The following is a 72089-nucleotide window of genomic DNA, read 5'->3' as shown; positions in this document are numbered from 1 at the left end:
GTAGGTTCCAACTTGAGTTCACACAACACATGGTACGGATTGAGAGAGAAAGAGGGAGAGAGAGAGAGATGTCATGATTTTGATGTGCAGTACATACTCTTTTTGAACACGTCATGGGATGCTGACATGGTACGTTTAGACAGTGTCCACGCAACCTCCAGCATCTATCTAGCTAGCTGTGTCCATCGTAGCCTGTAACGAGAACAAACGGAATGTTGATGTCCAACAGAGTCGTTCACTAGAGGACACATGATTAGACACAACAACAACGGGTGCGCAAAGACATGTTAGAGTATCTTTAACAGATCGCTTATATTCTTTTAGAGGAGTAAAAATTCTGTTTTTCTTCTCTAAGCTACATCTTCTAACAGATCTCTCAAAAGCCTTAGAGGAGTATAATTTTCAGTTTTGCTAAAGCACATCTAGAGGTGATTTAAGAACTGCACATCTAAATCTTAGTACGTCATTAATTTTAATTGGTGCAAGCATTTTTGTTTTTTACTTTCTAATTTGATTGACTCGCTTAGATGTGCAATAATTAGGACACATCTAGATGTGTCCTAGACAGTAAATATAGTGGACAATAACTGGCTGGAGTAAAAATGTCGTTCACTATAGTTAGATGGATGGCTCTCGCGACTCGCGTGAAGGCCCCCTTATGGCCGTCGGTGCCCCGTCAGTCACGCCCGACGATGCCTGGATTCCCGATGGCTGCAGCCGTCTCCTCGCTGGCGCCTCCTGCTCCTCTCCTGTGCCTTTGTAGCAGCTGCGGCCGCTTGACCGGCCAGGCCAATCGGGTGCTTGTGCCGGTTCCAGCCGGCACGAAACCAGTCGAGGCGTCCGCCATAGCCGACATCGTCGACCGCGTCGGCACGCTGGTCACCGTCACGACCGTCACCTCCATGCCAGTTAGCTAGCAGCCCCCACGGCGATGGAAATCCCAGCAGCCGCAGGCGCACCATCGTTGTTATTCCACACCCAGGTACCTCCTTCCGTGAGACAGTTGGACCCGACAAGGTTGTCTGCGTCCTCACGCTGCAAAACAGCACATTATGCATTGTCATCGGCGGCGACGTTGGCCCGAACAGGGCGGCGTAGCTTCATCTTCACGCGTCCACCAAGCGCAGGGTCGCCGCAACGGAAATGGCAAAGTCCCATCGTCACTCAGCCTCCAGCAACTAGGCGAGAGCACTCTGTCGACACCACGAGCGCCAGCACGGGGCGCAGTGACCATGCACGCATGACGCTCTAGACGATATCCAACGAGATTAGGGGACGTCGTGGATCGCGCATGCCGTAGTGGTGTTCGTCTGTGTTTTGATTTCCGGTTTGAGCTTTTTTTCGCCCTAGGCCGAGATGGCCGAATTTCGGCCATTTTCAAAAATTTCGGCTGAAATTTGACCAAATTTTGACTGCAATTTGACTTAAATTTGACCAAAATTTACCAAATTTAAGCAATTTCGGCCTAAATATACTTTTCGCCTCAGGCCGAGATGGCCGAAATCCACTTTTTGCGGCCGAAAATCAAAACACACACAAGGCGAGGCGAAGGTGTAAATGAAAATGAGCCTTGAGCAACTGGAGCAACAACACACCCACTGCTGTCGGTGGGGTGAATTTACGCACAAATTCAGACCTTTCAGGTTCCAACTTGACTGCTCAATGACTGGTACCTTGGGATCGGGTCTGCCGATCCAAGGTGGAGGGCGGCCTCGGGGAAAGGGCCCTCAGTGCGCAAAATGACTGCCTCCTCCTCAAGCTGCTGCATCGTCTTCACTCCCGCGCACCGTCCAGATGGGCTTCTTGGGTCTGGGATCAGCTGGTGGGGCGGTCCCTCCTTGGGTCCAGCCGCTCCCCTCTTGAGGGCGAGCACTGGGCGGCCCTCATGCGGCTGCTGCCGGTGTATAGAACGCTCACCAGGGTGGAGGTCGGCGATGGGCGTGCGACGGCGAACCCACGTTATAGGTTGTGGGGGCAGCTGCCCCCACTAGTTTTTTTCATCCGCGTATGCATAGTCCTCCAAATACGTGGGTGCCCCCACTAGGCCGAATACTTTGCCCCCGCTTGCCACAATTTCTTTTGTATTTTCAGAAGCCCACGTACTCTAAACTATGAAGAAGCAGCCCACTATTTGCTGTAGCATGTAGCCCGCAGCCTGCGCTTGCATCGTTTCCTGGCTAACTCGATCGCAGTGGCCTTGCGGCTCGGTGCCTCGCTCCAGATCTCAGCGTACACACACGCACCTGACGCACGCACGAGACTGCCGAAGCCCTAATCTCTCCCCTGAAGCGATCATGCAGCCGCCGGCTCACTGCGACGTTGCCCCTGCAGGCAATCGCAGCCTTGCCGTCGTCCGTCCCTCTCGGCCTTGCACAGCAAGATGCCACAAAACAGCCCCGTTTATTCTGCAACTCCGTAATTCTACATGACACCAAGGTATGCCATATAAGTCATCTAGGGTTTTTTTTGTTTGCGACTTTTTGGTTTGTTTGCAAATTCTATGATAGAAACCATGTTCGTCTCATCTATTTACGTGTATATTTTACCGATTTGGATGATCAGATCAGTTCAGCTGCTCAAGCAATTCGGTTATGATATATAGATTTAAGTTTGCAACTTTCTACCTTGAATAAAATTGACATATAGATTTAAGTTTGCAACTTTCTACTTCGGATTATCTATTATACTACTCCCTTTGTAATAAACAAATATAAGACGTTTTAAACACTTGTTTAAAAAGGAAGTATATTTGAATCCTAGCACACTTCAACCGGAGCCCCAACTACCGAATTTTAGTTTACTGGGACGTTTCCTTTGCCTTATTATTCCATGAATATGAGTATATGACCATACATTCTTACTCATCGTTTCACTTTCGCTTGTAAGAAGAACATTAAAAATTTCGACGCAGACCCTATGCCACTCCCTCCCCAGAGCAACTGCCCAAATCCGTTATTCCTCCCCCTCCTCCCTACCCTCTCTCTTCTCGTCACCGGCAACCCCCTCCGGCAAAAGCCCGTAGGGAGCCGGCGATGGCGAGCCTTTGTTTCCTTCGCCCAGGGGGCTGCTTGCTCGCGATTTGGTGGTAGTGTTTTGGTATACTGGCATTGACTTTGTTCTTATTTGCTCCTCTTACTTTCTCTTTTGGTTTTCGGCCTAGTTTCTCTTTTAATAGACTGGGCCACTCTGTATTATTTCTTTTTCCTATCTATATGAAATGGCAGGAGCACCCTCCTTGCATCATAAAAAAAAATCTCTTGCCCCCTCTCGTATTTTTTCCTAGGTCCGCCCCTGCTCGTTCTGGCATGACCTCTGGCTCCCCTGTGGGGTGCTTCGAACGGCCTTCCCCGCCTTGTTCACACAGGCCGTCTGCTCCGAGGTCACGGTTTGGACGGCCCGTCGCCGCGGGGTGCACGCTCTGCTGGTGCCCAGGCTCACCCTCGGGCGTCCGGGGAGTGTGCCGCGGTTCAGCTTCTGGTGTCGGAGTGCCCCGCCCGGGACGGCCCCGATGCCCGGACCGTCACGCTCTGTGCGGGCCTTGGTGGTGGGTTCTCGTCAAGAGGCGCCTACGCCCTCTCCCACTACGGTGGTGTGGGGGCGGCCGCGGCGTCATTTCTTTGGTCTTCCCGTGCTCCGTCGCGGGTCAAGTTCTTTGGGTGGCTTCTCACTCAGTCTCGCATCCATACACGGGACGTGCTCCTTCGCAAAACCATCCTCACTGCGGCGGAGGCCGGGTGCCCCTGCTGCGAGGCAGAGCTCGAGACCGCCGACCACCTCATCTTCCGGTGCCCGTTCGCGGTGCAGTATTGGCGGGGGGGCGGGCTGTCCCCTGAAGCGGGCACGGTTCGTGCGCTTCACTGCTTCGACGCAGGCTATCCTGCGGCTTTCGTCCTTCTCTGCTGCTGGCGGTTATGGAAGCATCGTAACACCATCGTTTTTCAGGAGGAAACGTTGTCCCTTGCTGCTACATACAAAGCTTGTCGGGATGACGCGGTGCTTTGGCGTGGCCGGCTGAAGACCGACGACCAGCCCCACGTCGACGTTTGGTTGTCTGTTCTTAGATGAGCCTGTGAGGCTTGGTTCTTGAGGGGTGCTCTCGGCTCCCTCCTCTCTTGTAAAAAATCTGGATGTTTTGGTGGCTTCTGCCCCTTTACGTAATATATTCAGGTGGTGGAAGCCCCCCCCCCCCCCCCCCCCAATGAAAATTAAAAAAAAAAACTTGACTGCACACATCACACAGGACAGATTGAAAGGGAGAGAGAGAGGGAGATGTCATGATTTGGATGTGCAATACATACTCTGTTTGAACAAGTCATGGGATGCCCACACGGTACGTTTAGACAGTGTCCACTCAGCCTCCAGCATCCAGCTAGATAGCCGTGTCCATCATAGCCTTTAAGGAAAACACAGGGATGTTGATGTGCCACATAGGTGGTTTGGTTACATCAGAGGACAAATTATTAGATGCAGCGACAATAACGGTGGGCAAAGACATGTCAAGAGGTGCAAAGGCGTGATAATTGCAAATGAGATGCAGGTGTTGATGTGAGGCGGCTGTAAATGTGTTGTTAAACCACTGGGCACCCAATTTTTTCACACTTCACGACTGAAAGGGCAAAACCAAGAAGAAATGGCAGCAGAGGTTTGTATACTATTATCTCTTGTTAATCAGTCTAGTGGCCTGTGTGCGTCTTGCTGTCAGAGCAATAACTGACTGCGAGTGCCTTGGATGTTGCTTGCATTAAGTTTATGATCCATCCATCTACTAGTTTATTTTGCAGGTGAAGCAACCGACCATGATAGATGCTACTGCCATTGGTACAACTGCTGCTCTGTTGTTGTTTTTACTTGACGCGCCAACAGAGTGGGCAATGTCGAACGCTCGACGATCCAAGAGAAGAGCATCGTGCATCTGCACAACAAGAACGCCCTGAGCAACTTGAGCAAGAACACCCACTTCTGTAGATGGCGTGGTGTCATCTGCACAACAACACGGCCGTTTCGCGTCACGGCGCTCAACCTCACCGGCCTGGGCTGCTGGGCATAACTGGCCAAATCACCTCCTCCATTGGAAACATGACCTTCCTTCGGACGCTCGATGTTTCATCCAGTAACTTGGTGGGCCCTTTACCTATCCTTGGTCGTCTCCAATAGCTGGAGACACTTCGTCTGAACGACAACCATCTATATGGGGTAATTCCCGATTCACTTACCAAATAACTGTTCCAGCTTGGCCAACTTAGATCTTTCTACAAACTCGCTAGTGGGTCAAATTCCTCCGACTCTAAGCTTTCTTCTAAGTCTGGCATATATCTATCTTGAATCAAAGAACCTCGAGGGGAGCATATTCCTGCTGAGCTAGGGAGGTTGCCGAAATTGCAAAGATTGCTCTTGGGTGAAAATAGGTTTTCAGGTGAATTCCCACGTGCCATCTTGAACTTTTCTTCTCTTCAATGTCTAAGCTTAGAGTTCAATATGCTAAGGAAGGCATTGCCAACTAACATTGGTGGCTTTCTGCCTTATCTGAAAGACCTAACCTTGTACGACAACATGTTTCAGGGTCACATCCCAGCTTCCCTCGGCAATGCTTCGGGGTTAGAACTCGTAGATTTATCATATAACAATTTCACCGGACGAATTCCTACTTTTGGAAAGCTTTCAAACCTGGCCTTTTCTAAACCTTGAGAATAACCAGCTTCAAATGAGGGAAAGCATAGACCGGGAATTCTTAAATGAACTAAGAAATTGTTGATCTCTGAATTGGCCATCACTGTCTGACAATCAGCTGCAGGGATTTTTTCCACAGTTCGTTGGTAACCTATCATCCAACCTGAATGAACTTCTCTTAGCTGGAAACAATTTTATCGGGGCAAGTACCCCAAAGTATCGGAAATCTTAGTGCCTTAACTAGTCTAGCACTAGCTAAAACCAATTTAAGTGGCACAATTGAAGGATGGACTGGAAACCTAATAGGCCTACATTGGTTAGATCTCCAGTCGAACAGCTTCACCGGCCCAATCCAATCTTACTTACCAGAAGTATGTATTTTGAAATGAAAATGGATTCAAGGGCCTCATACCTACCAGATTTTAGAACCTCCAGCAGCTCAAATCCTTGGACCTTAGCTACAACAATTTCCAAGGTGGCATAACTCAGCTTGGTAACTTTATTCATCTTTAAAAAAATGGACCTTTCTTTCAACATGTTTTCTGGAGGAATACAATGAGATTGATGTCCACGTGCTCTCATTTACAAGCTCAAGGTTAGGGCATCTACAACCAGCCTTCTCAAACCCGCCTCATATATACGCCCGGGCGAGCCGCCCGGTCACAAAAATCTGACCCAGACGGGCGCCTCAAACGGGCCTCAAATGCCAGGGCTGACCGGCACCCTTCATATCCAGCCCAGATATGAGGCGCATATGGGGCACTCGGGCACGCCCGCCGACCCCGATACAGGTCGTAGCGATCCCACCTGCAGCGACCGAAACTCCTCCCTCTCCCACCTGCCCACCTGCAGTGACCGAAGCTTCTCCATCTCTCATCGGTGCAACCATATTTTAGTCCCACATCGCCGGGTGAGGTGGGCGCCGCCCGGCTTACATAGCTTCGCCAGTGGATGGCGGTAAGTTTGGTTGTTGTTGTGTAGGTCTATCAATTCTCGCATGTGTGGTCGAGATATATTTGACACTAGATTGCATTTCATTGACTGATGATTATTCATCGAGTGTCAAGTTTGTCTCGATCATATACGTTGATACCTCTACTACAATGACAGTATATTTTTATTTTGTTTTGATACATGGACACATAGTGATTCAAAAAAGCCGACACCAATGTTACCTATGTGAAGGAAATAGACCACGACTATGAATCTTCTATGTGATAAAGATGGAAGACCGCTGCTTGCTTGAGCCTACACCATGTTGTCTTTTGTTTAGACTTGAGAGTGAACAAAGAGTAGCTGTTAAAAACTTTGTTTCTTTTACAATTCCTAGATAGATAAAGAGGCCGCATACAAACTGGCTGCTCTGCATCTATCGTTTTGTACTGAATAATGCCCACACTGTACAAGGAGGATATTGCATCATTGTTTAGTGCAGAGCAAGCAATGGGCCTGAATCTATGCCATACCATCCATTATTCAGACAGACAAACAAATTGTTAAAGGACTTGTTTGCTGCTGTTGTATTGATTTTTTGGATATGTGAATTCAACTTAGAGATGGCCCAGGTCAATGAATGACTGGGAATTGCATATGCATTCATCAGTTAAGGAGTGTGTAACCACATCCAGATAAGCAATCATCAGAATGGTATGGTACTACAGACAATCAGGTATAGACAGTCTACCTGGAACAAATAATTCTTCACTGGAGTATTTGTGTATTGCTTTAAAATGAAGTGATAGTTCAGAACACAAACCAAAAATAAGAAGCCAAGGAACAAATTCTTCACTGGAGTATTCCTGTATTGCTACTTTCTAGATAATTTCTGAAAGTGCATGTGAGTACCAGCAGCAGCAACTACTCTAGCATTCAGCTGTATAATTGTGTTATAGAAGCATTTAGTATTCAATTTCGTTTTAATTCAGTTTTGCTTTACAATCAAACAGGGATGCATTCAGCATCCAGCATCCAGTATTCAATTCCAGCATTCAGTAACTAGGGAGTATTATCAGCAACAGCCAGGGGCGGAGCCAGGATTTGGGTAGGGGGGGGGGGGGGGGGGGCAAACAACGTTGATGAAAGAAAAGTGCTCACCGCAGAAAAATAAGTACTGTAATATTATAGTAATGTATCCGTTCAACACCATTAAAATAGGTTCTGTCAAGGGCATATCTATTTATGCGTAAGTTATTGCACATGTAACTGCAATCAAATATAAAAAAGGAAGAAAAAAATACCCGCACAAATCTTTGCAAAAAAAAAAAAATCAATGTCATAGATCTTAGGTGTGCAATACTTAGAGCATGTCTAGATGTGCTTTAGCAAAATTGACTAAAATATAGTTACCTTTGTATTGGTTTAAATTTCCCCTACAATTGTCAATGAGATCAAAAATATTAAAGATTTCACGAGTAGTTAACCCAATTGCTAGCAATTTCCTATCAGTGTAGGTTATCTTGTAATTTTGAAGCAACTCATCTCTACTGAACTGGGATAAGTAAAAAATGCACATTAGCCTCGTCAACAGTATTACTAGGTTGAGAACTCAAAACAACATATTTTAAAAAAGAATTACTCCCTACATCCACGAATAAGTGTATATTTAGCTTTTGTCTTAAGTAGTTAAGCCAGCAGCGCCATTCGCGTCAGGTCACAAGTTAATCACGCTGGGGGGTTGACTTGTTTTGGGTAACGCTAGGGGCCAAGTACTAGAGTCTATGGCCACGGCCCACGAGTGGGCTTTTTTATGGACCTTTTCCCCAAAATTCTTCATAATCTTCCTTTGGGTTAATAAGGGGGGCCAAATTACGTTTATTCCTCATTCTTGTCCCTAATTACTCGTAGCCTCTGAATAAATCGTCGATCGTTGGGGGGGGGGGGGGCAGGCCCCTGCTCGCCCCCTGGCTCCGCCACTGGCAACGGCAGCAACGGAGGCGGGGGCAGGCGCGACCGTCGGAGCAGGGCCAGCGCGGAGAGGAAGACCCTGGGCTTGTACGAGAGGTTGAGCAGGGCCAACGCGGCGATCAAGACCCTGAGCCTGAGCGGCAACGAAGACCCAGCGCCACGACGGCAGGCAGAATTGTCCGTGGCGACGGCGGCCAAGGCGGACAAAATCGAGTACCTGGTCGTCAATTTACTGCTTCTCGGCACGATTCAGAGGGAGGTGACGAAGAGGAATAACTGTAGGAGCAATCCTGTCGCTCAGGTAGGCGAGGGCACAACCATGGCAGCTGCGCAGGTCGCCTCCGTGGAGGTCCTGCGCGTCTCCTCCGCGACGACACATGTCGTGTCCTGCACAGGCGGCTGGATCCTGCGACGTACGGTGATGTGACGGCGGCCCGATCTTTCGATGAGAGTGGGGATAATTATCGATTTGCTGGATTTTGACCTTGACGATCCGGCTATACCGTACCCGACGATACGCCTCGACAATCGCTAAACCAATCTCCGATGGTTATTGACCTTGCCGTAGGCACAATCAACCTGAACAACGAGGTTCAAGTTCCTGCAAGCAACCGAAGAACCGGCAAGAACAAAGATGAATTGCAACTGAAATTGCGGATAATAAACTGAGCACACGAACTAGATGAAAAGTTGGGGTTCCACTATGGATCTGACAAGGCGGTAGTCCTACACGTCTCGGAGATGCGAAATTGTAGCGATGGCTAAACAATACAATAAAACCCGAGTCTAAACCCTAATCTAGAATATCTATTTATTAGTACGGCCGCCACCTTATCTGTTGATCGAACGCCGTGGCTACTTTGGATACACGGCCGTATAGAGGCCAAACATATGGGTCAGCCCATAGTTGTACTACTAGCATATCAAAAAAAAAATCCTTAGGCCCATCACGTTGCTTCTCTTGCTCCATGAAGTAAAAACCAACTTGTGTCGCCCTCGTGCCTTTGTCAAGGTGCACGTAGTATGCATGATGGATGGCTGCCATGCATGCAACGACTTATGATACTGCCGTTGGTTGACATAAGCATCTCATGGATGTTGAAACTTGAGAACATATGCATGTCTATTGGTGTTGTTTGACTCCCTCGAACATCGCTCAGTTAGTCCTGGCATCTTCACGCAAGGTTTGTGCATGTCTTCCATAATCCTGATTATTTTATATGAGGATAATATTTTCGGTTGTATCCATAAAGGCCATGTCCACATCATCCTCCCTTTCTTGAAAACAAAGCCGTCCTCGGCTTTGGATAATCTGAAAATAGACTAACAAAAGAGACAAGGTGTATAGGTGGTATATGTATAAGTCATTCATTTTAACTTCTCTCTGTTGTTGCACTATTAATGTCTTGATACATGAGTAATTAGCATATGATATGAGATGAAAGTCCAAATAATCAGCACAAGAAATATACCAAGGTGAAGTATTACAAATTAGTTTGCACATATAAGTGAAGCACATATTTATGTCATCCAATTTGTAATGTTCATCATTAAACCATCCCAAGATAGGTAGATAACTATTAGGTTTATCGAAATTAGCATGTGTAGATAAGCAATCATGCAATATGCTATTTGACATGTAATCAACAACAATGTTGGAGGTCATATTAAAATGATCAAGCATTGGATTATTAATATTATCTTTCAAGCTAGCAAGATCATCACATGTGATGCAAATTCTATGCACCAAAAATTCATTGTCTACACAATCCTCACCAATCAAGTTACAAGTAAGATTAGGTGCATCAATACTTTTCACGGAACTCAAACATGTGATTTCAACTATGTTATTTCTCGCATGTGACAAAGACATAGGTGGATTCGATAAAACATAATACAAAGAATTAGCATGAGAAATTCTAGCTAATACTTCATCAGGTTTAACCAATAATTGTACGTGATCCAAACCAGATTTAATTAGTAAGTCACATGGTTCAATATCAATGGCCTTTAATTTATTGGGTGCACTCAAATCAACGGGTGTGTCGGTTGTTTGATCACACAAGTTATCCAATGTAGCAAAACAATTATCCATCACAAATTGCGTGATCAAAACAGATGGCATTTCATTCAACTCAACACATGAAGCTTTTAATTTAGCATGACATGGAACAATCTCATGTGGAAGGGTAGATTCAATACCTTTCTTATTACCTTCGATGGCTATATCAGAAGATGTAGGTATTGTCAGTGGCATCATGCCACAAGCTCGGAGTGTTGTGGCTCTCGTTGCATTTGGTCCAACAACCATAGCATTTTTCGCATGAGAAGAAGTAACTGAAACAAAACTTCGTGTAGGGTGTTTCACCGTGTGTTTCTTTATCTCAAGTACGTGTCTATTAATATTTTGTTCAACTTTACAAGCAAGACGGAACAAATCATTGCTGGAATAATATTCTTTGTGCACAAGTATATCATAAACATCATGGTTTAATCCCATTAAGAATCTATGCATGGTAGCTTCTTCACATTCTTCGATGCCACAACGAAACAAAGCAATACATAAATTATGATAATAGTCTTCAACGGTGTCATTGCCTTGTGCTAAACGTTGCAATTTTCTAAGCAAATCACTAGCATGGTATGAAGGAACAAATCGGTTTCGCATAACGAGTTTTAAAGCTTTCCAAGTAGTAGGTTTATTACAAATATTTTCCCTGCAATAATTCCTCCACCAAACTGAAGCAAAACCGAAAAAGCTTTTAGTGACATCATTTAGTTTCTTATGCTCAGAAAAATCATGGCTACCAAATATTTCTTCTACCTCAATTTCCCAATCAATATATGAATCAGGGTCATATTTACCCTCGAAATTTGGCAAAGAAGTAACCTGATGATGTGTGTTTCTACCATGATGTAGAGCATGTGACAGTCGTTGTACCTTTTGTGGTGGGTAAGAGTGATTTGTATCAAAATGTGGCAATGCATCTCCCACAATAGACGCAACCCAACCATTGACCGCTCTAGAATCTGCCATGGTTAGTACCATACAAAAACAAAATCACAAGTGTAATGTTCCTATGGTACTACTCGGAGGTGGTGGGAAAAAATCTCTCAACACTCTAGTAATTACCAAGCTCTTACCAGTTCTTACCGTGCTGCAGTGGTTGTCGGCCTTTGGCGCTGTCAAAAGTTATCAAACGTTGGATGTAGCGATTGCCAAGTCGACCGAACAAGGTACAATATAGGAAGTGGAGCTTGGTTAAGGTTTCCTCAACTCACATATCAGTGGCACAATTTAGCAAAAAGTAGTGCAAGTTGAATAATTGCTCAAACTCCTAACTAGTGCTGGCGGTCGACTAGTAAGAGATAAAACAATCTAAGCCTAGATACTGAAACAAGTGAGTGGAAACCGATGAAAAATATGATAGCTCTAAGTAGCTAGATATAAGTGAGGTATAAATGCCGTGTAGAAAAAAGCTCGAAAGCAGATGATAAATGACGCGGCGAGGAACACTGTAGCAGTAAAATAATGTCCAGAAAAAAAAATATCAGCCCAAAACAGATGCTAGCCGGCCTGATTTTTTTTTGCAACTTTTTCTTTTAACTTTTCTTTTGATTTTTTTTCACTCTTTTTTTTGTTTTTTTTTCTCTTTTTTTTAGGCCGGTTGCTAGCAGACGTCAGGGACACTGGGGAAAGCTTCCCGCCGTGAACAGTGCCGGGGGAGAGCTTGCCGCCGTGAACAGTAACCTTGCCGGGGGAGAGCTTGCCACCGTGAACAGTAACCTGCCGGGGAAAGCTTGTCGCCGTGAACAGTAACCTTGCCGGGGAAAGCTTGCCGCCGTGAACAGTGCCTGCCGGGGAAAGCTTGCCGCCGTGAACAGTAACCTTGCTGGGGAAAGCTTGCCGCCGTGAAGTGCCGGGGGAGAGCATGCCGCCGTGAACAGTAACCTTGCCGGGGAAAGCTTGCCGCCGTGAACAGTGCCTGCCGGGGAAAGCTTGCCGCCGTGAACAGTAACCTTGCCGGGGAAAGCTTGCCGCCGTGAACAGTGCCGGGGGAGAGCGTTGGTTGTGGCGCGTGTGGAGGCAGACAAAGAGATTTGGATGTCTGGCGTGGTGCGTGTGGTGAAGCGGCGCTGGCGGGCTCTAGCAAAGCAAGCGCGTGGATGGATGGGCGGACGTACGGTGTCAGACACGGATGATTGTATGTCTGGCCGTAAGCTGCTGCTGTGCGACGGTGATTTTGTACGATCAAATCATCGACTGATAAAAATATAGCAAAGAAAAACACAGGCGTCCGGAGGTAATAAGAATAGGAAACAAACGATCGCAATATTTATTTTATTTTTTTTGATCGTGAACGAGCGGAAGGAAATATGTGGGTGGACAAAAAACAGATTGATCTAGTAGATAATTTTACACCCTAACCAATCTAAACCAGCACTAATTCTAGGATGAATGTAACCAAAAATTCAACGATGCAAATACTAGATGCAAAAACTGCTAAAGGCTAAAAAGGTAGGTGTGATGGATGAACTAATCTAATTTTTTTTGGGTCTATGGGACAGAAAATAACTAATCTAATAAAACTGTAAATCTCTCACCGATGAACCTGAAAACTGATACCACTTGATGTGACGGCGGCCCGATCTTTCGATGAGAGTGGGGATAATTATCGATTTGGTGGATTTTGACCTTGACGATCCGGCTATACCGTACCCGACGATACGCCTCGACAATCGCTAAACCAATCTCCGATGGTTATTGACCTTGCCGTAGGCACGATCAACCTGAACAACGAGGTTCAAGTTCCTGCAAGCAACCGAAGAACTGGCAAGAACAAAGATGAATTGCAACTGAAATTGCGGATAATAAACTGAGCACACGAACTAGATGAAAAGTTGGGGTTCCACTATGGATCTGACAAGGCGGTAGTCCTACACGTCTCGGAGATGCGAAATTGTAGCGATGGCTAAACAATACAATAAAACCCGAGTCTAAACCCTAATCTAGAATAGCTATTTATTAGTATGGCCGCCACCTTATCTGTTGATCGAACGCCCGTGGCTACTTTGGATACACGGCCGTATAGAGGCCAAACATATGGGTCAGCCCATAGTTGTACTACTAGCATATCAAAAAAAAAATCCTTAGGCCCATCACGTTGCTTCTCTTGCTCCATGAAGTAAAAACCAACTTGTGTCGCCCTCGTGCCTTTGTCAAGGTGCACGTAGTATGCATGATGGATGGCTGCCATGCATGCAACGACTTATGATACTGCCGTTGGTTGACATAAGCATCTCATGGATGTTGAAACTTGAGAACATATGCATGTCTATTGGTGTTGTTTGACTCCCTCGAACATCGCTCAGTTAGTCCTGGCATCTTCACGCAAGGTTTGTGCATGTCTTCCGTAATCCTGATTATTTTATATGAGGATAATATTTTCGGTTGTATCCATAAAGGCCATGTCCACATCATACGGAGTCTCTCGCTGGGTGCTGAGGAGAACGGTGGATGGTGGCTGGAGCCGGCGACGCGCGAGCGCGGGGGAGAACTGAGGAAGGACACGGGGACGTTTTTTCAAATGATTCGGAAGTATCAGGACGCGTTTGCAAAATACACAGTGTACAGAGCGCATGATGAGTATTTCGGATCGGAGGGAGTAGTATATAAGAGCATCTACAGCTCGAGGTTGCAAATTTGGACCCTCAAACGCTTGCGGACACACCCGCGGACAGTGACCGAGCGTGCCACAAATTTTACAATTTACAACCACGTATCCTATTTTCAAAGCATCTGTTACATGCATGGCCATTCACGTCGATCATCATGTCTGTCTTGAGCCGACTGGGCACCGAAAATTGCTCATACTTAACATTTTCACATCTGTATTAGTCTCACCTCGCCAACTGATGAGCTAGTCGACCGGCTTAAATATCCGGGTCGTCCAGAAGGGATAAGTTTCTGACATCATTGCATCCTTTGTTAAGGATATGGACTCTTACTATGAATCTTCCATCTTTATCACATAAAAGATTCATAGTCGCGGTCTATCTCCTTCACATAGGTAACATTGGTGTCGGCTTTTTTGAATCACTATGTGTCCATGCATCAAAATGAAATAAAAATATACTGTCATTTTAGTAGAGGTATCAACGTATATGATCGAGACAAACTTGACACTGGATGAACAATCATCAGTCAATGAAATGCAATCTAGTGTCAAATATATCTCGACGACACATGCGAGAATTGATAGACCTACACAACAACAACCAAACTTGCCGCCATCCACTGGCGCAGCTATTTAAGCCGGGCGGCGCCCGCCTCGCCCGACGATGTGGTACTAAAATATGGTTGCACCGATGAGAGATGGAGAAGCTTCGGTTGCTGCAGGTGGGAGAGGGAGGAGTTTCGGTCGCTGCAGGTGGGACCGCTACGACCTGTATCGGGGTCGGCGGGCGTTCCCGAGCGCCCCATATCCGCCTCATATCTGGGCTGGATATGAAGGGTGCCGGTCAGCCCGGGCGTCCGAGGCCTGTTTGAGGCGCCCGTCTGGGTCAGATTTTCGTGACCAAGCGGCACCCCCGGGCATATGAGGCGGGTTTGAGAAGGCTGGTTGTAGAGACGCCCATCTCTAAGTTGAATTCACATATCCAAAAAATCAATACAACAGCAGCAAACAAGTCCTTTAACAATTTGTTTGTCTGTCTGAATAATGGATGGTATGGCGAAGATTCAGGCCCATTGCTTGCTCTGCACTAAACAATGATGCAATATCCTCCTTGTACAGTGTGGGCATTATTCAGTACAAAACGGTAGATGCAGAGCAGCCAGTTTGTATGCGGCCTCTGTGTCTATCTAGGAATTGTAAAAGAAACAAAGTTTTTAACAGCTACTCTTTGTTTACTCTCAAGTCTAAACAAAAGACAACATGGTGTAGGCTCAAGCAAGCAGCCCATCACTAGTTCTGCAATAACCAATGAAGCAAATACCTTGGCTTAGTCTAGACTAGGCATTATTAAGTTCTTTCAGAACTACGGATGCAGACAGTTTACAGTTGGTTCTCTGTGCACTATTGAGTTCAGAATTTAGAATCTGTCCATACTTAGATGCTATATTATATAATTTTTCCGTTTAATCTATTTGGGATATTAGGATAAAAAAAGTTGGGGTTACTTGGTTGTAAAATTTCCATTTGTCCATAAGTACTCCTATAACAAAAAAAAGTATGGGGTCACTTTGTGGTGAAACTCATAATTGACAAGTTCTGCCATTATTCATGTTGTACAAAAAGGGGGATTTAGTTGCATAGTAATTTGTATGGTGGCTAAATAATTATCCAAGTGCTATGGTGCTATAATCTATTTGGGACAAGCATGCTGGGCCTAGGGTAGTGCCACACACTGTAAGCGACTGGCCCCCATCGGAACTCCCATGGCGACGACTCCCCGTTGCCGCCGCTGGCGGGATCTAGACTGGCCCCACAGATCAATACTAGTCTTTTCTGCGCATTTTTTTCCTCACTCGTGCACACTCGGGAGCAACTTCCCGATCGGTCACCCATCCTGAAATTACTCCAAGCTGAGCACACTTAACTTTGGAGTTCTGTCCGAATGAGCTTCCGGAAAAGAAAGAATTCCTTATTGATATGAGTAATATATCATCACTAATAAGCCAGGTTATCACATCGCCCGACGCTCTTGCCACGACCGCCAAGGACAGCATCCTCCATTCTTGCTGCCGGAGGCGGAGGAGGCGCCTCCGCGCTAGCCGCACTCGCCAAGATGTCTGCTGTGCACAGGCCTTTTCGTGCAGCGGCACGAGCCCTCCACCCAAATCTCAGTATTATTATTTTTAACCTTTCAAGATGGTAAACTCTTCTGACAATTTTTTGTATCGTGCACCAGGAGTACCCAAGAGCCAAAAGACTAGGTTTGTACAAGATAATATTCGTTTGAAGACACTCATAAGCTGCATGCGACATACATGACACAAATTATAGTGATGATTCGAGAAATATCTCTTTGTCTAAGTTTGTTATCCCCTGGAAACGCACGGCCATTCAACTAGTAGTTTTTAAGTACATAAACATTTATTTCATCATGAACATTTTTTTCTAAATTGTAAATAACATGATTTTTTTTCTCATAAAAAGTACTTGAACATTTTACCTGCTAAATTATTATAAAATATAAAAAAATTGACAAATACATATTTTTTACTACCTGATGTTTCAAAATATATGATGAACATATTAATACATGTTGGACATTCTACAAATACACTACGATTATTTTTTAAATACGTGATGAATTTTTAAAATACATGAATTTATTTTTAAAATACAAGATGGGCATTTTTTTAACTACCAATTGATATTTTATAATTCATGTTGAACATTCAATTTTGCAAGATGAATATTTATTTATTCCATATGATTATTTTTCAATACATGATGAATTTTTTTATAACTACACAATGAATTGTTTTTCATGCCAGATACACAATTTTTAAATACGGCATGAACATTTTTAATATAAATGGCGAGCACATTTTTTAATACAGAATAAATCTTTTATATATACCGGATGACCTTTTTACAATGCACCTTGAGTATTTTAAAAATAGATGATTAACATATGAATTACATGATTAACCTTTTAGAGCTCATGATGACATTTTTAAAAGACACATTGAAATATTTTCACGTACACATTGATTTTTAACATATATGATGAACATTTTTACAAACAATGTTATATGTTTTGAAATAAACGTGAACTTTTGTAAATAAAAAATACATGTTTTATATTCACGGACATTTTTTGCGCATACGGGATTTTTTTAAAGAAATACAAGAGTATTATATCTTTTTGGTTTGATAACATTTTTGTTATACAAAAACAATTTTTGAAATAGAAATGAATATTTTTATATTCATGAATACCTTTTGAAACATATGGACATTTTAATTTTGAAACACGTGATATTTGTTGAATTTACCCCGAAAAATATAAATATGTATATATTAAAAATAAGAAAAATAAAAAAGAAGAAGATGCGGTGCTGGCGTGCTGCCACGCATTTGTAGGCGCCTGGCCCCCATCGGAACTCCCATGGAGACTTCCCCCGCCGCCGCCGCCGCCGCACACAGCCGCGACGAGCCCGTCCTCTCCCGCGCCCGCTATTGCCGCATTCTCCTGCGAGATCGCGCGCTGCTCCTCGCCCGACGCTCTCACCACGCCCGCCAAGGACGAGGCCACGTCGCCGCCGACCTCAGGAGGTCCTCCAATCTTGATGCTGGAGACGGAGGAGGCGCCTACGCGCCGGCCGCGCTCGCCACGCGAGCCCTCCCCTTGAATAAGCTGGAGATGTTATTCAGAGCTCCAGGAAATGGCAGATGCGATTGAAAGGATAACTTTTGATTTAAGCCTTGCACATACTACATACTGGTGTGATATATGAAGCCGTGTTCAAGGTTTCTATTGTACATTGTAATTGATGTAATGCACATTGATTTATACCTGAAACCTGTCATTTTATCTATCATATGAAACCATGCCCCGAATCATCTTTTTCCAACACACTAACTATTTTCTGTTTCCTGGCAGCAGATCATATTGACACTTTGCATCATTCTTTCGCATTGTCGGCCGAGACAAGGTACCCTGTTCTCTCCCCCTTCCCCTGGTTTGTTCTTCAGTTCAACAACCATTTCCGCTGAGCTGTCTGAAACCTTACATTTTGGATGTATACACGGCCAAAGATTAAAAAACTTTCACTGGTAATATCAAACTTATATGTGTTTGTAACTTTCTATGATAAAACATAATGATTTTTGTTGTCAATATCCAAAGTTGTATGCTGGACTAAAAATTGGCTTTTTATAAACACAAAACATGCCTTCGTTGGCTACAGTATGGTCTCATACAAGAAATCTTCGAGCATTACAACGCAAGTTAAAAAAGATCAATAATGGAAGTAAGATTACAATAGAAGTACAAATTAGAGGAATGAATAACGGATTTAGCAGTACCACATACCCACACATTACAAGAATCAATAATGGATTATGTCTGTTTATTTAGCCCTCAAGAAGGCGACGCGGATTTGAAGGAACAGCCTCCACTTAATTATACAATACGTACCAGATGATTTGTTGGTCAACCAAAAGACAATGTGACATCTTCCAACCTTCTTCACTCGGTGATTATCTTTGGCCACTTGTCAGCGTACTTTTTGTCCAAATACTTAGGGGTGTCCTTCAAATCTTCTACCAAGAACTTTGTTATTTCATCTGCTTGATTACCAACACTGAGATGCACCTCTTGGAGGCTTTTGAGAGTCTCGATGCCGTAAATCCCTTCAAAGGCTTCGAATCGCATATCAATCCTCTCCAGTGCTAGCATTACCTCTTTTCCTGTAACTGCAAAGCTCAACCTTGGCACCATAGTTGCAAAGAAGCGAAGAAGCTTTAGACTCTTGAATCCCCCAGGTGGAATAATGATCTCCCTATCAGTAAGCTGTTTATTTTCCTCAAGGACCACTATGTCTCTATCATCCTTGGCTGCGCTGAGTGTAAAGGTGAGGGTAAACAATTTTGGTAGGTCCTGGATGAGCTGAAACGTACGAGTTTGAAGAACTGTCACAGAAAGGGTTAGCTTGTAGAGATTATTGAGATCTTTAATCCACTCTGGGGCCTTTTCCATCTTGCCAGACAGCTCCAGGCCAATGATGTATCTTGGAGGAGCGGACATAGTGTCTAACGAGTTAATAAAATCAGAGCCCTCATCATTGATTGTAAGAGTCTGCAGACCACAGCTGCAGAGGTACTCGATGGCGGAGCGTAATTGTGTGAAGGTCTGACCGCCCTCCCGTTTACTGAGCTTGTAAATGGCAAGCTTCCTTAGCCCAGTCAGCTGATGAAGGCTTGCTACAGCTGATGAGTCCTCATCGATCTCAATCCCTGACAGTATACGAAGTGCTTTCATCGGCTCCTTATTCTTCTCATGTGGTAACTTCAATGCCTTCCTTGTGTTTTTGTTCCCTCCAAGCATGCTACGGAGCTGCTTGAGCTGTCCAAAACCCTTGGGCAGCACCTCAACATTTGTCTCCCTTATGTCAAGAGTTTCTAGATACTGGAGCTTCTCAATCTTTGAGGGAATCTCAGAAACCTCTGTTCGTCGGAGGCTCAAATACTTCAGCGCAAGCATTTTACATATGTCAATTAGATGTTTATTTGTAAGACCCTTCCAACCCTCAAGGTCCAGCACTTGTATTATTCCATTGTTGAACGACTCGAAAGGGAGTCGTCGGTTCTGGCTTCCAAACACTGTCAGCGACCGCACTTGAGATAAGTTCATACCTTTTGTTGAATTCCCATGCCTAGAACCGCTGCTTTGCATAGAGAGTCGACGAACTTTGTTGCTAGGAGTTGGCATCAACCAATGGCCACCAACAACAGTAATAAAATTCTCTTCGCTTGACTTGGACACGATATATTCGAGAATCATGTCATGAACTTTAAAGGATTTCACCTTCCCATTGCTGCTGTGATCCACAGGGCGTATTATCTTCCTGCTTATGAGCTGATTGAAGTATGTTTCTGCGACTTCCTCTGCACTTAGCCCTTGCTTCTCAGCGACGAAACATTCAGATATACATCGCCGGGTCAGACGCTTCTTACTAATTTTCGAGCCCTTGGGGAATATGCTCAAGTACAATGAGCAGGTCTTGAGATCTGCAGGCAAATCATTATAGCAATAATCAAGTATCCTTGTGACCCCCTCCAGTGTAAGGGGAGCCACGTGCTCTGGAAATAATGACTTGCAAACTTTACTCCAATGATCATTGTTTTTTGTTGGGTTGCAAGCCACAAGGCCATCCATGGTGACTATGGCCAAAGGCAGGCCCCCACAATATTTCCATATCTCCTCATTGGCCTCTTCTTTCTCCCGATCTTTGCTGCCTTGTGGATCAGAAACACGATCCTTCAGCAGATCTTTTGCATCGGCATCACTAGGAACATCAGCTGAATGCAGATGATCAGGCCCATCTCCTTCAGAGGACTCAGTATCAATAGCTTGAGATCTTGTATCCATTCTTTCGCTTTCTTTGCTGCTTGGGCATTCAGAAACACCCTGATGAAATAGACTTTTGGAGTCAGCATCACTTAGAACATTAACAGTGTGCAGATAATCAGTTCCATCTCTTTCTGAGCACGCCGCACCAACAGCTTGAAATCTTGTAGTTACTATCACTCTACTATCTTTTGTATTATCATGTGGCAACCAATTTCTAATGGTCTCCCATGTTTCTACAGACCATATATCATCAACCAAGAGGAGATACCTGCCAATAAAACGGAAACAAAATACAAGTGAGAAGAAATGTGCTAACTTACTTAAGTTCATACAAGTGAGAAAAAAATTGGGTCACACCAATGTGGTGACCATCTAGATCTGTGCCCAATTTTATGTTTATTTATTTGTTATTGATACAATACATAGTTCCTCACATATTTCTTTTTACAAAAACAAAGATGATAATTTACCTAGAAATGTTAATTTGAGCTATATCTCGTTGGTGTAACAGGCTAGACATCCATTAAAATGTTAAAGATAGGGAAACAACATGCATGGCCTATTGGTGAGGTCAATTATTACAGAAGAGAACGAGAGTGGCGGCGGGGGGTTATATTATGGTTGTTCGCCCTTTGTGCTGGGCTTTTGCTTAACATGCACACAGCCAGCGGCCCAGCGGCCGGCACCCATGCCAGCCTCCAAAAAGAACAGCCACGGACGATCAGACGACCTAGTTCAGGCCGTCGGCGTCGAGCATCTCCTTCTGCCTGGCCTCGAACAAGCTCCTCGTCTTCTCGTTCATCTTGGTCAATTCCACGCTCATGATCGCAAGGGCCACCTCCTTTGCTTTGGTTGCGGCATTGGTGGCCTCGATGTAGCTGCATCTGCCTGGCCGTGACATTGACGGCCTCGATGTCAAGCTGCCTTTGCCGGGACGCCTCCTCCATGTCGATCTTCCTCTTCTTTGCCGCCTCCTCCATCCCAAGCTTCTTCCTTTGAAGCTCTAGTATTGCTTCATTTGCTCGTCCTTACTTTGCCGTGCAAAGTCTCATACAAGGCCATGGATGACACATCACTTATGTCGTCCACCTTGGAGTTGGTCTTGCCCCTCGGCCTCTTCAACACCTCAGCATCTCCACCTCCAGCCAACATGGCCGTCTTCTTGCCTCTCTTTCTTTGAAGTTCACGGTATTGATCCTTGAACTTAGGGCAATTATTGATGATCGTCCAACAATGCGTAAGAGTGAATGGCTTGTCATTTTTTTGACTGTGCCGGGCCTTGAATGCTTCCAAAGATTGAAATGCCTACACGACCAACAACAATTGAACATGCAAAAGAACTAGGACGAGGAGAGCATACCATGTCCCCAATGCCGAGACCACTCACGGGCCGTGCTTCAATGCTCTCAAGTGCGGCACAATACTTGTTGCATTCTTGTTGGATGAACAACTACCTCTTTTGAATCCAGGTGATGCCTCGGTCGCTCGTAAATTGGTAGGTGCAAACAAATTTCTTTCATGGAATGTTTTGTGAACTCTCGTCCAAAAAACAAGTCCCTTTTGTTGGGCACCGGTCTTCGGATCTTGACTAATATCCATCCAACATTGGCAAATCAACTTGTCCTCTTCTTATGAGTTTGAACCCGTACGAATTCTCTTCTTCTCTTTTGTGCTTCCGCTCTTTGGGTGAGCTCGTCGATGAACAATGGCTCACCCCCAATATCAATGCCTTCTTCTTCATCACCATCACCTTCGCAATAGATGTCATCATCTTCATGCCACGAGTCAGCATGGTCGTAGTCAGCATGGTCGTGGGCCTCTTCATCGGCAACGTACTGGGCTTGGCCATCCTGAATTTGGGTCTCCTTGGGATCGTAGGCACCGCCATGCCCACCCTCAAAAATGACATTCTCCATGTACTGGTTGTAGAAGGGGTCATCGACCGTTGGTGTTGGTGTTGGCATTTCGTCGAACAGGACGCGGGGCGACGGCATGGTGCCCGTAGATGGCGGCCGTGCTTGCTTTCTTTGCATCTCGACGGCCGGCCGGCTGCCACTGCTGGACCCCGACGTGACGTTGAGGTCGATGACGGCCGAGGGGCGTGGGGTGGACATCGCGATCACGCCAACGTTCGGCGACCCTGAAAACGGCTCTGGCCATCGTGACTTGGCGGGGGAAAACCGGACGACAAAGGCGTGGTCATCGACGTCAGCGAGGGGCAGTGGTAAGGCCTGGCGACCGAAGAGCCTGTGCTCGCCGGGCCGACGGCCGCTCCAGAGAAACCCTCCGGACGGCAAAGCCCAAGCATGAGGAGGGTGTGCGCTTTGTTGACGATGTCCTCCTTCTCGCCGACCTCGGCCTTGCGCCGCGCGGCTTCCACCGCATCGCGCTCGGCGGCGAACTTGGCCGCGGCATTCTTGCCCTTGACGACCGCCCTCCGGTTCCTCCTCTTCGCCGATTATGCGTCCATCTTTGCGAGCTCCTCCGGCGTGCATTCCGACCGCGGCTTCCTCGGACCCTTGGACACCTTCTTCACCTTTCCTAGCGGTCGACGGCCTGGCCGCCGGAATTCGGCGGGGTGTCGGCCATGGACGGGGAGGGTGGTGGGCGGGACGTGGGAGGGTTTGGGGGGAAATGGCGCAAAATGGGGCGCCGGGGTGGTGCTTTGTGCCACCGACGGGCGGGCCAGGGGAGGACAAGCACGCGTGTCCCGCCCGTCCACGCGATGTCCGTTTCACCCCAAAAGCGGCCCAAACTTGGGCCGGGGATGGGTCGAAAGCGGACATAAAACGGACAAAAGTCCGTTTGCACCCGCACGCTGGGCCGTCTGGTTTGTCTGTTTTGCCCCAAACGGATGCATCCGAACAGGATGGGGTCACACGCTGGAGTTGGCCTACCCCTAGCGTTGTCATGGCAACAGTGCTAGAACATCCACGGTCGGTTACACAACAAAAATCGTCCGCTATATCCGTTGACCTTGAACTTCATTTCTCAAATCCATTCTCTCGAAACAGAATTTCGCCCCGCTTTATATATAAAGCACCAACCACAAGTACGCAGCCGGACGATACGACGATGGAGAGGAAGCCTTCAAAAAAAAGCAGAACTTCGAAAATAACGGACAACATATATCGGTCGGGACATTACCATGTCGCCAATTACACAAAACAAGAGGATCTAAGGACTATGCGACAACAACCACAAACTCCTAGTCTCCCCCGGCAACGGCCTCAAGAGGGGGAACGGCGCCTGATGTCTACTACACAACCTTCTTCTTGTAGACGTTGTTGGGCCTCCAAGTGCAGAGGTTTGTAGGACAGTATCAAATTTCCCTCAAGTGGATGACCTAAGGTTTATCAATCCGTGGGAGGCGTTGGTTGAAGATGGTATCTCTCAAACAACCCTGCAACCAAATAACAAAGAGTCTCTTGTGTCCCCAACACACCCAATACAATGGTAAATTGTATAGGTGCACTAGTTCGGCAAAGAGACGGCGATACAAGTGCAATATGTATGGTAGATATAGGTTTTTGTAATCTGAAAATATAAAAACAGCAAGGTAGCAAGTGGTAAAAGTGAGCGTAAATGGTATTGCAATGCTAGGAAACAAGGCCTGGGGTTCATACTTTCACTAGTGCAAGTTCTTTCAACAATAATAACATAATTGGATCATATAACTATCCCTCAACATGCAACAAAGAGTCACTCCAAAGTCACTAATAGCGGAGAACAAACGAAGAGATTATTGTAGGGTACGAAACCACCTCAAAATTATCCTCTCTGATCGATCTATTCAAGAGTCCGTAGTAAAATAACATGAAGTTATTCTTTCCGTTCGATATATCCTAGAGTTCGTACTAGAATAGCACCTTAAGACACAAATAAATCAAAACCCTAATTTCACCTAGATACTAGTAAAATAACGCTATTGCAGCGTGATAACCCACAAGTATAGGGGATCGCAACAGTTTTCGAGGGTAGAGTATTCAACCCAAATTTATTGATTCGACACAAGGGGAGCCAAAGAATATTCTCAAGTATTAGCAGCTGAGTTGTCAATTCAACCACACCTGGAAACTTAATATCTGCAGCAAAGTATTTAGTAGCAAAGTAATATGATAGTAGTGGTAACGGTAGCAAAAGGTAACAGTAGCAAAAGTAATGTTTTTGGTGTTTTGTAATGACGATAGCAATAGCAACGGAAAAGTAAATAAGCGAAGAACATATATGGAAAGCTCGTAGGCAATGGATCGGTGATGGAGAATTATGCCGGATGCGGTTCATCATGTAACAGTCATAACCTAGGGTGACATAGAACTAGCTCCAATTCATCAATGTAATGTAGGCATGTATTCCGAATATAGTCATACGTGCTTATGGAAAAGAACTTGCATGCCATCTTTTGTCCTACCCTCCCGTGGCAGCGGGGTCCTAATGGTAACTAAGGGATATTAATGCCTCCTTTTAATAGAGTACCGGAACAAAGCATTAGCACATAGTGAATACATGAACTCCTCAAACTATGGTCATCACCGGTAAGTATCCCGATTATTGTCACTTCGGGGTTAACGGATCATAACACATAATAGGTGACTATAGACTTGCAAGATATGATCAAGAACTCTCATATATTGATGAAAACATAATAGGTTCAGATCTGAAATCATGGCACTCGGGCCCTAGTGACAAGCATTAAGCATAGCAAAGTCATAGCAACATCAATCTCAGAACATAGTGGATACTAGGGATCAAACCCTAACAAAACTAACTCGATTACATGATAGATCTCATCCAACCCATCACCGTCCAGCAAGCCTATGATGGAATTACTCACGCACGGTGATGAGCATCATGAAATTGGTGATGGAGGAAGGTTGATGATGACGATGGCGACGGATTCCCCTCTCCGGAGCCCCGAACGGACTCCAGATCAGCCCCCCCGAGAGGTTTTAGGGCTTGGCGGCGGCTCCGTGTCGTAAAACGCGCTGAATCTTTCTCTCTGGTTTTTTTCTCCCCGAAAGCAAATATATAGAGTTGGAGTTGAGGTCGGAGGAGCTCCAGGGGGCCCACGAGGTAGGGGGTGCGCCCTAGGGGGGCAGGCCCGCCCCCCACCCTCGTGGACAGGTGGTGGGCCCCCTGGTCTTCATATTTTGCAAGGATTTTTTATTATTTCCGAAAAGATGTTCCGTGAAGTTTCAAGTCATTCCGAGAACTTTTGTTTCTGCACATAAATAACACCATGGTAATTCTGCTGAAAACAATGTCAGTCCGGATTAGTTCCATCCAAATCGTGCAAGTTAGAGTCCAAAACAAGGGCAAAAGTGTTTGGAAAAGTAGATACGACGGAGACGTATCAACTCCCCCAAGCTTAAACCTTTGCTTGTCCTCAAGCAATTCAGTTGATAAACTGAAAGTGATAAAGAAAAACTTTTACAAACTCTGTTTGCTCTTGTTGTTGTAAATATGTAAAGCCAGCATTCAAGTTTTCAGCAAAGATTATGACTAACCACATTCACAATAACGCTTAGGTCTCAAGTTTACTCATATCAATGGTATAATCAACTAGCGAGTAATAATAATAAATCTCAGATGACAACACTTTCTCAAAACAATCATAATATGATATAACAAGATGGTATCTCGCTAGCCCTTTAAAGATCACCTTTAAAGATCAAGGACTGACTAGAGATTGTAATTCATGGTAAAAGAGATCCAGTCAAGTCATACTCAATGTAAACTAACAGTAATGAATGCAAATGACAGCGGTGCTCTCCAAGTGGTGCCTTTTTTAATGAGAGGATGATGACTCAACATAAAAGTAAATAGATAGGCCCTTCGCAGAGGGAAGCAGAGATTTGTAGAGGTGCCAGAGCTCGGTTTTGAAATAGAGATGAATAATATTTTGAGCGGTATACTTTCATTGTCAACATAACAACCAAGAGATGGCAATATCTTCCATACTACACACATTATAGGCGGTTCCCAAATAGAATGGTAAAGTTTATACTCCCCCTCCACCAACAAGCATCAATCCATGGCTTGCTCGAAACAACGAGTGCCTCCAACTAACAAGAGTCGCAGGGGAGTTTTGTTTGCAATTATTTTGATTTGATTTGCATAAAGCATGGGACTGGGCATCCCGGTGACCAGCCACTTTCTCGCGAGTGAGGAGCGGAGTCCACTCCTCTTGAGAATAACCCGCCTAACATGGAAGATACGGACAACCCTAGTTGATACATGAGCTATTCGAGCATACAAGACAGGATATTTATTTGAAGGTTTAGAGTTTGGCACATACAAATTTACTTGGAACGGTAGGTATGGTGGACTCATATGGAATAACTTTGGGGTTTATGGAGTTGGATGCACAAGCAGTATTCCCGCTTAGTACAGGTGAAGGCTAGCAAAAGACTGGGAAGTGACCAGCTAGAGAGCGACAACAGTCATGAACATGCATTAAAATTAATTAACACCGAATGCAAGCATGAGTAGGATATAATCCACCATGAACATAAATATCGTGAAGGCTATGTTGATTTTGTTTCAACTACATGCGTGAACATGCGCCAAGTCAAGTCACTTAAATCATTCAGAGGAGGATACTACCCTATCATACCACATCACAACCATTTTAATAGCATGTTGGCACGCAAGGTAAACCATTATAAGCTCCTAGCTAATCAAGCATGGCACAAGAAACTATGATCTCTAGTTGTCATTGCAAACATGTTTATTCATAATAGGCCGAATCAGGAACGATGTACTAATCATATTTACAAAAACAAGAGAGGTCGAGTTCATACCAGCTTTTCTCATCTCAGTCAGTCCATCATATATTGTCATAATTTCCTTTCACTTGTATGACCGAACGATGTGGATAATAATAATAGTGCGCGTGCATTGGACTAAGCTGGGATCTGCAAGCATTCAATAAACAGGAGAAGACAAGGCAATATGGGCTCTTTTATCAGATCAACAATAATGCATATAAGAGCCACTTCAACAATTTAATCATGGTCTTCTCCTATCAACCCCCAAAGAAAAGAAAAGAAATAAAACTATTTACACGGGAAAGCTCCCAACAAGCAAAAGAAGAACAGGAGATCTTTTTGTATTTTCTTTTTAATTACTACTACAAGCATGAAAAGTAACCTAATTAAAAGCTACAACTAATTTTTTTGGTTTTTCTTAAGGTTTATTAAACACACAAGAAGAAAGCATAAAAAGGAAATAAACTAGCATGGATGATACAATGAAAAAGTATGAGCACCGACATCTGGCAATGATGTGTGAACATAAATGTAATGTCGGTGAGAAATACGTACTTCCCCAAGCTTAGGCTTTTGGCCTAAGTTGGTCTATGGCCACGGTTGGCCTGGCGGATATCCATAATAGTAGTTGGGGTCGTATTGAGATGCAGCGGCTATCGCCTCTTGAGCCGCAACGTGGCGACGAGCGGCCTCCGCCCTCCTCTCGTACTCATCTGCCTCATCTCTGGTAATAACATATCTTCCTTTTGCCTGATAATCAAAGAAGGCAGGAGCAGGGAGAGTAATACGGACAGCACGACGTCTGTCAAAGATTAAACGATACTGGAGAGGTGATTGATTCCTCTCGACAAACTGGTGGTGAACCATAGCATTAAATTCTAGGTAAGTAGGAGGTAATTCAATATCATCATTACGTATAGTTACACCAAGAAAATCAGCTAAGTGGGTTGCATAAATTCCACTAAAGAAATCTCCATTCATTCTATTAAGATGCAACCTACGTGCAACAATGGCTCCCCAATTATAAGGTTTATCTCCCAACACAGCACTCCTAAGAATACTGAGGTCGGGGACACACATGTGACATGCTTCATCTTTACCGTTAATACATCTACCTATGAAGAGAGCATAATAATGTATAGCAGGAAAATGAATGCTCCCTATGGTAGCTTGTGTTATATCTCTAGATTCCCCCACAGTTATACTAGCAAGAAAATCTCTAAATTCAGATTTGCGAGGCTCCCTGACACTACCCCATTGTGGAAGTTTGCAAGCAGTGGTAAAATCCTCTAAGTCCATAGTGTAAGAATTTTCATAAATATCAAATAGGACAGTTGGAGAATTACGTGAAGATGAAAATTCAAACCTCCTCACAAAGGAACTAGTGAGATAGTGATACTGGCTGCACTTCTCTTCCTTGAAGCTCACAAGATCAGCGTTACGCAAATATGCGTTAAATTCTTCCTTAATTCCCGCTCGATCCATAAAGTTTTCCGAAGGCCATTCACAAGGACGCACTGGAGCATTTCTTGGTGGCTCATCATCAGCATCACGCATTGCAAGCCTGTGCTCTTGTTTCCTTGAAGAGCCCCTTGGTACATTTTCCTAAACATATTTCTTCCTCTAAAAAATTTCTGAAATTTTAGTAACTTCAAAATAAAAGTAAACCAAACTCAACAAAATTGATAGCAACTACTCCTACAAGTGCCTAGAGCCTATATCATGCATCAAAACTACTTTTGACCATATAAATTTGACATGCAAGCTCAAGAACAGGGTCACCTAAGCAGCACAAATTTGCAACGAATAAATCACTAGAACAAAAACTAATTGGACCAATGGAGGAGTCACATAACAAGGAACAATTTCCCCAAGCAGTTTTGTGAGAGGTGCCTTGAGCAAGGAGATCGAAAATGGCAGCAAAATGAACTAGACCTCGTGCTTGAGCTGGATATTCATGTTTGTGGGAGGAAGAAGGAGTGTGTGGGTGAAAGGATAAGTGGAGGAGGGCCATCATGGGCCCACGAGGCAAGGGGGCGCGCCCCTGACCCCCGTGGCCAGGTGCCAGCTCCTCCTGCTGTGTTCTCAGTGCCAAATATTCTCAAATATTTAAGAAAAAATCATATTTGAATTTCAGGGCATTTGGAGAACTTTTATTTTCGGGGTATTTTTATATTGCACGGATAATTCAGATAACAGACAGAAAATACTATTTTTATTTTATTTTAAATAAATAACAGAAAGTAAGAGGAGGGTACGGCAGGTTGTGCCTTCTAGTTTCATCCATCTCATGCTTATCAAAAGGAATCCACTAACAAGGTTGATCAGGTCTTGTTAATAAACTCATTCCGAATAACATGAAACCGGAGAAATTTCGAATAACACTATGTTACCTCAACGGGGATATGCACATCCCCAATAATAAGAATGTCATATTTGTTCTTGACAGTAGGAAGAGGAAATTCAAAACCTCCAAATATAATCGATGGAATTTTTCCAATAGAGTTGATACTATGAACTTGAGGTTGTTTCCTCGGAAAGTGTACCGTATGCTCATTACCATTAACATGAAAAGTGACATTGCCTTTAGTGCAATCAATAACAGCCCCTGCAGTATTCAAAAAGGGTCTTCCAAGAATAATAGACATACTATCGTCCTCAGGAATATCAAGAATAACAAAGTCCGTTAAAATAGTAATGTTTGCAACCACAACAGGCACATCCTCACAAATACCGACAGGTATAGCAGTTGATTTATCAGTCATTTGCAAAGATATTTCAGTAGGTGTCAACTTATTCAAATCAAGTCTACGATATAAAGAGAGAGGCATAACACTAACACCGGCTCCAAGATCACATAAAGCAGTTTTAACATAATTTCTTTTAATGGAGCATGGTATAGTGGGTACTCCCGGATCTCCAAGTTTCTTTGGTATTCCACCCTTAAAAGTATAATTAGCAAGCATGGTGGAAATTTCAGCTTCTGATATCTTTCTTTTATTTGTAACAATATCTTTCATGTACTTAGCATAAGGATTCATTTTAAGCATATCAGTTAATCGCATACGCAAAAAGATAGGTCTAATCATTTCAGCAAAGCGCTCAAAATCCTCATCATCCTTTTTCTTGGATGGTTTGGGAGGAAAAGGCATGGGTTTCTGAACCCAAGGCTCTCTTTCCTTACCATGTTTCCTAGCAACAAAGTCTTTCTTATCAAAACGTTGATTCTTTGATTGTGGGTTATCAAGATCAACAGTAGGTTCAATTTCTATATCATTATCATTACTAGGTTGAGCATCATCATGAACATTATCATTAACATTATCACTGGTTTCAGGTTCATTACCTGATTGTGTTTCAGCATCAGAGATAGAAATATCATTTGGATTCTTAGGTGTTTCAGTAATAGGTTCATTAGAAGCATGCAAAGTCCTATCATTTTTATTTTTCTTCCTATTAGAAGGACTAGGTGCATCCACATTATTTCTCTGAGAATCTTGCTCAATTCTCTTAGGGTGGCCTTCAGGATACAAAGGTTTCTGAGTCATTCTACCACCTCTAGTCATAACTCTAACAGCGTCATCATTATTCTTACTATTCAATTCATTGAGCAAATCATTTTGAGCTTTAAGTACCTGTTCTACTTGAGTAGTAACCATAGAAGCATGTCTACTAATAAGTTTAAGTTCACCTTTAACATTAGCCATATAATCACCCAAGTGTTCAAGCATATTTGAATTGTATTTAAATTGTCTACCAAAATAAGCATTAAAGTCTTTTTGCTAAGCCATAAATTTATCGAACTCATCTAAGCATGGGCTAGCAAACTTAGTAAATGGGATTTCAGCTTTATCATATCTATAGAGAGAATTTACCTTTACTACCTGTGTCGGTTTATCAAAACCATGTGTTTCTTCGATAGGTAATTGATTAAGATCATATGTTTCTTCAACAGGCGGTAAATTAAGACCGTGTATTTCTTCAATAGGAGGTAAATTCTTAACATCTTCAGCTTTAATACCTTTTTCTTTCATAGATTTCTTTTCCTCTTCATATCTTCAGGACTGGGAAATAGAACACCCCTCTTCTTCGGAGTTGGTTCAGGAAGTGTCCAATTATTTTCATTTGTCAATATATTATTCAATAGAATTTCAGCTTCATCCGGCGTTCTTTCCCTGAAAACAGAACCAGCACAACTATCCAGGCAATCTCTGGAGGCATCAGTTAGTTCATTATAAAAGATATCAAGTATTTCATTTTTCTTAAGAGGATGATCAGGCAAAGCATTAAGTAATTGGAGAAGCCTCCCCAAGCTTGTGGGAGACTCTCTTCTTCAATTTGCACAAAATTATATATATCCCTTAAAGCAGCTTGTTTCTTATGAGCAGGGAAATATTTAGTAGAGAAGTAATAAATCATATCCTGGGGACTACGCACACAACCAGGATCAAGAGAATTAAACCATATCTTAGCATCACCCTTTAATGAGAACGGAAATATTTTAAGGATATAAAAGTAGCGAGTTCTCTCATCATTAGTGAACAAGGTGGCTATATCATTTAATTTAGTAAGATGTGCCACAACAGTTTCAGATTCATAACCATGAAAAGGATCAGATTCAACCAAAGTAATTATATCAGGATCAACAGAGAATTCATAATCCTTATCAGTAACAAAGATAGGTGAAGTAGCAAAAGCAAGGTCAGGTTTCATCCTAGCATTAAGAGATTGCTTATTCCATTTAGCTAATAACCTTTTAAGTTCATAACTATCTTTGCAAGCTAAAATAGCTAAAGAAGCATCTTTATCAAAAGCATAACCCTTAGGAATAACGGGCAAGTCTTCATCATCACTTTCATCAGTATTATCAGATTCAATATTTTCATTCTCTCTAGCCCTAGCAAGTTGTTCATCAAGAAATTCACCAAGTGGCACAGTAGTATCAAGCATAGAAGTAGTTTCATCATAAGTATCATGCATAGCAGAAGTGGCATCATCAATATCATGCGACATATCAGAACGAATAGCAGAAGCAGGTTTAGGTGTCGCAAACTTACTCAAAACAGAAGGTGAATCAAGTGCGGAGCTAGATGGCAGTTCCTTACCTCCCCTCGTAGTTGAGGGATAAATCTTGGTTTTTGGATCTCTCAAGTTCTTCATAATGATAAGCAGATATAAATCCCAAGTAACTCAAAGAATAGAGCTATGCTCCCCGGCAACGGCGCCAGAAAATAGTCTTGATAGCCCACAAGTATAGGGGTTCGCAACAGTTTTCGAGGGTAGAGTATTCAACCCAAATTTATTGATTCGACACAAGGGGAGCCAAAGAATATTCTCAAGTATTAGCAGCTGAGTTGTCAATTCAACCACACCTGGAAACTTAATATCTGCAGCAAAGTATTTAGTAGCAAAGTAATATGATAGTAGTGGTAACGGTAGCAAAAGGTAACAGTAGCAAAAGTAATGTTTTTGGTGTTTTGTAATGACGATAGCAATAGCAACGGAAAAGTAAATAAGCGAAGAACATATATGGAAAGCTCGTAGGCAATGGATCGGTGATGGAGAATTATGCCGGATGCGGTTCATCATGTAACAGTCATAACCTAGGGTGACATAGAACTAGCTCCAATTCATCAATGTAATGTAGGCATGTATTCCGAATATAGTCATACGTGCTTATGGAAAAGAACTTGCATGCCATCTTTTGTCCTACCCTCCCGTGGCAGCGGGGTCCTAATGGTAACTAAGGGATATTAATGCCTCCTTTTAATAGAGTACCGGAACAAAGCATTAGCACATAGTGAATACATGAACTCCTCAAACTATGGTCATCACCGGTAAGTATCCCGATTATTGTCACTTCGGGGTTAACGGATCATAACACATAATAGGTGACTATAGACTTGCAAGATATGATCAAGAACTCTCATATATTGATGAAAACATAATAGGTTCAGATCTGAAATCATGGCACTCGGGCCCTAGTGACAAGCATTAAGCATAGCAAAGTCATAGCAACATCAATCTCAGAACATAGTGGATACTAGGGATCAAACCCTAACAAAACTAACTCGATTACATGATAGATCTCATCCAACACATCACCGTCCAGCAAGCCTACGATGGAATTACTCACGCACGGCGGTGAGCATCATGAAATTGGTGATGGAGGAAGGTTGATGATGACGATGGCGACGGATTCCCCTCTCCGGAGCCCCGAACGGACTCCAGATCAGCCCTCCCGAGAGGTTTTAGGGCTTGGCGGCGGCTCCGTATCGTAAAACGTGATGAATCTTTCTCTCTGTTTTTTTCTCCGCAAAAGAAAATATATAGAGTTGGAGTTGAGGTCGTAGGAGCTCCAGGGGGCCCACGAGGTAGGGGGCGCGCCCTAGGGGGGCAGGCGCGCCCCCACCCTCGTGGACAGGTGGTGGGCCCCTGGTCTTCATCTTTTGCAAGGATTTTTTATTATTTCCAAAAAGATGTTCCGTGAAGTTTCAGCTCATTCCGAGAACTTTTGTTTCTGCACAAAAATAACACCGTGGTAATTCTGCTGAAAACAGCGTCAGTCCGGGTTAGTTCCATTCAAATCATGCAAGTGAGAGTCCAAAACAAGGGCAAAAGTGTTTGGAAAAGTAGATACGACGGAGACGTATCACAGCGCCACGCGGAGCCATCGCCGCGTCCGACGAAGGGGAATAAGGTTTTCACCTGGAACACTGACAGAGGAAGCAACTGCGACGACATCCTCAAGAGGAGAGTGGAACCCACATGCGTCGTCGTCGTCCGTGCCGAAGCATAGAGCTTTCGCCTAGTTGCACCCACCAGCCAAACATGTGCTAAGCCGGTCACCGCGGTGTAGCCAAGAACTCCAAAACCAGAACTAGGCACCTCCTCAGTCGTGACGGAGAAGACAACAGAGCCTCCCAATGCCTCATCCCTCGCCGTCCGCACGACCGAGAAACGCAACCACCACCGCTACCTAGAGACTTGCCGGAGAGCCCACCGAATAGCCCACCCCCAGTGGTCGCCGCCCCAGCATCCCACGCCATCCGCACGACCGAGAAACGCAACCATCATCGCTACCTAGAGACCCGCCGGAGAGCCCACCGAGTAGCCCACCGCCAGTGGCCGCCGCCCCGGCATCCATCGCCGTCCGCACGACCGAGAAACGCAACCACCACCGCTACCCAGAGATCCGCAGGAGAGCCCACCGAGGAGCCCACTCCCAGTGGCCGCCGCCTCGGCATCCCCCGCCATCCGCACGACCAAGAAACGCAACCACCACCGCTACCCAGAGACCCACAGGAGAGCCCACCGAGCAGCCCACCCCCAGTGGTCGTCACCCCGGCATCCCTCGCCGTCTGCACGACCGAGAAACGCAACCACCACCACTACCCAGAGACCCGCCGGAGAACCCACCGAGTAGCCCACCCCCAGTGGCTGCCACCCCGGCATCCCTCGCCATCCGCACTACCGAAAAACGCAACCACCACCGCTACCCAGAGACCCGCCGGAGAGCCCACCGAGTAGCCCACCCCCAGTGGCCGCCGCCCTGACATCCCTCTCCATCCGCACTACCGAAAAACGCAACCACCACCGCTACCCAGAGACCCGCCGGAGAGCCCACCCCTAGTGGCCGCCGCCCGGCATCCCTCGCCATCTGCACGACCGAGAAACACAACCACCACCGCTACCCAGAGACCCGCCGGAGAGCCCACCGAGTAGCCCATCCCCCGTGGCCGTCGCCTTGGCATCCCTCTCCGAACAACTCCTTGACACTACAACACGTAAACGCCACTACCAGGCCAGGAAGCAACCACCTCCCAGCTAACCCACAGGGTCCCACAACACAGTCGGACGGAGGGGGCCCATAGCCGGGCAGCACCACCACCACAGTTGCCCAGCGACTGAGCACTAGGTCGTAGGATTGGAGAAAGCCTGGACTGGGTAGGGGACCTCGCATCCACACATCTGGACCCGCGCCACCATCCATCTGCAAGCAACACCTCGGGAGAGCGGCAGCAGCCAGTGCCCCGTCCACAGGGAGCCGCCCGGACATCGTCAGCTCCAGACGCCGGCAGCCTTGGACGCACCTACAACGGCCACCTCCACGTCTCCAGACCTGCGCTAGTCCCCCACCGTAAACCAACCACGGGCCGCCATCGTGCCTGCCTTCCTCGTCCACGCGCCTGTAGAGAGCCGCGGAGCCCCGGCCACCATCGAGTGCCGGCACCCTCGTCCCCACACCCAAAGTCGACGGCCTACCACTGCCAGCGAAGCTGCAGCCGCCGCCTGGAGTCGGGTGCCAGATATGACAAAGACCCAGGACCACTCCATGGCCGCAGGAGGCGCGCCCTTCTAGCAAGCAGCCCGCCACGCCGCAAATCCCACCTGCCGCCGTCACCGGGCGAAGGTCCGCCGCACCGCCAAGTCCCACCCAAGCGCGGTGTCCCGACCAACCAAACCTGGCCCGCACCAAGCCCCATGCGCGGGGAGACGAGGAGGCCTGCCGCCGCTGGCGGCGGCGGGGGTGGAGAGAAGGATAGACGGGGGAAGGGGGGCACGGCCTGCGGCTAGGGTTCCCCTGTCGCTCGCGGGAGCAATCGAGGGAGGAGGGAAAAAATGATATCTCTCCCACCTCAAATCAATACAAGCCATGCGAATAAAAACCTACGTATAACGTACATGTCCAGCTACTCATAGTCGAAGATGTCAATGATCTACTGATTTATGGTTGCACCGATCTTAAACCGTGGTAGATCAGGTCCCAGTCTAGTACGGTTTCTTTTTTTTTTCTTGCTGGAGAGAGAAAGAGAGAGGGAGTCTCCTTGCCGACAGAACCGTGGTAGATCTTAGAAGTGTTAAAGCGGTGGGCGGGTGGGGGTGGCAGAAGAGTGTAAAACATGTAGGAAGATGCTCGTTGCCTCCTTGCCGACAACTCCCAGACGATGCGACCACTGTTACTCCGACCCCGTGATCCTACTTTTACTGCTGCTTTTGCCTCGATCGTCTGCGGAGTGATGATGCTCGGCTCCTGCACTCATCCGCGTGCCCGCCTCAAACGAAGCTGTGTGCTGCATGCACATGCACTCGAGAAGAAGACAATGGCCCCACCATCACACGCATGCACATTATTATATCTATCTACCCAAATCCTAAAAAGTGGTCGGATGCTCGTTTGCTCGCGCGAGCACACACCCTGAGAGCCGTCCGATCGCAACACGCACGCGGGATCGTGACCCAGGGTTCACCACTACACCCACTCCTCGGTGCTGTTCCCCCAATCCCTTCTCCCCCGCACATCTCGCTCGGTCGTCGTGGGTTGCATCGCCGCCACAGAAATTGGAGCGCCCGCCGGCTGCCGCACAGGTCGCGGGTGGTGGTTGAGCGCGCGCGCGGGGCGGAGGCGCGAGAGGCTGCGGTGGTGCGCGCGAGGACTGCAGAAGAGAGGTGGAACGGGTGAAGGTCGCCGCGGTGCTCTGTCTCCAATCCGCCAAGGGGTGCGGGGTGAAGGTCGCCGGCGACACTGCGTTTCCGGCGAGGGGACTCGCCACGGAATTTCTGAGGTAAGAATCACGTTGTTCCCCGCCCTTTTTTCACGGTTCCATTTCTGCTCGGGGATAGTGGTGGCCCTAGTTCGTTGATGCGTTTAGGATTCATGGGCACAGGGAGGGGTAGAGGTGATCATGCGCGCAAGAGGGGAGGCCCTAGTTCATTGTTGTCCCTTCCCAAACATTTTTCCGAGCCCAGTGGGCGGATCCGTTTGTGTGCATCTCGTGTTAATTCAGTCGAATTGAGTATGTGATTTGCCTGAGATTTGTGCAGGAGTTGCCTGACTCATGTCTATTTTTCATGTTAATTTAGTTGCTTGGAGATTTTGGGATTTTGCCTAAGATTTGTGTAGGAGTTGCCTGACTCATGTTAATTTGAGTTGCTACGAGATTGTGTAGATTTTTTGTTGTTGGTGGGATTGATGAGTTGCTTCAAGTTTGTTAGGGGTTGCCTAACTAACGTTAATTGAGTTGCCGAATCTAGAGAGGCTGGGGAGTTTGGGGAGTCTTCGGACAAGAGTGCCCATGTTAATTTGAGTTGCCAATAAGATGTGGATTTTTGGCAGGTTAATTCATGTTGTGTGAGGTTATTTTTTTGTGTAGAAATTTTCCATAAGTCAATATATGAGTTGCCTTGACTTTGTGATCCATAATTCATGGTAATTCATATTTGTGTTTGCTAAAGTGTTGAGTACTAGGGGGTGGGGTGTGGGTGTCTGGTCTGTTTTGTCACTTTTTTATTTGTTGCTTAAGTCATTTTTAGATTTTGGGATTGAGGTAGGATGGCACATCAGCAAGCTCTAACAAGTTTTTGAGCCATGAAACAGGCAAATATAGTGCTATAAGCAGACAAGTTTTCATCAAGCAGAAGAAATTGTATATGTGGCTAATAATTTTTATATTTTTTTTCATTTCCCTGATATCCTTTTGTGTTTTTGCAGCATCAACAATGTCTGAGACAAGCAAAAAAAAAGTGACGGTCAGGTCGCACAAGCAACCCAACAGGGTGTAGATGAAATAGAGGTAACCGCTTTTTCTCGGGCTGAAATAAAACAGGTGGCAGGGGTGGCACAGGGGCGGTGTTGTTCCTTTTTTTACTAGTGTTTTTTCAAGATGAATATGGGGGTGGGACGGGGCGGTGGTGTTGTCATGTTCGAGTTATGCGACTATTTTTAACTAAACAAACAAGCATCATTTTTTTTCAGCGCAGGTACGCCCACCACAGCAACAAAACACGCCGGTAATTGTCTACAAGTGTATGCGCACTAAAGAGATCATCTATCGCGGGAAGCGCCCATCATACATAGATAGTAATACCAGTGCACCATATGCTGATTTAGAAGGCAAGGATATCATGCAAGAGGAGGAATCCAAGCCAAAACGGCGGAGGACATGCAAAAACGAGGTAAATATGCGTAAATTTAGTAGTTTTCACCGCCCCTTTTTTTTGCTAAGGCTGGATGATCATGAGTTTTCCAAGTTATGTATCATGTGATGTGAATGCGTGGCAACTTAGTAAAAAAAATCTCGAAAGCATCATGCGTAAGCAAGTTCAGTATTGGAGGCCTCGGATGAGTGCTGTTTTTGTTATTTTTTGGTGCGCATTGGAAGGCTATTTGCCTGGTTTTTTGGTTTTACTTGCTTGGAATTGGTATGTGAGTTGCCAGTATCCGAGAGACGATATCCAGAAAGTCATCTGAATGCACTCTTTTTCGTTTTGTGCAGTAGGAACTAATGGATGGATCAACCAAAAAGGGCATTCAAGAAGATCATCATGCAGTTAATCGTGATGCTGATCCCTCGCATGCGATTGAATATCATCAAGAGGTGTGTCAGAAAAAAGATTCAATAAACTTGTTGTGTGTTCTTTTAACTTGTTGCGTGTTCTTTTTGCGGTGCTAGAGAAGCACACCCTTTATTGGGTACCAGCATCGGGGAAGAAAGAAGATTGATGCCCGTGGCAACTGTCCGCTAGACATCAACAACAATCCGAGTGTTTCCACAGATGGTGATGGAAATGTTGAGAAAGACATTGCTGTGGAACAACCACCAAAAGCAAAACGTCAAAAGACCGGATCTAACGAGGTAATACACAGTCGCTTCACTTTTGATCAACACTTCCCAAGTTCTGCTGTCAAGTTGCCTAACTGTCCAGGAAATACACATGTTTCATCTGTTGTTGTATTTTTCTTCTAGGATAAGAGAAACAAGGCATCTCCTGTAAGGCTTTCCAAGCTGAACAAACTTCTTGTACCTGTTCAACAAGGCCAAGCTCAAGTCACTTTCAGTCAATTTCTGACACCAGGTACCATAAATCCATCTCTATATGAAAACAGTTGTTGCATAGTAGTAATCCTTTCTTGCCTAACATTATTTTTCTTCAACCAGCTTTTTTTACATTCATTTCTTTCTTGCTTAATCATGACATGTAAGTTGCCTAAACATATCACCAAAGTTGCCGAAAACACCTGAAATTTTGCTTCAGAAGAATACCCATGCCAGTTTCATGTTTGATTCACAATACTACTGAATTTGCATGAAACAAGCCCTAAAACTTTGCCTACCATTGTTTTCTTGCAACCAGTTTTTTTACACATCATTTTCGTCCTTTGCTTAAACATAACATGTAAGTTGCCTAAAACATAGCACTTATCTGGCTAAAAACATCTGGAGTTTTGCTTCATAATAACCATATCGATATTTCTTGCTTCACATTTGTCCTAATTTTGCCCAAACAAACCCTCAAACTTGCCTACCATTATTTTCCTTCAACCAGCCTTTTTTTACATTGACTCCCCACCCTTTTTGCTTAACCTTAACATGTAAGTTGCCTAACCATAACACTTAACTTGCTTAAAACAACCAGTCTTTGCACAATACTCCTGGATTTGTCCAAATAGGGCTTGAAGCTTGCCGAAACATCTACACACACACACACCTTGCTTACGATCTACAGTTGCTCAAAACAGGCCAAGCAAGTTGCTTTACCAGTAAACATACTTGTGTTTCTACCAACTTATTAAGCAGAACAACAAACCCATCAAATCAATTAGGCAGAAAATCTAACATTTGCAGCAATTAACAGCACCTGTGCAACTTTGTATTTCTGTTTTTCATCCAGTACATGCTCTTACACATTTTTTTTTTCAAAATGCAGCCTTATACAGATCGTGGGGAAAGAGAAAGGGAGGCTTGTGTTCTTCAGTAACCCAGGGGACAGGGATGAAAGAAGCACACGACCATGGGGGAAAGTGAAAGCTAAATCTGACCTTTTTTGTGCTTCTTCTACCCTTAGTCAATATGAATTGCCTGGAGAACAAATCCTAAACCAGCCACCATTGGAGGATTGTGGAGAGTTTTCTGGATCTAGGAGTTGTCCCTTTGTGGCTTGGGAGAGAGAAGAAGATGGGGCTGGGCGATTTGGTGGGGAGAAAAGGAGATGCCCAGGGGGTGGAGGAGGGAAACACGTGGGGGAGGGAGGATCAGGTGAGTTCCGTGGCTCGATGGTTGGGTGCAAGGAATCGGGAGCGGGGGCCAGGTACTTTTCTATTCTGGATAGGAGGGACAGAAAATTACCATTTTGGCAGGGCTGCCAGGGAACGCTAGGGAGCAGCCGGCTGCTCCCTAGACGCGTCCATCTATCTATATCTATCTATCTATCTATCTATCTATCTATCTATATACCTATACCTATACCTACCTATACTAATTACAGACTCCCTAAAAAATCCCATGTTAATCAATAATTAAGAGCCGTTAATCTCGTGGAACCTAATTATTACGGTCTAGATCTTCCGCATTTTTCCTGGGTTCATGAGAAAAGAAAAACTGATTTTTGGACTGGTCACGAGATTATTGTGTGAGTTGTACTCACTTTGGACTCTCCATGTTGGACTCTCCACGTTTCCTCAAAAAGAAAAAAAGAAAAAAAATCTGATCGTTCTCTCTATTGCTTCTAAACCATCCCAGGTTGTAGGCTGCTAGAGATTACGATACAATCTACCATATAATTTTGGGCTGAAGGAAAAAAAGTCACGTATATCTCCTTCACGACCTAAATTTCTCAATCTCCCACATGAAAAAAACTGTCACGTAAGCATCTCTCTCTCTCTCGTGACTGTTTTGAGGGAAAAATAGATAACGACCCATGCCAAAGACCTTTTTAAAGAGCCTCCTTAATCCTTCGTAAAAAAATAGGATCCACGTTCGTTTTGATGGAAAAAAAGGGGAACCCAAGACGATTCCCTCCGTGTTACCTCCGATCTCCTCGACGCCAGTTCAACTTATCCTCGCTAACCCATACCTCTCGATCTTCCCGGGCACCCAGCCACGCTCTCCTCCAAGAGAAAAAAAAGGATTTATGGTCTCATCTAAACGATGACCATGCCTATATCCCCCTCAAGAAAACTATGGCTGACTTCGTTTCTCGGCCCCATGGCTTCTGCGTTTTTTTATCTTTCTGCGAGACCGATCTATTTTTCTCTCGCCGCCGGAAATTTCTCATGGCGGCGCATGACTCCCATGTGCTAGATGTAAGGACGCTTTCTTTTATCTCCACACCACCGTGAATTCATCGTTGCAGCACACAGCCGCCACTTCGTCGAGAAAGTGGAGGTTGCTTAGGAACATGGAAGAGATGCCATCAGGGGGCGGCGCTGAAACTTCATGGCGGCAGAGGAAGATTACATGAATCGTTCAAGCATAGGACTAGCTACATGCTGAGACACGCACCACACACATATACTGCAGGCGGTTGGACATGGGCATGCCCATCGACGATTTAGACGAATACGAGATCGACCTGATATTGAGGTACTGTTCCAGCCAACAATCTATTTACACTCTTCCGGTCCTTTCCTATGCACGTAGGGATCCAATTATTTTTTTCTGTTTGGCAATGCACTCTAACTGTTCGTTGAATTGTTGAAGTGCCAAGACTTGAATTCCTATAGCAGAGTTTTCCTCAGGAATTTGTAGCATATGAAGTAATAGTAGGATATATACACTATTATGTCCTTTGGGCATGTAATCTTTTTTAGTACATAGTGTGTTTGTTACTAATTTGGAACTGTCTTTCATGTACTGGCTAACAAAACTGCATTTGTATCACATTGGTTGCTTTACATTAGGTCGCTGATTACCTGTTAGTTTCCTAGAATACTCGCTCATGAAGATCCACTCATGCATACATCAAGGCAGAGTTGCTTCAGTCTCCCTACTCCATGCCATGGGGATTAACCATTGCAGCGCCCAACTGTACATGTCTCAGTCCCCAACTAATGGAAACAGTTTGGTGCAGGCAGGGCCGTATATGAGCATGTGCAACAGGAGCGACCGAACAGGGCCCCCGGCACCAGAGGGGCCCCATTTTTTTGTTAATCAAAGTATTAATTGAACTGTTTAAAATATTTTACAGCAAGCCACTCTACCCATTTCTCTCTAATCACGATCCATCAGTTCCTCTCAGCTCTTTCAATCTCACAGCTCTTCCAAAATAGCATAGTACAGCTAAAAAAAGTAGATTAGGTGTGTGCTATGTACATGTCTTTAAAACTTCTGCTTCCAACTGGTGTATTTTCTTGTGAAAAACTACACTGGCTGACAAAAATATTATTGTTTTTCTTTCACACATAGTGCCTAATTTTGATTTGTACAGGGCCTTCGATTTCCTCGGTACAGCCCTGGGTGCAGGCATGTAGCTGACTCCAAGCATATATTGTTGCTCTTGCCTATTACTCTCTCACGAGGAACATGCTTTCCCTGCGATTATTTGCCGGTTGCAGAATGTGGACATGTATGTAGAAAGGCTCGATCCAAGAATCAGTTGATGGGCGATGCTGTAATTAGTCAGCAGCAACGTCCACCTGTACATGTACGCCGGCTGCAAAGGCAGGCAGGTGGATTGATTCCGGTGTAAAGGAAAAGGAGCCTCGGCCCTCGGCAGCAAATGCATAGGGCAACCAGGTGAAGCTATGTTTCGTTTTCTAAGTTGACCCACATATTTATTCCTTTTGGTTATTTCAACCTCTCCCTCACGTCCAATAGGTATGTACCGTGCATTCATCCTTCGTATATATGAAAACCTTGAAAAAATATCTTCTCTAAATATCTTCATTAGATTTACTATTCACTTAATTGATAGTTAGATGATAATTAATTGGCATCAATGATGAATTCAGATTTTGATTCATTGTATGTATTCTTAAGATTATAAAGGATTTTACTCCTCCAGTTTAGTTTTGGCATCATGTATTTAAATAAAGTACTCCCTCCGTACCAAAATATTGACTATTGCTCCAGTTCTTTATAGTTTCTTGGCTTTTACTTGCTTTGACGTCTGTTATGCAGATGAATTGACATGGGGGTGCTAAAACAGAACCAGATGGCAAGGCAAGGATTACACAGGTCCTATAGAAAGACGACCCCCATGTTGGCTCGCCAAAATCATACTTGGAAGCGACACCAATGGTAGCACTAAATTAATATATGCCACCGAGCATGGAGCAGTAGCCTTCCAGAGTCAAATATATGCTCTCACATTTACATTCACTTGGAAAAAATTATGTGCTAAGCTCCACAGGATTTTTTCATGATGCAAACATATAAATACATGTTCATAAGTCAGGAGGAAATCCTTCTCACTGAGAAACAATTTCTATTTGCAGTTGTTGTACTAATCACTATTACTTCCTTAATAAGTCGTTCAAATAAATCGGATCTGACTCTAAATTGCAGATTACAATATTTTATCATATGTAGGTTAAATATAAAATCTCCCTAGCTCGGTTATGATACCATTGTACTATCCTAACAAGTAAGGAAATCACCTTTAAAGATTCTCAGGTTGAGGACCTGAACATATAGGAGTGCTTGGCAATGTCTATGTGCTGGGCAGAGAAACACGCTGCCCAATCCATCGATCTGATGCCAATGCTAGCATGTTCGGCTACACCTACAAGTTTGCTTGGATTATTATCTGGTGCGTTATTAAGTTGCTATTTTTGTACTTGCAAATATTTATCCTTTTTTGTCATTTAGATAAATTTATCTTTTTGGATTACAAAACTGCAGTATATTTAGCTATGTGCTCCTAATTAAATTTGTTCCTTTAGCTTCTATCTTATTTCAGTCTTGGGTGCACTGGAAGATCACTATAGATATACTTTTTTCCTGATTATTCTGGCCATAAGTTTTGTGGTGTACTATTTTGTTATAAGATGGTTTGCAATTTTGATGCATTGCTAATGCTACCTTTTTACATTTCGTTTCCACAAATAGCCCTTTAATTTTTTGTTATGATAGATGATTGGTTTTCTGCCAGTACATTTTGTCAATCATTTACTTGATAATAACCTGTCAAAATAGTTGAATTTCATAATTTTCTAGCAAGTATAATTACCTAATGTATTCTTCAAATATAATTTAAATGTATTTAAATCATCAGGTTGTATCGACTATGGAGATCTGGATGCTATAGGTGCATAGAATTATGTTGGTATAAACTAATGTCTGCTTTGCTTTTCTACAGAACCTTTTGCTTATATCTGATATACTTGAGATGTTAAAGAAATGAACATGTGGAATAACCTGGTAATTTTTTATTGTGGTGAACAGCGCAATGCTTACCTGCGTCAATACGATTAAATTAGGTGCAATGAAGCCAATTTTGACGTATCTTCCAGTCACGGGCACGGACAATGAACAACAATAAATGAAATAAACTGCTAAAGTAGAACATTATGGTCACCCTCAAATGCAGCATGGTCATATTCGGCCAGGTTAATAAGCTTTCAGAGCACTAGAGTAAACATGCATCGCTTTACTAATTTCTGGTGTTCTTTCCACATACACATTTTTCATGAATTTACTAGCACTGTTCATCATACATCTGCATAAAAAATGAAGTATTTAGCTTATGATGGTCTGTGCTAAGTAGTAGTGAAAACATTGGCAAAAAAGGAAGGTTTGCATTAGACAGTCCAATTAGGGGTTTTAATTTCTGAGGATTAGGGTACCCTCCAACCGTCAATAGTTCAATCAAATGAAATAAAAGTTTCAAATTTAGTTAATGTGATATTCTCATTTCCAGGTGATTTGTAGTTAATAATGGACAGGGTTTGGTAAAGATATTGCTATCATACTGCTGTTACTTAGGTTTCCGTTGCTCATTTGTACCGCCAAAAAGGACAATAAACGAGGTGTATGATATAAAATCACGTGTTGAAATGTTTCAAGTTATTGCTTGATTTTTTATAATAGGTCGACTGTTTCCTTGAAGTCATATATGATCCAATGGCTCTTAATGTATTATGTTCGTTTTGATTTGCATATTGGAAATTCATGCTCTACAAACTATTTGTCGGTTCTCTACTATTTTTATTTTCTATTTTTTTGTACCTAATAAGGTTAAGTAAAACAGTGATGACTAAGTTAAGGCTCTTGCAACACATTGGAGAGTGCAACAATTCACTTAAAATCGGATCAATATATTAATGCTAGCTACTTTTGCAATCGTAGATGAGAATGGATTTTTTCCTATGACATTTTCTAACACGACTAATGAATATGTGATATAGTGTACATCCACGGTTGTATTATTTTTCTAAAAAAATATTATGATTTTTTTATTTTTCAATATTTCAAATATGTCAACACCCATGTATATAATATACTATTAATATCTCCACACATTTGCAAAATGACTAGCATTAATAAGTTAAATAAAATATTCCTCGCACTAAAGCGGCTCTCCTCTCCTCTCCTCCCCTCTCCTGACGTAAGTTTCTCCAATGCAAAAGTAGATCGGGCAGTGCAGCCGGATTGAGCCACATACATTGGCTCCTCCGCCACTGCACAGCACTGACACACGCACACACACACAGACAGAGTGAGAGATAGAGAGCAGGCCGGGAAGAACGGAAACGGAGCTCGGCCTGTTCTTCGCCGGGAAGGGCCGGCACCGTCGCCGTCTCTGACACACACAATCACACACACACACACACACACACACACACACACATATATATATATAGAGAGAGAGAGAGATAGAGAGAGGCCTGCTGTTCGGCGGGGGCGTTCCTGTTCCGGTGCATACGGCCTAGCAGAGCCATGGAAGGAGCTCCCGTCACCGCAGCCACGGGGGCTTTGGGGCCCGTCGTGGCGAAGCTGGGTGCTCTGCTGGGCAGCGGGTACAAGCTTCGGCGCCGGACTCGCAAGGACGTCAAGGTCATCAGATCCAAGCTCAAGCCTGTGCACTCCATCCTTTGGGCGGCATGGGAGAGGGAGGATCTCGATGCGGAATCCAAGGACTTGAAGAAGGAAGCGTTGGATCTCGCCGACGATATGCACGACGCCATCGACGACTTCATCCTCACCATGGAGCCGAGCCGTAGAAACAAGCGCTTGGTAGAGAGGAAGATTGAAGCCAGCTCCCCTTTCCAAGATTTCAAGACAAGAGTAGATGAAGTGTCGGGCCACTGCCACAGCAAGTGGAAGTGGGACAAGAACAAATGTGGCTTCTCCAGCTTATTTTCAAGAAAAAATGCCAAATCCAGCAGCCCCAGCAATCTACCTCATCCTCGAGCTCCATTTGTCCTCAAGGATGAGTCGGAGATCATTGGAATGGACGCATGGAGGGATGAAATCATCAGATACCTGGTAGGAGAAGAACAGCGTCTCAAAATGGCATCCATTGATGGAATGGCCGGTGTGGGGAAAACAACACTTGCTAGCCTTGTTTATGGGGACGAGGAGATTGGAAATAGGTTCCAATTCCAGGCTTTTGTGTCCGTCACTCCAACTCCTAACATGAAGGAGGTTCTCACAATTATTCACCAACAAGTAGGAGCTCAACCACTTGCTGACAGTGAAGCAAGGACGGAGGAACAAATCATCCAGGCAATATCGAATTTCCTGGAGGACAAAAGGTGCGCAGATCTATGAAAAGTTTTTTTGTTAATTAATGTCTTCTCACATGTGCACTGTGAGGGCCAGGATTTCAAATTTAGATCATCTACCAACTAAATCTGGTCAATCTGTCTACTAACTATCTTGTGCATCCAACTTGCCTAGGTACCTAGTAATAGTTGATGACATATGGCATCGTGGAGAATGGGACATCATCAGGAGGTCTTTTCCAGAAAATAATCTGGGCAGTAGAATTGTCATCACAACTCGTATTGCTTCTGTACAAGGAGATGATTTGGATAATAGCAAGCTCAACATCAGAATGAATCCTGAATGGAATTCTGAAAAGGAAAGATGGCTCTACAGAATTGATGAGGAAGATATCGCTGCTCGGATGAAGCCTGACACGGTTGGACAAGGCTTTGACTGTGACCATCCTATTGTGAGCATGTGTGGTGGAGTTCCGTTAGCACTACTTTGCATGCTTTCAGCAATGGCAATGGTCGGAGAGCAACAAGAACAACTAGGGGTACATGTAAAGGCATGTGATGTGCAAGATATGATTGAGAAGCAAGTTAACCAAAGTGGAATTCAGAAAACTCCAGGGTTTGAACCGTTGGTACAGAGTTTGCAGCTTGGCTATGTCGATCTTCCTCACCATATGTTGAAGACCTGCCTATTGTACTGCAGTGTATACCCTGAGAATTACCCTTTTCACATGAATGATTTGGTCATGAGATGGGTCGCTGAAGGATTTATTTATAAAGAGGATACAGGGAAAGGTTATCTCGAAGAGCTTAGCAACAGGGGATTTATGTTTCGTCTGAAGGATTCATGGGGCATGCCCTACTACCAAATGAACCCGATGATGTGGAATTTCCTTAGATGGAAATCACGTGAAGATAATTTCATTAGTTGCAGTTCCGACATCACACTGCCATATGCATGTCGCATCCATCGGCTATGTATTGACGATTATCTAGTTGATGGCGGTGAGGTGCAGGTGGTGGATACCTTGTTGGAACTGGATTGGTCCCAGATTCGATCTCTTGTTGTTTTTGAAGGTGCTAAGAGATGTGTCCCTTTTGAGAGATTGGAACGTATGCGCGTGCTGGATCTTCAATATCACCATCAATATCTTGATTTTGAAAAGTTACGTTTGAGTTCTTTTGTGGATTTTGTATTCAATGCCCTTGGAAATCAGCATGTGAAGGATATATGTGGGCTGCTCTCTATGAGGCACATATTCGGCCTAGAAGGGACAGGAATCAGTGAGATACCACCGGAAATAGCGAGGCTGCATCATCTGGAGACTTTGTAGATAAGATTGACATGGATCACAGAGTTACCCTGTGAGATTGGAGACCTACAACAGTTGAAGACTCTGGTCGTGAGTTGCAACGCTGAGCTGGAAAAGCTGCCCAGGGAGATTGGGGGCCTGCAACATTTAGAGACTCTGGACCTGAGCTTTAGTAGGCTCACGGTGCTGCCACATGAGATCGGGAACCTCCAGAATTTGGAGAATCTGAACCTGCATGCCACCGAACTCAAAGAGCTGCCCCAGGAGATTGGGAAGTTGCAGCATTTAGAGACCTTGGAGCTGAGCGGCAACAGAGGGCTCACACAGCTGCCTCGTGAGATGGGCAAACTGCAGAATTTGAAGCAGATGCTCTTGTATAGAACAGGGGTGGTGAAGATACCAAGGGAAATTGGAAGGCTAAAGAATCTGGAGATTTTGGAACTAGGTGCGACCATCGGTGCTCTACCATGGGAAGCTAGTCAGCTTTTGAAATTGGAAGGAGTGCCGGAGTGCTTTCGCCAAGCCTGGAAAAATAGTGATCTTGTGTCTGAGCTAGCTGGGGAGATCCTGTCCATTCAAATGATTGCTTGGGACGGTGATAGGGGTGGCATAATCATTGGCAGAAAACACATGAGAATTCCATGGTGGATCAAGGATCACTTCAACGACCTTGGTTCCTTGGATATCAGGATATGCAAACTGGAGGAGCGGGATCTCAAGATTCTGTGGGAGATGCCTAACCTGGATGACCTCCCTGAGAGATCCCATAGCCATCAGCGGTGAAGGGTTCCCAAGGCTCAAGAAACTGGTTGTTGACTGCCGCGTGCCACGAGTTGTCACCTTTCAGGAAGGAGCGATGCCCTTGGTGAGACATCTCTACTTTGAGTTCCAGTTCTACGGTGGCCCACCTCCACCTGCAAATAAGGACCCTCAACTGGGTATCAAACACCTCCGGAGCCTCTACCGGGTCGAATTTAAATGCAGCGGGAAATGGTATGAACGAGCAGCAGAGAGCAGCCCGTGCGTGAGCGCCATGATTGATGTGGTGAGGAAAGAAGCCCAGGAGCATCCCAACGGGATTCTCTTTCGTGTTACTGGCCGCCAATATGAGGAATTTCCAGCGAACAAGAGTGCACAGGCTTCCAGCAGTGGGACAAGCAAGATCGACGGCACTCCAAATAGTGGGAGGGGCGAGATCCAGGAGGAGGAGGAACAGACTTTTCCAGTGATCAAGGAGAGCGCAGAGGCTTCCAGCAGAGGGACGACTGGCGAGATGCAGGGGCAGGAGGAGGAGATTCAGGAAGAAGCGTGATTGGGTTTCTTGACGAGTATTGCTGAGGTAATAATACTCTTGCCTCTTTCCTTGTTTTATTTATTACCGCCACCACTTTAGTAGCTAACTAATGCACTTACTTGTAATTTGCAGGTTAGGCATCTCCCGATTTGCAGGTTGGTTGGTTGGTTGGTTAGTTATTTCATCGTCGTAATTAATGGTTGCCTCAAATCTATCTGCAACCATCTTCAACTATATATCTATATGGCTCTTTTTCTTCAGGCTTCCTCCATCTCATGCTAGCTAGCTGTTGCTTAATTTCCATTGTCATATGCAACAAAGGCTTCCAAGTTGATTTGGCCCTTCAAAGGCACCTGTATCTGTATGGCAGTGCAACACTTTGAAGGGCCCGGTATTGTCATGTAATTTAGTAGTAATCCCTTTGAAGGGAGCCAACAATTTTCTACTCTCATCTAGTAGTAGAGTAGGTTTTATCATGCACTTAATTGTTACCAAAACTCTCTTGTTATTATGTAATAATAAATGTAACGTTTTTTGTTGTTCGTTTGTAATCGAAAGGAGAGATTATTTATAGCTGGCTAACGCTCAAGTAGAATTATATTGTATATATACTATGCATGCGACCTAGGGGGAACCCTAGCCGCCGCCTTCGCTAGAGCCCCCCTCCTCCTCCCCACTCCCTCGCCGCCGCCTGATGGCACGGCTGGGCAAAGACCGGTCAGCGCCGGCGGCAGCGGGGATCTGTTTGTCCCCTCGCACGGTGGCCATGGAGCGACGCGAGGCTGCCGATCTAGGGAGGGGTGCTGGGTGACGGACATTGTGGCACGGCGGCTTGCCGGCGTTGGGGTGCAGCGGCGGGTCACTGCCGTACGACATGCGTCGTGGTGGTGGTGCACGCGACTTGGACGGGGACGACGTCTACATCTTCGGCGGTGGCACTCAAATCTGTCTCGGCATGGTGCGGGGCGCGGTTGACCTGGGTTGCGGGCGGGTGCCCCCTGCCATGGCGGTCCGCTGGTGGGGGTGGGCAGCAGTGGTGGTTCCTCTACTTGGGTTCTGGAGCTTCGGTCGGTGGCTGCTTCTGTTTGGTGGTGTCGGTGGCCAACGAGGGGATGTGTCATCGGTCGGCCAGTGGTGGCAGGGGCGATCCGGGGAGGGAGGCAGAGGGCCTCCGGTCCTTACCGTCGCCGATATCTGAAGGAGCCAGATAGGTCGTGACAGTGGCCCGGGTCCCCGGTGGTGCGGTGTGGTGGCTGTAAGTGCATCTAGTGCCACCCCTAGTTGGTTTTGGAGTATTGACGACAAACCTAGTTGAGGGACTAATGTGTTTGTGAGAATTGCAGGATAACACAGGTAGAAGTCCCTCATTGGTTCGGTTTTACTACCAGAGATGACCCCTAAAAATGTATGAAGACATTGAAGTCAAAGGTGGTATATGAAGATATTCACATTGAAGACTATGACAAGAGAAGACACTATATGAAGCCTATGGAGCTCGAAGACTTAGATCTTTCGTAGTTCTTTTTCTTTTGTGTTGAGTCATAGGAACCACCGTAGTGTTAAGTGGGGTCCAAGAGAACCAGTCAGAATGACTGAAGTGATGCCTAAACCAAAAACCTATGTCTTCGAGTGAAGACTATGAGAGCGAATCTTGTCCAGAGTCGGACAAGTCAGCTTTGCTTGTAGCCCAAGTAAAGTTGTCGTGTGAGTTTGAAATCTGACCGTTGGAACACGTGTCAGTTCCTTAGTGACCCAGGGTCATTTCGGACAAATCAGGTCGGGTTGTCAAGTGGCTATAAATAGCCCACCCCCTACAACCATAAACGGTTGGCTGCTCAGATTGAAAGTACGGCTTTTGTCGTTTGAGAGCAACCCATCTCGAAGCCTTTGAGAGAGAATTGGGCATCACTTAAGTCTTCTTGTCTGTGTGATCTGAAGACTTATTACACTTGAGGACTGTGCATCCTCCAGCCGGTTAGGCGTCACGTTCTGAGCATCCAAGAGACATTGTGGATTGCCGGTGAACGAAGTCTGTGAAGGTTTGGGAGTCTACCTTGCGGACTTACCAGAGTGATTGGGCGAGGTCTATGTGACCTTAGCTCAAGGAGAATACGGTGAGGACTGGGTGTCCTGAGCTGTGTGTTCAGGACTGGGTGTCCGGGACTGTGTGTCCTAAGGTTTAAATACCTAGCCGCTCCAACCAGACGTACAGTTGTCACAGCAACTGGAACTGGTCCAACAAATCATTGTCTTCAACGAGTCACTGATTTCATCTTCACTTCACTTTACTTACTGTTACTCCTTATGAAGTCATTGTATGTTTGCACTATCATTTGTCTTCACTGAGTAACTGTGTGTTCTGTTTGGCTTCACAATATCTTCCTACGTGATCCTTACTACCTAGCTGCTATTAGTCTTTGTGCTTTCAGTTTATTGAATACTTGACTATGGTTTGCCTAGTGTAGTCTACCTTCCGCTGCATGGTAATAGGTTTAATTTTATCGTTTGTCTTAAAAACTTCTATGTTCTGAAGACTTTCATAAAAATCGCCTATTCACCCCCCCTCTAGTCGATATAACGCACTTTTAATTGGTATCAGAGCAAGGTGCTCCCTTGTTCTGTGTGATTCGGTTTAACCACCTGGAGTTTTAGCTATGTCGATTGCAGGGATAATTAAAGTCTTCGCTGCATGCCCCGTCTTCGTTGGAACTGAATATCCCTACTGGAAGAATAAGATGCGCATGCATCTTGAAGCCATTGACGTCGACCTATGGTATGTCGTCGAGAACGGCGTTCCCAAGGCTGGAGAAGGTGTCACTGCTGCTGATGTCAAGAAATTCGTTCAACTGGACTCTACTGCCAAGAATATCATCTGTAGTCATCTGACCAAAGGACAGTATGGCCGTGTGAGTGCTTTGAAGACATCCAAGCTGGTCTGGGACTGGCTCTCCAAGGTCAATGAAGGCATCTCAACCCAGAGAGATCAGAGAATCAGTGTCCTTCACAACCTCTTCAACTGCTTCAAGAGAAATGACAATGAGAATGTCCAGCACACATTTGACCGACTCGCTGACATCACAAATGAGCTTCAAGCCCTCGGCGCCACTGAGATTACCAAACACGAAGTCGTCAAGACGCTGCTGAGATCACTTGATAGTTCGTTTGACATCCTGGCCCTGATGATTCAAGAACGTCCTAATTTCAAGACACTCGATCCGTCTGACATACTTGAGAGGCTCAACACACATGAGTTTCAGCTTTCGGAGATAAGAGATATCTACGGTCCAAACTATGGGCGAACTCGTGCCTTGAAGGCAAAAGCGGTCTCCTCATCTGAAGAAGAATCTGACAGCAGTTCTGATGATCCTGAAGACATTGGAAGGGAACTTGCTATGCTTGTCAAGAAGTTCCAAAAATTATTCAAGAAGAAAGGTTTCAGAAAGTCTTCCCGATCAAGTTCAAGGAATGATGAAGCTCCTACTCATGACTACAAGAAGAAAACATTTCACAAGTGCAAGAAACTTGGCCACTTCATCTCTGAGCGTCCACAGTGGGACAATGAGAACAAAAAGAAGAAGAAGAGCAAGGAATATGACTCTGACGACAAGAAGAAGAAGAAGAAATACTCAAAGTCTTCTTCCAAGTCTTCCTCAAAGTCTTCATCACACAAGAAGAGCTCATCTGGCAAGGCACGTGCGTTTGTTGGCAAGGAAATGGATTCAGAGAAGGAGTCTGCTTCTGAGGAGGCGGAGGTGGAGTCTGAGGAGGAATCCGACTCAGGCGTCGCAAGTCTGGCTACAGCATACGTTGCCAAGTCCATCTTCAACACTGAAGACAATGACTTCATCACCGACACCGATGCAAATGACAAGGACTACTCCGCTTCTACCTACTGCTTCATGGCACGCGGTGCCAAGGTAAACACACGCACTACTCACTATCAAACATCTAGTGACGATGACTCTGATTGTGGTTCAAAACCTAGCTACAAAACACTTGCTAAAATTGCAACTAAACAACAGAAAACTATGGAACATATTCAAAATCTGTGAGACAGAAGCGATGATCTGTTAGGTCCTGAAATGACTCGATCTGAATCCTTAATTGAAGACATAAAAAATCTTCACGTTAAGTATCAGGAACTTGAAAGTCGTCATGAAACTCTCTCAACAACTCATGAAAAGCTTTCCTATGATTATCTTTAAAGGAAGAAAGATCTTGAGAAATTGAGAGCGGTTCATGAAGATCTTCCAACGGAAAACGAGTCACTTCGCGCCAAACAGATCAGTCCCGCTCAGGAAGGATTTGAACCACCATGTCTTAAATGCATTGAGCGTGATAATGCTATTTCTGTTGCTGAATGTTCTACTGCTACTGCTGTTGCAATATCTTCAACTATTGATGTGGTAACTAACCCCTCTGCTGAGGATACCACCGCTATTGCTGATGAGAATGCTAGGTTGAAGACATTGCTTGAAACAGGGATGTACAAAAGTCTTAAAGGGCATCAGACGCTATGTGATGTCCTGAAAAAGCAGATTCTGAACCGAAACCCTAGGAAAGAGGGTGTAGGGTTCGTAAGGAAAATGAATGCAGATGGGTCTTACTGGAAACCTGAGCAGTACCCCAAAAACCATGTGGGTTGCTGCAAAGGAACCTTCAGCAGATCCATCCAATCTATCTGGCTTCACTTGTGCTAACCCCATTATCATTGATGAATCCTTTGATGCAAACTATATACTGTTTAAGAATCAGAATGGTGAAGTATTTGCCAGGTACATTGGTACTAACTGCAGGAATGGACCGCCTATGAAGAAGATCTGGGTTCCGAAAAGGTGTCTGGAGAGTCTTCCTATGAATGTCATCATGACACCTCACATGAAGAAGACAAACCTCAGACCAAAGGCTTCATACGGTCCAAAGGCTTCATACAGACAGAGGACTCACCTGAGTCGCACTAACGCAAATGTTTTGCAGGGAAACCGTACTCAGGCATATGAATATGAGAGCGGTTCATTAGACCGCCATGTTCATAAGACCAAGAACTATTCTGCTTATTCTTATGAGTACTATTGTCCGCCTGCAAGACTGTTTGCTAAGGCTTCAAAGCCAAAATTCTCAGATGCTGCACTTAGACTTATTGCTTCTAAGCCGCCCTTGATGTGGGTGGCTAAGAAAGCTTAACTCTCTTTTGCAGGGAAAGGTCTCCAGCAGAAAACCAAAATCGTCTGACGCTATTGCTGGGGACCTTAAACATCTTGTAGGGCGCAAGATCAAATGCCCAAATGGTCTTACTATGTACTTCGTACCTGAATCGCTTGCTACTCTCCCTATTAGTCCTAACCTGGATCTAAGCTTTCATAACCCACTGGTTCGTCAAATGTTTTTGCTTCACAATGCTCTTGGTGAAGCCTATCCCCCTAACTGCACTGTAGGGTACGACACCAGCGTCTTCAGAATGGATTATTGACAGTGGGTGTACAAATCACATGACTGGCAAAAGAAGTCTTCTTATGGACTCAACCTTACGTCCATCCGACAAGAGCCACATCACATTTGCTGACACTGGTAAAAGTAAGGTATTGGGTCTAGGTAGAGTTGCAATCTCAAGGGATCAACACATGGATAAAGTCATGCTTGTTGAATCCCTTGGCTTCAACTTAATGTCTGTCTCAATGCTTTGCGATTTGAACATGATCGTAATGTTTGGAAAATATCGTTGCCTTGTACTAATGGAATCTGACAAGTCTCTAGTGTTTGAAGGGTATCGAAAAGATGATTTGTACGTGGTAGATTTCTCAGCAAGGCCACAGCTTGCAGTATGTCTACTAGCAAAGGCTTCAGAATGCTGGCTCTGGCATCAGAGGCTTGGACATGCTGGCATGAGGAACCTCCACACCCTTGCGAAGAAGAAGCATGTCATAGGCATCGAGGGCGTCAAGTTCAAGAAAGACCACTTATGCGGTGCCTGTGAAGCAGGGAAGATGACGAGGGCCAAACATCCCTCGAAGACAATCATGACCACTACTCGACCCTTCGAACTGCTTCACATGGATCTTTTCGGTCCCACTCATTACTCAACTCTAACTACTACTGCTTGCCTCTATGGCTTCATTATTGTTGATGATTATTCTAGATATACTTGGGTGCACATAATCCTTTACAAGACTGAAGTGCAGGATGTCTTCAGATGCTTCGCCAATCGAGCTATGAACAATTTTGGCGCCAAGATAAAGCACATCAGAAGTGACAATGGCACTGAATTCAAGAACACTGGCCTTGATACATATCTTGATACATTGGGCATCACACATGAATTCTCAGCCCCGTACACGCCACAGCAGAATGGCGTCGTCGAACGCAAGAACAGAACACTAATTGAGATGGCCAGAACGATGCTAGATGAATACAAGACCCCAAGAAAATTCTGGCCCGAAGCCATTGATACTGCATGCCATACAATCAATCGTGTTTATCTTCACAAGCTACTGAACAAGACATCTTATGAGCTCCTTACTGGAAAGAAGCCAAATGTCAGCTACTTCAGAGTATTTGGCGCAAGGTGCTGGATCAAGGACCCACATCACACCTCAAAATTTGCACCAAAAGCACATGAGGGTTTTATGCTTGGATATGGAAAGGATTCGCACTCCTACAGAGTCTTCAATCTCTTTCATTACAAAGTGGTTGAAACAGTGGATGTGTGGTTCGATGAGACCAACGGTTCACAAAGAGAGCAGCTGCCAAATGTGCTAGATGAAGTTCCATCCAGTGAATCAATAAAGCTAATGGGAACTGGAGAAATTATACCTTCTGAAGCTCATCCTAAAGAAGAACTTATCATTTCAGCACCTGATCAACATGAAGACAATGCTCAGCCTGAAGACATTCCTTCCAACAACGGCAATGAACAGCAAGAGCAAAGTCTTCGCCCTGTACATCCTCGCGTTGCCAATGAAGTGCAGATTGAAAGAATAATTGATAGCATCAATGCACCTGGTCCACTCACTCGTTCAAGGGCAACTCAGCTAGCAAATTTCTGTGGGCACTTCGCATTCGTCTCAATAGTAGAACCCAAGAAAGTTGAAGAAGCCTTCATGGAACCTGAATGGATTCAAGCTATGCAAGAAGAGCTTCAACAGTTTGAACTGAATAATGTATGGGAACTGGTTAAGCGTCCTGATCCACGGAAGCACAATATAATAGGCACCAAATGGATATACCACAACAAGCAAGAAGAGCATGGTCAAGTTGTCAGAAACAAAGCTCGTCTCGTTGCTCAAGGATATACTCAAGTGGAAGGCATTGACTTCAATGAAACATTTGCTCCTGTGTCTAGACTTGAAGCCATACGCATACTGCTGGCCTATGCAAATCATCATAACATACTTCTATATCAAATGGATGTGAAGAGTGCCTTTCTCAATGGCAAGATTGAAGAAGAAGTGTATGTTGCACAACCGCCTGGCTTTGAAGATCCAAAACATCCTGACATGGTATACAAGCTCAACAAGGCACTGTATATTGGGTTTCGTACTAATTTCAAAAATTTCCTACGCACACGCAAGATCATGTGATGCATAGCAACGAGAGGGGAGAGTGTTGTCTACGTACCCACGCAGACCGACTGCGGAAGCGTTGACGCAACGTAGAGGAAGTAGTCGTACGTCTTCACGATCCAACCGATCAAGCACCGAAGCAACGGCACCTCCGAGTTCGAGCACACGTTCAGCTCGATGACGATCCCTGGACTCCGATCCAGCAAAGTGTCGGGGAAGAGTTCCGTCAGCACGACGGCGTGGTGACGATCTTGATGTACTACAGCAGCAGGGCTTCGCCTAAACTCCGCTACAGTATTATCGAGGAATATGGTGGCTGTGGGCACCGCACACGGCTAAGGAATAGATCACGTGGATCAACTTGTGTTCATGGGGTGCCCCTTGCCTCAGTATATAAAGGATGGAGGAGGAGGAGGCCGGCCAAGGCTAGGTGCGGCCAGGATGTGGAGTCCTACTAGGACTCCAAGTCCTAGTAGGAGTCCACCAAGAGGGGAGGAAGGGAGAAGGAAGTGGAGGAGAAGGAGAGGTGGCCGGCCCCCTTTTCCCTAGTCCAATTCGGACTAGAGGGGGGGGCGCAGCAGCCCCTTGGCCCTTTCTCCTCTTCCCACTAAAGCCCATCAAGGCCCATTGTTTCTCCCGTAACTACCCGGTACTCCGAAAAATACCCGAATCACTCGGAACCTTTCCGATGTCCGAATATAGTCGTCCAATATATCAATCTTTACGTCTCGACCATTTCGAGACTCCTCGTCATGTCCCCGATCTCATCCGGGACTCCGAACTCCTTTGGTACATCAAAACTCATAAACTCATAATATAACTGTCATCGAAACCTTAAGCGTGCGGACCCTACGGGTTCGAGAACAATGTAGACATGACCGAGACACGTCTCCGGTCAATAACCAATAGCGGGACCTAGATGCATGCCCATATTAGCTCCTACATATTCTACGAAGATCTTTATCGGTCAGACCGCATAACAACATACGTTGTTCCCTTTGTCATCGGTATGTTACTTGCCCGGGATTCGATCGTCGGTATCCAATACCTAGTTCAATCTCGTTACCGGCAAGTCTCTTTACTCGTTCCGTAATACATCATCTCACAACTAACTCAATAGTTGCAATGCTTGCAAGGCTTATGTGATGTGCATTACCGAGAGGGCACAGAGATACCTCTCCGACAATCGGAGTGACAAATCCTAATCTCGTAATACGCCAACCCAACATGTACCTTTGGAGACACCTGTAGTACTCATTTATAATCACCCAGTTACGTTGTGACGTTTGGTAGCACCCAAAGTGTTCCTCCGGCAAACGGGAGTTGCATAATCTCATAGTCACAGGAACATGTATAAGTCATGAAGAAAGCAATATCAACATACTAAACGATCGGGTGCTAAGCTAATGCAATGGGTCATGTCAATCACATCATTCTCCTAATGATGTGATCCCGTTAATCAAATAACAACTCTTTTGTTTATGGTTAGGAAACATAACCATCTTCGATTAACGAGCTAGTCAAGTAGAGGCATACTAGTGACACTTTGTTTGTCTATGTATTCACACAAGTATTATGTTTCCGGTTAATACAATTCTAGCATGAATAATAAACATTTATCATGATATAAGGAAATAAATAATAACTTTATTATTGCCTCTAGGGCATATTTCCTTCAGTCTCCCACTTGCACTAGAGTCAATAATCTAGTTCACATCGCCATGTGATTTAACAGCAATAGTTCACATCACCATGTGATTAACACCCATAGTTCACATCGATATGTGATCAACACCCAAAAGGGTTTACTAGAGTCAGTAATCTAGTTCACATCGCTATGTGATTAACACCCAAAGAGTACTAAGGTGTGATCATGTTTTGCTTGTGAGATAATTTTAGTCAACGGGTCTGCCACATTCAGATCCGTAAGTATTTTGCGAATTTCTATGTCAACAATGCTCTGCACGGAGCTACTCTAGCTTATTGCTCCCACTTTCAATATGTATCTAGATCGAGACTTAGAGTCATCTAGATCTGTGTCAAAACTTGCATCGACGTAACTTTTTACGATGAACCTTTTTGTCACCTCCATAATTGAGAAATATTTCCTTATTCCACTAAGGATAATTTTGACCGCTGTCCAGTGATCTACTCCTAGATCACTATTGTACTCCCTTGCCAAATCAGTGCATGGTATACAATAGATCTGGTACACAGCATGACATACTTTATAGAACCTATGGCCAAGGCATAGGGAATGACTTTCATTCTCTTTCTATCTTCTGCCGTGGTCGGGCTTTGAGTCTTACTCAACTTCACACCTTGTAATACAGGCAAGAACTCTTTCTTTGACTGCTCCATTTTGAACTACTTCAAAATCTTGTCAAGGTATGTACTCATTGAAAAAACTTATCAAGCGTCTTGATCTATCTCTATAGATCTTGAATCTCAATATGTAAGCAGCTTTACCGAAGTCTTTCTTTGAAAAACTCCTTTCAAACACTCCTTTATGCTTTGCAGAATAATTCTACATTATTTCCGATCAACAATATGTCATACACATATACTTATCAGAAATGATGTAGTGCTCCCACTCACTTTCTTGTAAATACAGGCTTCACCGCAAGTCTGTATAAAACTATATGCTTTGATCAACTTATCAAAGCGTATATTCCAACTCCGAGATTCTTGCACCAGTCCATAGATGGATCGCTGGAGCTTGCATATTTAGTTAACACCTTTAGGATCGACAAAACCTTCTAGTTGCATCGTATACAACTCTTCTTTAGTAAATCCATTAAGGAATGCAGTTTTGTTTATCCATTTGCCAGATTTCATAAAATGCGGCAATTGCTAACATGATTCGGACAGACTTAAGCATAGATACGAGTGAGAAACTAGTCAACACCTTGGACTTGTCGAAAACCTTTTGCGACAATTCTAGCTTTGTAGATAGTAACACTACTATCAGCGTCCGTCTTCCTCTTGAAGATCCATTTATTTTCTATGGCTTGCCGATCATCGGGCAAATCCATCAAAGTCCATACTTTGTTCTCATACATGGATCATATCTCAGATTTTATGGCCTCAAACCATTTCGCGGAATTTGGGCTCATCATCGCTTCCTCATAGTTCGCAAGTTCGTCATGGTCTAGTAACATGACTTCCAGAACAGGATTACCGCACCACTCTGGTGCGGTCTCACTCTGGTTTACCTACAAGATTTGGTAGTAACTTGATCTGAAGTTACATGATCATCATCATTAGCTTCCTCACTAATTGGTGTAGTAGTCACAAGAACATATTTCTGTGATGAACTACTTTCTAATAAGGGAGCAGGTACAGTTACCTCATCAAGTTCTACTTTCCTCCCACTCACTTCTTTCGAGAGAAACTCCATCTCTAGAAAGGATCCATTCTTAGCAACGAATGTCTTGCCTTCGGATCTGTGATAGAAGGTGTACCCAAAATGATAGTGGTAGATCGGTAAGAGACATCATAGATCGCACCATATCTAATAAAGTATGGTTATGATGTTCGGACACACCATTATGATGTGGTGTTCCAGGTGGCGTGAGTAGTGAAACTATTTCACATTGTTTTAACTGACGACCAAACTCGTAACTCAAATATTTTACTTCTGCGATCATATCGTAGAAACTTTCATTTTTGTTACGATGATTCTCCACTTCACTCTGAAATTCTTTGAACTTTTCAAATGTTTCAGACCTTTGTTTCATCAAGTAGATATACTCATATCTGCTCAAATCATCTGTGAAGATCAGAAAATAATGATACCTATCGCGAGCCTCAGTATTCATCGGACCACATACATTAGTATGTATGACTTCCAACAAATCTGTTGCTCGCTCCATTGTTCCGAACAGAGTCTTAGTCATCTTGCCCATGAGGCATGGTTCGCAGGCATCAACTGATTCATAATCAAGTGATTCCAAAAGCCCATCAGCATGGAGTTTCTTCATGCGCTTTACACCAATATGACCTAAACGGCAGTGCTACAAATAAGTTGCACTATCATTATTAACTTTGCATCTTTTGGTTTCAATATTATGATTATGTGTATCACTACGATCGAGATCCAACGAACTATTTTCATTGGGTGTGTAACCATATAAGGTTTTATTCATGTAAACAGAACAACAATTTATTCTCTTACTTAAATGAATAACCGTATTACAATAAACATGATCAAATCATATTCATGCTCAACGTAAACACCAAATAACACTTATTTAGGTTCAACACTAATCCCGAATTTATAGGGAGTGTGCGATGATGATCATATCAATCTTGGAACCACTTCCAACACACATCGTCACTTCACCCTTAACTAGTCTCTGTTTATTCTGCAACTCCCGTTTCGAGTTACTAATCTTAGCAACTGAACTAGTATCAAATACTGAGGGGTTGCTATAAACACTAGTAAAGTACACATCAATAACATGTATATCAAATATACTTATGTTCACTTTGCCATCCTTCTTATCTGCCAATCACTTGGGGTAGTTCCGCTTCAAGTGACCAGTCCCTTTCGCAGTAGAAGTACTTAGTCTCAGGCTTAGGATCAGACTTGGGCTTCTTCACTTGAGCAGAAACTTGCTTGCCGTTCTTCTTGAAGTTCCCCTTCTTCCCTTTGCCCTTTTCTTGAAACTAGTGATCTTGTCAACCATCAACACTTGATGCTCTTTCTTGATTTCTACCTTCATCGGTTTCATCATCATGAAAAGCTCGGGATTCGTTTTCGTCATCCCTTGCATACTATAGTTCATCACGAAGTTCTACTAACTTGGTGATGGTGACTAGAGAATTCTGTCAATCACTATCTTATCTGGAAGATTAACTCCCACTTGATTCAAGCGATTGTAGTACCCAGACAATCTGAGCACATGCTCACTAGTTGAGCGATTCTCCTCCATCTTTTAGCTATAGAACTTGTTGGAGACTTCATATCTCTCAACTCGGGTATTTGCTTGAAATATTAACTTCAACTCCTGGAACATCTCATATGGTCCATGACGTTCAAAACGTCTCTGAAGTCCCGATTCTAAGCCATTAAGCATGGTGCACTAAACTATCATGTAGTCATCATATTGAGCTAGCCAAACGTTCATAACGTCTGCATCTGCTCCTGCAATAGGTCTGTCACCTAGCGGTGCATCAAGGACATAATTCTTCTGTGCAGCAATGAGGATAAACGTCAGATCACGGATCCAATCCGCATCTTTGCTACTAACATCTTTCAACACAATTTTCTCTAGGAACATATCAAAATAAACACAGGGAAGCAACAACGCGAGCTATTGAACTACAACATGATTTGCAAAATACTACCAGGACTAAGTTCATGATAAATTTAAGTTCAATTTAAACATATTACTTAAGAACTCCCACTTAGACAGACATCCCTCTAATCCTCTAAGTGATCACGTGATCCAAATCAACTAAACCATAACCGATCATCACGTGAGATGGAGTAGTTTCATTGGTGAACATCATTATGTTGATCATATCTACTATATGATTCACGCTCGACCTTTCGGTCTCCGTGTTCCGAGGCCATATCTGTATATGCTTGGCTCGTCAAGTATAACCTGAGTATTCCGCATGTGCAACTGTTTTGCACCCGTTGTATTTGAACGTAGAACCTATCACACCCGATCATCACGTGGTGTCTCAGCACGAAGAACTTTCGCAACGGTGCATACTCAGGGAGAACACTTCTTGATAATTTAGTGAGAGATCATCTTATAATGCTACCGTCAATCAAAGCAAGATAAGATGCATAAAAGGATAAACATCACATGCAATCATTATAAGTGATATGATATGGCCATCATCATCTTGTGCTTGTGATCTCCATCTCCGAAGCACCGTCGTGATCACCAACGTCACCGGCGTGACACCTTGATCTCCATCGTAGCATCGGTGTCGTCTCGCCAAGCTTGTGCTTCTACGACTATCGCTACCGCTTAGTGATAAAGTAAAGCATTACATCGCGAGTACATTGCATACAATAAAACGACAACCATAAGGCTCCTGCCAGTTGCCGATAACTCGGTTACAAAACATGATCATCTCATACAATAAAATCAGCATCATGTCTTGACCATATCACATCACAACATGCCCTGCAAAAACAAGTGTTGTCTACGTACCCACGCAGACCGACTGCGGAAGCGTTGACGCAATGTAGAGGAAGTAGTCGTACGTCTTCACGATCCAACCGATCAAGCACCGAAACTACGACACCTCCGAGTTCGAGCACACGTTCAGCTCGATGACGATCCCTGGACTCCGATCCAGCAAAGTGTCGGGGAAGAGTTCCGTCAGCACGACGGCGTGGTGACGATCTTGATGTACTACAGCAGCAGGGCTTCGCCTAAACTCCGCTACAGTATTATCGAGGAATATGGTGGCTGTGGGCACCGCACACGGCTAAGGAATAGATCACGTGGATCAACTTGTGTTCATGGGGTGCCCCTTGCCTCAGTATATAAAGGATGGAGGAGGAGGAGGCCGGCCAAGGCTAGGTGCGGCCAGGATGTGGAGTCCTACTAGGACTCCAAGTCCTAGTAGGAGTCCACCAAGAGGGGAGGAAGGGAGAAGGAAGTGGAGGATAAGGAGAGGTGGCCGGCCCCCTTTTCCCTAGTCCAATTTGGACTAGAGGGGAGGGAGGGCGCAGCAGCCCCTTGGCCCTTTCTCCTCTTCCCACTAAAGCCCATCAAGGCCCATTGCTTCTCCCGTAACTACCCGGTACTCCGAAAAATACCCGAATCACTCGGAACCTTTCCGATGTCCGAATATAGTCGTCCAATATATCAATCTTTACGTCTTGACCATTTCGAGACTCCTCGTCATGTCCCCGATCTCATCCGGGACTCCGAACTCCTTTGGTACATCAAAACTCATAAACTCATAATATAACTGTCATTGAAACCTTAAGCGTGCGGACCCTACGGGTTCGAGAACAATGTAGACATGACCGAGACACGTCTCCGGTCAATAACCAATAGCGGGACCTGGATGCCCATATTGGCTCCTACATATTCTACGAAGATCTTTATCGGTCAGACCGCATAACAACATACGTTGTTCCCTTTGTCATCGGTATGTTACTTGCCCGAGATTCGATCATCGGTATCTTAATACCTAGTTCAATATCGTTACCGGCAAGTCTCTTTACTCGTTCCGTAATACATCATCTCACAACTAACTCATTAGTTGCAATGCTTGCAAGGCTTATGTGATGTGCATTACCGAGAGGGCCCAGAGATACCTCTCCGACAATCGGAGTGACAAATCCTAATCTCGAAATACGCCAACCCAACATGTACCTTTGGAGACACCTGTAGTACTCCTTTATAATCACCCAGTTACGTTGTGACGTTTGGTAGCACCCAAAGTGTTCCTCCGGCAAATGGGAGTTGCATAATCTCATAGTCATAGGAACATGTATATGTCATGAAGAAAGCAATAGCAACATACTAAACGATCGGGTGCTAAGCTAATGGAATGGGTCATGTCAATCACATCATTCTCCTAATGATGTGATCCCGTTAATCAAATAACAACTCTTTTGTTTATGGTTAGGAAACATAACCATCTTCGATTAACGAGCTAGTCAAGTAGAGGCATACTAGTGACACTTTGTTTGTCTATGTATTCACACAAGTATTATGTTTCCGGTTAATACAATTCTAGCATGAATAATAAACATTTATCATGATATAAGGAAATAAATAATAACTTTATTATTGCCTCTTGGGCATATTTCCTTCACTGTATGGCCTCAAACAAGCCCCTCGGGCCTGGTATGACACACTCAAATACTTCCTGAAGAGCAAAGGATTCATACCTGGTTCCCTAGATCCCACTCTTTTCACGAAGACATATGATGGTGAACTGTTTGTGTGCCAAATATATGTGGATGACATTATCATCGGCTGCACCAATCAGAAGTATAGTGAAGAGTTTGGATATATGATGCAAGAGCAATATCAGATGTCCATGATGGGGGAGCTGAAGTTCTTCCTCGGTCTTCAAATACGACAACAATGCAATGGCATCTTCATATCTCAAGAGAAGTATCTCAAAGATTGCCTGAAGAAGTTCGGTATGCAAGACTGCAAAGGCTTCACAACACCAATGCCAGCCAAACATCATCTGGGTCCTGACGACAATGGTAAAGAGTTCGATCAAAAGGTATACCGCTCCATGATTGGTTCTTTACTTTATCTATGTGCATCTAGGCCAGATATTATGCTTAGTGTTTGCATGTGTGCTCGATTTCAAGCGGCACCAAAGGAGTCGCATCACTTAGCTGTGAAACGAATTCTTCGATATTTGGCTCACACCCCAACTCTAGGATTATGGTATCCAAAGGGCTCAGAGTTTGATCTGGTTGGATTCTCGGATGCTGATTATGCTGGTGACAAAGTTGATCGCAAGTCTACATCAGGCACATGTCACTTTCTGGACGATCACTTGTATGTTGGTCTTCAAAGAAGCAGAACTGTGTATCTCTCTCCACTGCTGAATCTGAATACATTGCTGCTGGATCTTGCTGCGCTCAGCTTCTGTGGATGAAGCAAACACTCAAGGACTATGGTATTCATCTGAAGCAAGTGCCACTTTACTGCGACAACGAAAGCGCCATCAAGATTGCCAACAACCCAGTTCAGAACTCGAAGACAAAGCACATTGAAATTCGTCATCACTTTCTCAGAGATCATGTTGTGAAGGAAGACATTGATATCATACACGTCAACACTGAAGAGCAATTGGCAGATATCTTCACCAAGCCCTTGGATGAGAAGAGGTTTTGCAAGTTACGGTGTGAGCTAAATATCCTGGAATCCTCAAATGTCCTATGATCAGGCACACATCCTAACCCTTATGCATATTGATGACTTAGATGTGCAACACACGAAGTAAAGTATATCTTCAATCAATGAAGACATACATTCTAAGTGTGAATACATTAATGTGGAATTTGACTTCGGAGCGCCACCATAATTGTGCGCCGTGTCTGGGTCTAATACTTCCTATACGGTGGGTAACGCCACCACCAAACGTTCTATTTTGAAGTGTTTCACTCATGGCGTTACCTTGCAATGTCTTCACATTTGGTTTGGCTTCGATCTCAACATATTTTCATGATTATCTTCACTATGTTGATTATAGATATATATATATATATGCTAGTGTTCTGTCCTCTACAGCATTCACTTATAGCTATGTCTTCGTGTTGAATCTTTTGAACTAAGTGAATGTGATCGGACCCTAACCTCTCTATGCTTTCTATCTCAAACTCTATCTCCCCAAGTCATATGCATTCTATTGAAACTGTTGAATGTCTTCTCTGCGTCCTTGTCAGCAGAAGATACAGAGACAGCCATTAAGTCCGTTTTCAATGCTCATTCCTCCACACGAAATTCGGAGAAGTAGGAACGACCACCCGACAATCCAGGCGTGCGTGGGACGTGGAACAAACCCCAAAATTCCGCATAATGGCCACGTGTTCCTCAGATGCGAATCGCCAGGGGCACCTGTGTAATAGCACAGTGCCGCCCCTGTGCCTGTAAATACACACTCACAGCGGTCATTATCTCTTCTTCCACCCTCGCACGAACCCTAGCGCCACCGCTAGCCCTCGACGACGCCGGCGACGAAGCGCTTCGCTGCGCAACCTCTCCGACGCCGTCTTCACACCGACCGCGGACATCGTCCTCTCCGCCGTCGCCGTAGGTGTCCTCCGTCGCCAAGTTAGGGCACGGAAGATCGAACTGCTCGGCCTCATCTTACACTCCGTCTAGCAGTTCTTAGTGTGGTAAATAAAACTTCCTCTTTTTACAGCACCATTGATCCTATGGATTTGTCACTTTCTACCACAAGCAGTTTCTGTTCACACAAGCTAGATCTCTCTCATACTGCATCTCATAACATGCCTAGTATATTCACTTGTGCTTCACAAAGTAGTTAGATTCCTCACTTGTACTGATCTGTGCATTCGTACAAATCTGGAACCAACTTCTTATCTGTGAGTGAATGTCTTCGCACGATGAGTTCAATGTCTTCTAAACTGATTTATCTTCAAAATCTTCTGAGAATGCATATGACCTCTTCCCCTTCCCTCGCACCTTAATGCTGTCACAGGTACATGTCCGTGGGAGAATCCTTTGGTTCTCATAGTCTGCATTCATTTGCAGAATTCTTACAGCATCACATAAATTCTCTCGAAGCCAGTTCCTGTTGGTCTAGCAAACGAAAACCTTTGAAGCCTTTGAACGTCTTGAAGCCTTTCAAGTTAAAGTTTATGGCTTCAGAGAAAGCAGCAAGGAAGGGTGGCAGAAAGTGTCGTGGTGAGACCTCCAGAGATCTGCCAGATGAACTCTCAGAAATGTACAAGACAGATCCTGAAGAGGATTACAGTCAGCGCAAGACCCGAATCCAATGGATTCGAAGACATTGGGCAGAACAATGGTTCAAATACAGATTTGTGACACAGGAGTATGCTGAGAAAAACGCCATCAAGAGACCGTGGGGAGACATCCTATTCAAGAATCTTCTACCCAGGTCCAGAGATGAAGCCATTTCTCAAGGCTTCTATCCATGCATGGTCCGTGGACCACAGCCCGCTGATGCACACTCGTCGTGACTGCTATGGTGTCGTGACGACAATCTGTTCAAGCGCAACTTCCAGTTTGCTCAGAACTCAGCGAAGCAGAATAAGAAGACTTTTGGGTTAGACTTCAACCCTGGTCCCTCATCTCCAAGGGCAGATGGCACACGATGTGCAGAACCTAATGTCATCGGTCCTTTCGCCAACCTTGAAGGCCTCATCACCTACATCTTGGTTCAAGGGACTATAGTGAATGAGCCTGCAGCTGACACTGAGTCTGATGACGCGCCTGAAGTGCCGAAGCCAAAGCAGTTAAAGAAGCCAAAAGCTTCAAAGCCGGCCCCTTCACCAAAAATCTCAAGGGCGAAGCCATTGGCAACTACACCTCCTGAAGACAGTGTGCAGTCTGAAGACTTATCACGCGTCTCCAAGCCCCAGAAGGCCAAGATGCCTCTGTCTCACACTGGCAAAGAGCTAACAGCTGCTGCCATTCTGCGCAACGACGACATTGATCTGTCAAGTGATGAAGATCTTGCAGATGACGCTCTTGAGCAACTCATCGAGAGCAAAGAAGAAGCAGAAATCTTCAATGATCTGCCTCTCTTTGATGTCACCATCATCCACAACTTCATTGACGAGTGGTTTGACACGCCAAACATCAGCTTTGAAGATCTGCAGCTGCCCATTAGCCTCAGTGTCGCCTTCCAAGGCGCCATTGCTTCAGAACTTGCTATTGCCTAGCGCATTGTTGAACTGAAGCAGAAGATTGACTATGAAAAGGCTCAGTTCAAGAAGCATATGGCCAAGCTCAGCGTGCAAGAAGTGAAGAACTTCAAGACAATGATGCACGAGCTCAAGGAAGCCTTTGTGAAGAAGCATGCAGAAGCTCAGGGTTCGCGTGAGCGCATGAAGATTCTGGCTGACAGATGTGTGCAAGCCTATAATGAGGCTGAGAAGCGCAAGGCACTTGGGCGTCCTGGCATCGACCCCAGGATGGCCGCAAAGAAGAAGAAGAAGAAGCCTGCTACGGCTGAACCTGATGCACCAAGGCAAGAAGCAGTTCCGATTGTCTTCCCAACTAGATGTTGGGGAACGTTGCAGAAAACAAAAAATTTCCTACGGTTTCACCAAGATCCATCTAGGAGTTCATCTAGCAACGAGTGATTGGATTGCATCTACATACCTTTGAAGATCATGCGCGGAAGCGTTCAAAGAATGGGGATGAGGAAGGCATACTCGACGTGATCCAAATCAGGGAGATCCTAGCGCCGAACGGACGGCACCTCCGCGTTCAACACACGTACGGTCAGCGTAACGTCTCCTTCTTCTTGATCCTGCAAGGGGAAGGAGAGGTTGAGGGAGATGGCTCCAGCAGCAGCACGACGGCGTGGTGGTGATGGAGCTGCAGTACTCCGGCAGGGCTTCGCCAAGCACTATGGAGGAGGAGGATGTGTTGGAGAGGGAGAGGGAGGCACCAAGGGCGTGGGGTGAGAAGTCCTCCATCTCCCCACTATATATAGGAGGGCCAAGGGGGGGCGCCGGCCCTAGGAGATCCAATCTCCTAGGGGGGTGCGGCCAAGGGGAGGAATCCCTCCTCCCCAAGGCACCTAGGAGGTGCCTTCCCCCTTTGGGACTCTTCCCTCCTTGAACCCTAGGCGCATGGGCCTCTTGGGGCTGGTGCCCTTGGCCCATGTAGGCCAAGGCGCACCCCCTATAGCCCATGTGCCCCCCCCCGGGGCAGGTGGCCCCACCCGGTGGACCCTCGGGACCCTTCCGGTGGTCCCGGTACAATACCGGTGACCCCGAAACTTGTCCCGATGCCCGAAATAGCACTTCCTATATATAATTCTTTACCTCCGGACCATTCCGGAACTCCTCGTGACGTCCGGGATCTCATCCGGGACTCCGAACAACATTCGGGTTACTGCATATACATATCCCTACAACCCTAGCGTCACTGAACCTTAAGTGTGTAGACCCTACGGGTTCGGGAGACATGTAGACATGACCGAGATCGCTCTCCGGTCAATAACCAACAGCGGGATCTGGATACCCATGTTGGCTCCCACATGCTCCTCGATGATCTCATCGGATGAACCACGATGTCGAGGATTCAAGCAACCCCGTATACAATTCCCTTTGTCAATCGGTATGTTACTTGCCCGAGATCTGATCGTCGGTATCCCAATACCTCATTCAATCTCGTTACTGGCAAGTCACTTTACTCGTACCGTAATGCATGATCCCGTGACCAGACACTTGGTCACTTTGAGCTCATTATGATGATGCATTACCGAGTGGGCCCAGCGATACCTCTCTGTCATGCGGAGTGACAAATCCCAGTCTTGATCCGTGTCAACCCAACAGACACTTTCCGAGATACCCGTAGTATACCTTTATAGTCACCCAGTTACGTTGTGACGTTTGGTATACCCAAAGCACTCCTACGGTATCCGGGAGTTACACGATCTCATGGTCTAAGGAAAGGATACTTGACATTGGAAAACTCTAGCAAACGAACTATATGATCTTGTGCTATGTTTAGGATTGGGTCTTGTCCATCACATCATTCTCCTAATGATGTGATCTCATTATCAATGACATCCAATGTCCATAGTCAGGAAACCATGACTATCCATTGATCAACGAGCTAGTCAACTAGAGGCTTACTAGGGACATGTTGGTGTCTATTATTCACACATGTATTACGATTTCCGGATAATACAATTATAGCATGAATAAAGACAATTATCATGAACTAGGAAATATAATAATAATGATTTTATTATTGCCTCTAGGGCATATTTCCAACAGTCTCCCACTTGCACTAGAGTCAATAATCTAGTTACATTGTGATGAATCGAACACCCATGGAATTCTGGTGTTGATCATGTTTTGCTCTAGGGAGAGGTTTAGTCAACGGATCTGCTACATTCAGGTCCGTATGTACTTTACAAATATCTATGTCTCCATCTTGAACATTTTCACGAATGGAGTTGAAGCGACGTTTGATGTGCCTTGTCTTCTTGTGAAACCTGGGCTCCTTGGCAAGTGCAATAGCTCCAGTGTTGTCACAAAAGAGCTTGATCGGCCCCGACGCATTGGGTATGACTCCTAGGTCGGTGATGAACTCCTTCACCCAAATTGCTTCATGCGCTGCCTCCGAGGCTGCCATGTACTCCGCTTCACATGTAGATCCCGCCACGACGCTCTGCTTGCAACTACACCAGCTTACTGCCCCATCATTCAAAATATACACGTATCCGGTTTGTGACCTTGAGTCATCCAGATCTGTGTCGAAGCTAGCGTCGACGTAACCCTTTACGACGAGCTCTTCGTCACCTCCATAAATGAGAAACATTTCCTTAGTCCTTTTCAGGTACTTCAGGATATTCTTGACCGCTGTCCAGTGTTCCTTGCCGGGATTACTTTGGTACCTTCCTACCAAACTTACGGCAAGGTTTACATCAGGTCTGGTACACAGCATGGCATACATAATAGAACCTATGGCTGAGGCATAGGGGATGACACTCATCTCTTCTATATCTTCTGCCGTGGTCGGACATTGAGCTGAGCTCAATTTCACACCTTGCAACACAGGCAAGAACCCCTTCTTAGACTGATCCATATTGAACTTCTTCAATATCTTATCAAGGTATGTGCTTTGTGAAATACCTATGAGGCGTCTTGATCTATCTCTGTAGATCTTGATGCCTAATATATAAGCAGCTTCTCCAAGGTCCTTCATTGAAAAACTCTTATTCAAGTAGGCCTTAATGTTGTCCAAGAGTTCTATATCATTTCCCATCAGAAGTATGTCATCTACATATAATATGAGAAATGCTACAGAGCTCCCACTCACTTTCTTGTAAACGCAGGCTTCTCCATAAGTCTGTGTAAACCCAAACGCTTTGATCATCTCATCAAAGCGAATGTTCCAACTCCGAGATGCTTGCACCAGCCCATAAATCGAGCGTTGGAGCTTGCACACCTTGTCAGCATTCTTAGGATCGACAAAACCTTCCGGCTGCATCATATACAACTCTTCCTTAAGGAAACCATTAAGGAATGCCGTTTTGACGTCCATTTGCCATATTTCATAATCATAGAATGCGACAATTTCTAACATGATTCGGACGGACTTCAGCTTCGCTACCGGTGAGAAAGTCTCATCGTAGTCAACCCCTTGAACTTGTCGATAACCCTTAGCGACAAGCCGAGCTTTATAGATGGTCACATTACCATCCGCGTATGTCTTCTTCTTAAAGATCCATTTATTTTCTATGGCTCGCCGCTCAACGGGCAAGTCAGTCAAAGTCCATACTTCATTTTCATACATGGATCCTATCTCGGATTTCATGGCTTCTAGCCATTTGTCGGAATTTGGGCCCGCCATCGCTTCTTCA

General features: G+C 44.8%; 2 pseudogenes; one reads left to right on the top strand and one right to left on the bottom strand.

Moving 5' to 3' along the window:
* Positions 1–18696: 18696 nt before the first annotated feature.
* On the bottom strand, positions 18697–21641 carry LOC125525488 (disease resistance protein Pik-2 pseudogene; annotated as a pseudogene).
* A 24449-nt stretch (positions 21642–46090) lies between these two features.
* Positions 46091–49500, top strand: LOC125516868 (disease resistance protein Piks-1-like; annotated as a pseudogene).
* Positions 49501–72089: the final 22589 nt, after the last annotated feature.

Source organism: Triticum urartu, chromosome 7A (assembly GCF_056163025.1).
Source record: "Triticum urartu cultivar PI428250 chromosome 7A, HENAU_Tu73, whole genome shotgun sequence".
Taxonomy (NCBI): domain Eukaryota; kingdom Viridiplantae; phylum Streptophyta; class Magnoliopsida; order Poales; family Poaceae; genus Triticum; species Triticum urartu.
The sequence above is the reverse complement of the archived record's forward strand: the minus strand, read 5'-3'. Positions and strand labels throughout refer to the sequence as shown.